Below are 72089 nucleotides of genomic sequence, written 5' to 3'. Positions count from 1 at the left end.
TGGTTCTCCAGGATTTCAGACCAGGTTCCTCTCATCCCTACCAGGAGATGCTGGGGGTTGAAACTGCAGTCAAAGCAGTTGCTCTTCCAGTGAGCTATGGCCTTTCCCCATCTATGAGGAACCTTCTGTGTTCATGGAGGCTCTCCATGCATTTTGGAACGCAGGAAAATCACCCATCCGTTGCAGTACGGTGGACATGGTGATAGGGAGTGGAGCTAGCACACACTTGACTTATTATAATTCTTGAAGCTGTGTACTTTGCCTTGGGGAGCAGAGGTGAGGAACCTCAAACCTAGGAGTTAGATGTGGCCCTCCAGACCTCCCCATCTGGCCCTTGGAACTCTCCACAGGCCACACCCAAAACTGACCCAGCTTCACATGCTGAGCATTTTTGCCTGCCTGTAATGCATTCTTGCACTCTGATAGCACCTCTTCTTTGCCTGGATTGGGGATAGCCAGAGATGTGTGGTTCTGAGTAGAAACTAGCCTACATAAAAGTAAATTGAACATTTGTTGGCCTGCTCACTTTGGCTCTGAGATGTGGCCACCAGAGGTTTGTCCAGAAGGTAATTCAGGCCTTGGGGAAAAGTTTGCACATCTCTGTTGTAGAGAAACAAAGGACTGGGGGTTCAACAATGCAGGGGAAGTGGGTTAATTCCTCACTCCTCCAGCTCAGTGAAAGTCAGTGCGGCATAGTGGTTAGGTGCTGGTCTATGATCTGGCTGGATTCTCAATCTGCCGTGAAGCATCTTGGATGGCCTTGGGGCAGCTTCTCAGCCTAATTCTCCTCAAAGGGTTGTTGTGAGAATAAAATGAGTCAGGAAAGAATGATATAAAGGTAAAGGTACCCCTGCCCGTACGGGCCAGTCGTGTCTGACTCTGGGGTTGCACACCCATCTCGCTTAAGAGGCCGGGGGCCAGCGCTTTCCAAAGACACTTCCGGGTCACGTGGCCAGCGTGACAAGCTGCATCTGGCAAGCCAGTGCAGCACATGGAAACACCGTTTACCTTCCCGCTAGTAAGCGGTCCCTATTTATCTACTTGCACCCGGGGGTGCTTTCGAACTGCTAGGTTGGCAGGCGCTGGGACCGAGCAACGGGAGCGCACCCCGCCGCGGAGATTCAAACCGCCGACCTGACAATCGGCAAGTCCTAGGCGCTGAGGTTTTACCCACAGCGCCACCCGCGTCCCTAAAGAACGATATATGCCACCATAAACTCCTTGGAGGAAAGATGGAACGTAAATGTAATAAATGAATAAATAAATACTGTCCCTCTGCTGCTGTTGCTAAATGATGTGTTTTGGATATTCCGTTGGGCTATGTAAATGGATATTCTCTCATGGTTGTGGTTGTTGTTGGGGTTTTTGGTTTTTTGGTTTTGTATAATTTTCTGTTTGAGGAACTCAGCGTGAGTGGCTAGCAGCAGAAGCTGCTTGCTGGGTGGGGTGGAGCTGCTACACCAACTCCCCAGGAGGGGCAAGGCAGCAAGGAGGTTGGTGCAGTGTAAATGCAGCAGCACAGCCAATCTGGCACTCCTTCCAGTGCCTTTTTGGCACCTTCATAATATATCTTCAGGCGCCAGGCAAAAATGTTCCTCTTCAGCCAGGCCTTTGGGTGATTAATATCCCACAGCCTTCTAAATATGTTCATGGGAGGGGTTGTTGTTGTTTTTGTTTTAACTATTTATTTGTGCTTTTACCTTGAAGGGCAGTATGCAAGTCTAATAAATAAATCATTAATAAGTAGAGGCTCTGTGTGTGTTTGTGTGTAAGGTAATGCTGTTGCTTTGGGAAAAACTATTTTGTTTTTAAAATTCTCACTATCACTCTGAGAGCCTGTCTACCCACTTCTCCTTCTCAACTTGTAAGTAACTACAAGAGCAAGTGTCTCTCCTCACAGGGGAACAGCTAACTCTGTAAAATCAGGGGAAAGGAACATGTGGTCCTCCAGATGTTGCTGGACTACAACTTCCACTATCCTTGGATCAGGCTGATGGGCATTAGAGTTCAACCATATCTGGAAAGGCATCGTTGCTTTAAAAGAGTGCCCTGAAACAGATACAACATGGTCTTCAATGGCACTAGTAATGGATCATTTTTTGTTGCTCCAGCTAAGAATACAAGCTACCAGATTTAAATCTAGAAAGTGCAAGTCCTTTCCACAGAAGGCAAATTATTCTAGACTTAGAGTAATTGCTTGAGATCTTCATTTCTTGTCTAGTTGGGAGGAATATGCACAATATCTCAGTATCTAATATTCTGCCCAAGTGAAGGGATGCTGTAGATTTACTGCTTCTTGGCACTACCTATTATCCCAGGCATCATTTGCTTTTAAACTAATTGAGCTAATCTTGTGCAGATTCCATCTTAGCCCCTCCAACTTTGATAATATATGGGTCTCTTGTACGTTCTGCTCCTAATATCTCACCAAGATTACAGAAGAAGCCTGGGCAATTGGTTTAGCCATAAGTTTTCACAGCACTATTTCGTTCAGGTCAAAGAAGAATAAAAAAGCTATAGGATGAATGGAAGCCATTTGTTCTGACGCGAGAGACTAAGAATACAAAATATTTTTTGACCTCTGATCTATCTGAAGTATTCTTTTTGTCTGAAATAATAGTAGCAAGTAGCATTAAGGCAGTGCTCAACCCTGATGATCAGTGAATTACATTCTGCAAGTCTTATAGAATTCAAAATCTTCTCTCTATTCATTTTTATTTAAAACATTTCTAGTTTGCAGTCCAAAGTAATCAAACCAAATTCCAGGGCAGTGTATAACTTATATGAAGATCAGAATGCAATAAAACACAAATGCAAATATGTATTATTTATGATCCTCCAACCACACATAAAAAGCAAGAAAATGCAAAATACATAAAATTGTTAAGGGGGGGGATTGGAAATCAACCACAAATTATCAAAGGGGAAAATTGCAATATTTAGAAATTTCACAACATGTAATTAGTAATTAAAACATTAGAGCCCTGCAGTAAAGTGAGCAACAGAAGCTCAGAAGTTGCCCAGGAAAGGACTGTGTGATGCCTCATTAAATAAAAATGTCTTATTTAGGGATGGGCAAAACTGTCAGTTTTGTTTTTTCTCACTTTCTCACTTTCTACTCTTGAGTTCAGTTCTCCACATTTCTGCATCAGATTTTTTGGGGGAGGGGGTTCTCATAAAAATTCATTAACAGTTTAGCGGAAATTTCTTCTATTTCACACTTTTCTGAATTCAATTTTCCCGACTATATATATTTGCAAAGCAATTTTTCCTCATATAATGTATTTTATTTCCACCAATAAATGCATTTTGTGCACAGTATATGCATTTCGGTACAGGCTACTTGACTAAAGAACTGCACTGCAAAATTCATGGAATGTAAATTCTGAAGGATGGTTGTGCTTCGGTTTGTTGATTGTTAACCTGAAAGCTTGTAAAGTAAGTTGGGATTGACTGAGCAGTTAAATTCCATCCTTTTCTGGTTTCACTAGCATTCAAAGGCTGTGCATAAAAAGTCTACATTGAAATTGTACACATTTTGTGCATACTGTTTACATAAAATACAGATTTTCCAATATTTTTTCAATGCATTTCCCATCCCATGAAATAAACATTTTGTTTGCAAATTAGTGTGTGTGTGTGTGTGTGCTGACAGTACTGCAAATCCAAAGAAGTGCTTAATCCAGCTCAAATTGCATGCTGAACCACAAAAAAATTCAAGAGCATTGGAGTGGGTAAGTAAAGATAAAGATAAAGGTAAAGGACCCCTGTACGGTTAAGTCCAGTTAAAGGTGACTATAGGGTGTGACGCTCATCTTGCTTCCGGCCAAGGGAACCGGCATTTGTCCAAAGACAGCTTTCTGGGTCATGTGACTAGCATGACTAAATGGCTACTGGTGCGCGGAAGATATTGGTGGAAGTCAGAGCACATGGAAACACCGTTTACCTTCCCGCCACAGTATTTATCTACTTGCACTGGTGTGCTTTTGAACTGCTAGGTTGGCAGGAGCTGGGACAGAGCAATGGGAGCTCACCCCATCACACTGATTTAAACTGCCGACATTCCAGTCAGCAAACCCAAGAGGCTCAGTGGTTTAGACCACAGTGTCACCTGCATTTCTTATGGATGAGTCCACTGTGATAAATAGACTGAACAAATCCCTCTTCCATTCATAAAAGTAAGGTCCAGGAGGCTTCCTTTTAGGGAGGTTGTGCTGGAGCTGTTTCACCAACACTGGAAAAGCTCTCTCCTTGGTGGTCCTAGTACATGCTCAATAAGGAAAGTGATTCACATTTCCCTCCCACTTCACCCTACTTTATAGTCACCTTGTGGACTGTAGTGACAAATATTATTTGGCTGCACCACACATCCTGATTTGCAATGGGCTTGTTGTCTGCAAGCTTTTTCAAAGAACAGTAAGCAAATATCCAAGGTTACCCTTCACAAAACTACGTTTCTCAGGTCTACTTGCACCTGGCATGCTGCACAGCTGCTCATCACACAATTGGAGGGAGGGGAGGGGAAAGGCCTCACTCCTTCTCTCCCCTCTCCTTGTTACTTTTGGAATTAGCAGCAGCAGCCCGATACAGTGAGTGGGAAGGAAAAGGGTAGCAGTTTTGAGAATCATTGATGGATGAGAGGAGGGAAGGTGTGGGCTCATAATAGGTGGCTGCTAAGCTATGGCTTAGATCTTTTTACATCCTCAAGGGTTTGAAACATATTCAGATTCACTTGAACTAAGTCAAACTATTCCCCAACATTACAAGGAAAGAGCCCAGTAGTCTGAAATTCAGTTCTGTTATGAATTTGCATGTTACGCATGTTAACACAAAAGTACCTAATACACACTGAAATGCAACTGTCCTTTGAAATTCTGACTCCTCTGAATTTTGTGGTGCAGTTCTTCAACCAAGTAATTGCACGTGAAAAAGAGGGCCAGGGAAAGTACGCAGAAAAAGTCTTAATTTAGTCTTAGTGTAAACCACTTAGAGATTTTCTTACATTTTGCTAAATAAATATATTTGTTAAATAAATTAACAAATAACACACAAATGTGCATTATATTTAGAAAACTAGCTTGCAAAAATGTATAATGGAAAAAATACACACTAAAATGTTGATTGATTTTTTAGCACTTAATAATAATAATAATAATCACAAACTGATGTGGAAAGATGGCTGATTTTAAAATGGGGAAAATGAGGAACAGGCAGAAACCAAGCTGACAGGTCCCTCCATCTACAGCCTTTGTCTATGTCCCTGATGCCCCTGTGCTGTGAACACCTTGCTTTCTGCTACCAATATCTTAACAAAAAACAAACTGTGAATCATCAAGTTGTAAGCCCATCACCTAAATCAGAATCCTCATATTTCAAAAGAAGGACAAAACCTAGGGAACATGCTTATAAAAATTCCCCAGTGGATAAGCTATTTTAAAAACATATGCACATATATATTCTAAAAATCCAGCCACAAAAGGCATCTGTACAAAATGAGATTTCAAATATCACTTTTAATTTCTTGGCATGTCCTTTTAAAGGCATTCCTTTTCACTTCAGAGCAGACAAATAAATGAGATTGATTCTCAATTTGTGGTCAGAGCATCTCCCTATCCCTGAGACTATATTTGAAAAGAAGGAGAGACAAACAGCTGAAAAGAGACAGGCTGCTAAGCGATTCTCACTGGCGTGTGAAAGAGGCAACTTAATCAGCAGACTTGCCTCACACCTCTCAGGATGCCTCACTGCTTCTGTATCACGCTGGGGGTGGGGGAGAAAATTAAGAAAACTGAGGACCCACATGGAATATTACACCTGAAATTGGTACTGACACTTCGGCTAATAACGCCATCAACAATTCTCTTGCAACCAAGCTGGGAATATTGTCAGTACATTTGATTAAGGGCTGATACAGCTGAAAGAAGAAACTGGTGCCAGAAATATTTCTTTAGACTATGTTAAGGGCTTGTCTAGACTGGCAAGGTTTATGTGCATTGGCAGCTTACCATGCATTAGTCTTAATTTGATGTGGATCTTAACACCCAAGTTATTGACCATGCTGGAGTTAGCCACATCTGGTGCAGCGTGTGGTGCAGCATGTGAATGTGTGTTTTCTAAACTGCTCCCTTGCCAATAGCCGAAGCTTATGGCAGAAGTAGAGAGAAGGTAGATCTGGATCTGGTGGTAAATATAGACATTGAATGTGACTGTTACCTTTGAATGGAAGGCCACATTCCACCCATGAAAGAACCAGAAGTTTCTGCCCATACCCATATCTCTCCATCCAGGAAAGCAAAGCCTTGACCAAAAACATGATGACAAAAGCACTTGAGGAAGTCACAGAGCACAACTGCTGGCCTGGGGAGGAAGAGTCCTGAAGGATAGAGAGGCCTTGAGGCCAGGCCTGAAGTCCTTCATTCCTGCAATAGACCTTTGGTCTGATCCAGCAGGGCTCTTCTGATGTGGAGGCACCATAGATCCCTTATTTCAGCCAATATACGTAATTTCACATATCCTCCACCTCTAGAATATCTTGGCAGGGTAGAAGGCAAGGAGACCAACAGTAGGTGGAGTCAGAGTCAATGACAGGCAGAGCCACCCTCTGACCGGATGTAAGTCAAAGCAAGCAGGTGGGGACTGGCTAAGAGCTGGCTGAAGTTGGTGGGGCAGTGCCCCAGTCCCTCTAATGGACCAGTCTCCAGTGAAGACACATAAGCCTTTCTTTCACTGGGGGAAATGCTACCCAAATTTGGCAGCTGCAGCTATGCATTGATAGCCTCCTTCCACTTTTGATTGTGCGGCCAGACCACATAATGCCATACTCAGTTTTCAGTGCACGTATTACTAAGGAGTTTATTTGCGCCCTTTTATTTCATTTAGGGAGGAATTGCTGGAGCCTGCCATGCAAGATCAATGACTTTCACCTTTACAACATAATTGGGTCACCAGAGAAACACTGAATAAATGAAAGTTCTAGGATCAGTTTGAGTATTTGTGGGTGTACATTTTAAAATAATTTTCTTGTGCAATGGGGAGAAATAGGGATGCGAGAGAAATTTGGCTTGGTTTGCTTTTTAATACGAACCTGCCAAATTTTCATTTCCCAAACTAATGTGCAGACTGAAATCCAGCCAATCCTTCAAAATTTGCATTTCTCCAAGTGTTGTGATGCAGTCCTTCAACCAATAATAATTCTTACAAAAATGTTTATATTCAAGAAAATAGCATACAAAAATGAATAGTAGGGAAAATTTGCTTGCAAAAATGTGTATACTAGGCAAACCTTCGGGCAAATATGTGGAAAAAATAAATGAACACCGTAGTTAATTAAAATTCATATGCATTTTCCTAATATTCATGCATGCTTGTAAAAATGCAGACAAACTTCAATTTTTAAAACAAAAATGCAAATGGATATGGAAATAGGGTTGGTGAAACATAAGAGTGGAAGCATGAGAAGCTGAGAAAAAAACTATCAAAGTTGACAGGTTTGCCCTGCCATCGGTGGAGCATGGGGAACAAGAATCTCAGGTGATGGTGGGCAAAGGAGATTTCTCCTTGCATAAGCTGATTTTCATTTCTTTCCCAGAAAGCTGCACTCCCGCCTCCCTTTCAGCCCTGACAGAGAGGAGTCTCTGCTTCCACCCACCAGTCCCAGGGAGGATCTATACAAAATCAATAATCTGACTCCCCTTACATTAAAGCATCTCCCCCTCCTCTGCTTTGATTCTGTTGGGAGGAACAGCCAACGCTTGTCAAGAAGAGCCACTTTGGCTAATTGGACTTCTGCCCTAAAAGCATCTGAGGACTGAGATGCATTCAGACCTAATGGGAGGGCAAAGGTTAATGCATGATTAGATGAGAAATGCTCCATCTTTGAGAAGGGGGTGGGGAATGATTTCCCCTTCCCTTAACAGGGAAGAAATTGCCTCCAGGAGTGAACGGCACTAAATTAAGGAAGAGACACTCCTGATTCCAAGGCTCCTGCTTTATGGCTCTAAGCATATGCCTTTGTCCTTCCTGCAGTGTCCTTGGTGGAGTGCCATTAGGTTGGCTGTTGCTGACTCAGCCTGCCGGCAGCCCCAGCCTGCCGCTGTTCTGCCTTATATCCTATTCAAAGCATGCCAAGCAGCCCACGACCAAGCAGGTCTCTTAAGACTGGAGGATGATAATACAATTGCCTTGGGGAGGAAGATGCGGGAGAAGGCAAACAAAGCAAAGGATGATTAGTTCCCCCACCCACTGACCCCACCATCCTGTCTACAGGAGGAAAGGATATTGAATGGCATTGATTAATAGCAGTTGAACTGCACACAGCTCTTTTTCCCTGCTGAGTGAGGCACAAGCAAGAAAACACCCAGCCACTGACATATTAATGCAGGAGAGAGGGGGAGAGATGCATCAAATCAGCACCAGGATCAGGAAAAAGGGACCTGAAGTGAAAGCTGGTTAAGAGAGTCACAATTTGGGCATGCCCAAAAGTTCAAAACTCTGCATCAAGGAAAAGAATTCCGTGAAATGTGTTTTGCAAATTTGCACACAGTCCTTGATTGTGCATTCATCAGCATTTGCTATTCGGCATGACAAATTGGGGCCCTGCAACTAAATACTGCAGTGTGAGGAAAGGTTGTAGAACAGATAATTAAACAATATGTGAGCACTTGGAGTTGGAAGAGACACCCAAGGCTCATCTAGTCCACATCCCTTCTACGCAGGAATCTCAACCAAAGCATCCATGGCAGGTGGCTATCCAACTTCTGCTTTAAAACCTACAATGAAGGAGAACCCACCACCTCCCGAGGGAGACCATCCCACTGTCAAACAGCTCTTATTGTCAGAAAGTTCTTTCTGAAGTTTAGTCAGAATCTCCTTTCTTGTAACTTGAAGAATTTACCAACTTAATTAATTATATAAACAGTTTCTCAGTGTGAACCAGGAAGTGACTTATCCTTGTTTGAAAATTATGAGAAATTAATTTCTGAAACGTACAGATTGCTGTTAGTATGGGAAACAAAGGATGAAATGGTTAAAACAATTATGGTTAAGTGGACAAAGGATGTTGGGCGTAGTATAGATATTGCTGCAAATTCTCTCCACTTCCCAGTGGGGAGGACTTGCGGTGGACCACGTGGTCACCCACTCCCCTCCAGAGGCAGGGGACTGAGTCCCCCATTGCCTGGGGTATCCCGGCCACGTCAGAGCCTGGGCAGCCAATCTGCTGGCTGGGGTGTGTGGCCGGGTCCGTTTAAGCAGAGGTGTGAGTCGGAGGGCTTCCTCTTTGGCTCGCTTCTTCAATCACCCGCCCTCCCTCCCTATTTTGCAGGTTTTTAGGCACTCGCCTTGCTATGGACCTCGGTTGGTCACCGTTGAGGGGCCTGGTAGGAATTTTTCCACTTGGCAAATTGGCACTGGCCATTTGGTTTTTGCCTACCTCGTAGCAATCGTCACAATTTTGTTAGGGTTGCAGTTAGGCATTGTTTGACCTTGTGATGGGGGAGGGGAGGTGTGGCCATCACCTGCCTCTCCAAGCTTAAGGGTATTCCGTTAAAGGAATCCGGGGGTGTTGATCTTGTCCGAAGCCCGGGTCGGGGGCTAGGGCCATGACACAACCCCAATGGGAACACCAGGGGGAGCTCAAGTTGGTATGCATCGACAGGGCTCCCCCTTCCGGTGGTTTACCCTTACCGGACTTCCTGCACATCGGGCAGGAGTCAGATATAGTCGGGTCCAATCAATGCCTAAGCCAATACCGCTCACATTCTGTAATCAATAAAGTTGTGGCCAAATTTGCCCAGTAACATTAACCTAATATCCGTGTCCTTGTGTGAGTTATTTCCCAACGAGGGGTGGCTACGGAGTCTTGACATGCAAACCTCTGCCTTCTAGCTGACCTTCAAATGGGCATCAGCCACCACTGCCTGCAGCCAGGATTTGACACAGAGAATTCTCAAGATACTGTGGAAATCACAAGTCAGAGTTTTTAAAAAGAATTAGAAGAAAGGAAACTGAGGCACAGAGAATACACAAACCATACACAAATTTGGAGGTGAAAATAAAGAAAGAAACAGAAAAGTTCTTTCAGAACTGAGGGAGGAAACAATAGTATGCTAAAAGCCAGTAGGAAACCCTCAAGAAACAGAGAGGTCTGGACACTCCCTCCCACTTTCAGGAAAAAGGCTGGCATTAAAAACATAGTAATAAGAGGCATAAAGTGGACATTTTCCAGATGCAAACTTCCTACAGGTATATAAGAACATAGGAGCTCTGCTTGATCAGGCCAGTGGCCCCTCTAGTCCCGCCAGATGCCTGTGGGAAACCAGCAAGCAGAACACAATCACAAGAGCCCTCTCCCCTCTGGAAGTTTCCTGTTCAGAATACCTCCAATGGTGGAAGCAGACAGAGCCATCACTGATAACCTTATCCTTCCTGAAAGGTACCATTTAAACTTCTCCCACTTGGTTTCTCTGTAAAAGACAGGAGAACAAGAATACTTGATCATTCTAGGACTATCCCCTAACTAAATATAAGCTTTAGGTAGACAATATAAACTGCAATCCTTATTATTCTTGTCTCTGTAGTTTAATATATATTTTTTGTAAACTGGATAGTGTGAAACATTGTAGTCAATGGTTTTTCTTTTTTCAGAGAGGGTAAAGGACAGCTGGTCTGACTCAATAGAAGGCAGTTTCCTACATTCCTGCCTCTGCCAAACTGCTAAAGATGCAGTTTTGTGTAACATGCACTAAACATGTTTATTTCAAAGTAGTTTCCACTGAGTTCAGGGAGGCAGCCAGCTTGTTTCCTTGGAAATAAGTCCCAGGGAGTTCAATAAAACTTTCTCCTAAGTAAGTCTGGCAAAGATTGCAGCCTTCCGCTGCAAAATGCAAGAGATGGGCTTTGTAAATGTTGCTGAAGGCACTCAGCTATATTCAAAGAGTAACCTCCAGTCTTACTGGTGTGTGTGTGTGTGTGTGTGTGTGTGTGTGTGTTGCTTTATAGCTAAAAGGCTTGAGGTCAAATCATCCTTGAAGGTCCTGGAAAGCCTCTTTCATTAGCACAGAAATATTTCTTTATGGTCCCCCTCCCCTGCTCCCTTTTCATTCTGGATACTCTGATCATTATTGCTGCCCTCTATTGATTATGCTGCAGGCAGAGGGCGGATGACCAGCTGCACTGATCTTCCCGTATGTAAGGCCACCCTCATTTTATTAGGATGCTGATAAGATACCATGGCCTTTGCTGACACACCATGTCATCAATAATATTGCATTATCAGCACAGCCAGGCTGCAGCTTGCAGTGCTGAACAGATTTTAGACACTTCTGGCACTGATGTACATTCAGAAAGGACAACAGAACTGCTAGCTGCTTTGTTATGCTATCTGGGATATAATTAGCATCATTGGGATGATTCAGCTGCTAACACCTTCAGTCTCTGGATTTCGAGAAGGTCACAAATATGTATGTGTGTCAGGACTAGTGATGAGGGACAAATATGATTTTCTTTTCATTTTAATGAGAAACTACATAATTCACAAACCAATAGGTGAACCAAAACACAGGCAACCTTCCAAACTTGCACTTCTCTGTATTTTGATATGCAGTTCTCTAACCAAACTACGAGGGGGGACATTCATTAAAGATTTCCCCTGATGTACTTCCCGTGCACTGAGACAAATGAAACTGGGCACAGATATTAGTCCTTCTCTACATAGCTACCAGCAAGAATCAAACACTTTCCCCATTGCTTTATGTAGCTGTGGAAACCTTGTCTGTAGAAGTCAGCAGTTTGCATCAGAAGCCACAACTTGACCTCAGAAATCAGCATTTCATCATCTGGAAAAAGCTTGCCCTTCAAAAATAACTTCATCATTGGAAAAAGGTGGAAGTCCGATGGTGCAAGGTCAGGACAATAAGGGGGCTGAGGAAGGATTTCATGGCCACAGGACCGTGCTTCTGTCTGAGCAACATGCGAGTTGTGAACTGGGGCATTATCCTGCAGGAGGCAGGCACCTTTCGTCAGCATACCACGCCTCTTGATTCTGATGGCCTTCTGCAATTTCTGCAGCAGTGAAGCATAGTATGTCCCGGTAATTGTGGTGTCCTTTGCCAGGAAATCCATCATCACTACTCCATGCTGGTCCCAAAAGACCATGAGCATGACCTTGCCCACTGACAGTTGGGCACGTGCCTACTTTGGAGGTGGTGAGGCAGAGATATCAAAAATGAGAGGGCCATTTCAGACATTTGGGGGGTGCACAGAATGGGGCAAATATTTTTGGAACCTCGGTGCTGGCAACAGTTTCTCAGAAACCGCTAGATCATGGCTACCAATAGCATCTACCACTGTGCACTCTCAAACACAAGCCATTGGCTCCTGGGAACAAATGCTGTAGTGACACATAGTGTTGCTCATGTCTTAGGTGGTATTCTAAGAGGAACCACAAAATGTTTGGCAGTGTTGAAAACAGAGAAACTGATGAAAACATTGGGCTGCTTTCACCTCCCAAATTCAAGTTGAAAGTTCTCCTCACTAACTTTCAGACTAAGCTGTGCTTCATTCAGAGCAAACATTATTCAGATGTCTGCCTGGCGTCACCTCACCAGGATTTCAGACAGGGATCCATCCCAACCTTAGATGGAGAAGCCATTGTGGACTGAACCTGGGACCTTCTTCACGCAAAGCATGGGGCACAACCCCTGAGTTCTGGCCCTTCCCCCTAAGTTTCCTTTTCCTCAAAGTTTCTTTAATGCACAAATCCAATTCCTGCAGCACTGGAATCAAGTAAAACACCAAGCATTGCTATTAGGAAGGCAGAAATCTGCTTTATACCAAGGAAAACCACAGGTCTTTCTTCCAGGTTAGTATTATCCACTGGAACTGCTCTCTCCAGGAATTTAGGAAGGAGCCTTTTGAAACCTTCCTTGGAAATTCTGGGGGCTGAACTTCAAACCATCTGTATGCAATGCTTTCTCACTGATCTATTCTTTTCCTATGTAGCACTGCCCATAAAGGAGGCTACCTAATGCGAATATTTTTGCATCACTGCTAAAAGGTCTGGAATCAATCAATCCAATTAGCAATCTCTTGCCTACCCTCAAGCACAAAGGGTTAACTTACAAAGATAGCCTAGATCCTAAACCAGAAACCTAAAAGCTCTGCCCTTCCTTCTCCCAATACTGATCTCTGAAAGGAAAGCACATTTTTCTTTGGAGGAGACCAAGCAGGGTGACCTTTTTCTGGGGTCTATTTTTAGAAGAGAGATGGTGCCAAGTCAAGATGTAGGTTACTATAACACATGAATCACCCTGCTCTTTGGGAAGGAGCAGGAAGGAGGACGTGGCCACACACAAAAGAAGCCTTGCCAACAGTCTTACAGATTGTAGTGAGGAGAGGAGAGCAGGCTCAGCATTAGTATTTAATAGCTGAAAAAGGATAAAGATTAACTACAAAGGCCACATTAGGCTGGAATTCTAAGGAACACAAGACTTTGATCCTTTTCTGTTACGATGTCAAATAACATTGTCTCACTCTGCTTTAATATTGAACTAATACTTTCTATTCAGGAGATGGTGGCTATTCTCTGCAAATATTGTCTGGCTGGGCAAGTACTGGGTGGAGAGTCAATAAAGATTTGGTACCCTGTATTGAGATTGGATGGTCATCACAAGGAGAGCTCTGCTGGCTTGCACAAATGGCCCAAAAGGAGGAAACCTTTTCCAGCATTTCCCAAAGACCCCAATCCGGTGGTGGGTGTGGCCTTGAGCTGGTAGTAGGAAGGCCCTCAACACATTCTTATGGTGCACAATGCACACAATACACAAGCATACACATAAACATACTGTTACAGGCCACCCCAGTGTCTGCCAAGTGGTAGCAAGATTCCAGGAGTCTTGTATTCCTCGGGAATGAGGCACAGTGGAAACTGTTAATGACTGCAGTTGGACTTACAGGAAAAAGCTATCATGTATAATGTGATAAGAATCCAATATCCAATTCAGAGCAGGTCTCTCTGTGGTTTTAAGTTTGGTAATAAGTTGCAATTCAGCAGATAGGTTTACCACACCTATCAGCCAATCACCCATTCCCACCACCCTTCTGAGTAATACCCCTCCCCACCTTCTCACTATATATAAGGGTCTGGTGACTTCTTTTTCAGTGTATCTGAAGAAGTGTGCATGCACATGAAAGCTCATGCCAATAACAAACTTAGTTGGCCTCTAAAGTGCTACTGGAAGGAATTTTTTATTTTGTTTCGACTATGGCAGACCAACACGGCTACCTACCTGTAATGGAAACTGTTGTGTCTTTATGAAATATGGTTCATTTTACACGTATTTACAACCTAAGGTTTGCTGGAGAGAGTGCAGAACATTACACCCCAAGAGCATCTCTCATAAATTATTATTACATTACAGTATAAATTATTATTACTGTATTACATTAATTATTGGTGTTGTTGTTGTTGCTGCTGCTGCTGCTGTTGCTTATCTCATAACCTCAGCAAGCTTGGATCCAAAGCAACAGCCTACCAGGCCCCCTGGTTTATTGTGTGCAGCCTCCTTCACGCAGCACCGCTTGTCCTAAGCCCCTCTCTTCTTCTTCCCCAAACCCCCTGTTCCAAAACCTATGTTTTAAAAGGAGACATTTTTCCTGTAGTGATGTCACACCCTCTGTTACCCCTGGCAACCTCCCCCTCTCAATTCTTCTGTTTCTGTCCACTTCTCAGCCGGGGCTTGGACAGCATCTGCACGGTCAATTATTCTTAACGGACTGGTACTTGGCTCTTTTGTGTTCTTAATGGCATTACACCAAGCTGCAGAAGGCTAATCTAGTCCACCATCCCATTTTCAACAGTAACCAACCAGGTGCTTCCAGGAAGCCCCAAAAGCAGGGCCTAACTGGTACTTGGGAGGCCTACTGCTAATAGGCATCAATAGATATTTACATCTCCATAAATTTGTCTAATCCAGGGGTGGTGAACTTTTCTCTGCCTGAGGACCACATTGTCTCCTGGGCAACCTTCCAAGGACCACCTGCCGGTGGTTTGTGTGGTCGGGGGCAAATTACTGTAAGTGAAGCAATGAATATCATTTTACTTTTGTACAATAGGCTAGTTTCCACACACACACACACACACACACACACACGCACGCACACACACAACCTCCCTATCCTACATCTATTCAAGTAAGAGGCCATCAGTGGAGCCAAAATTCCTCTTTGGATCACATTTTAATTGAAGCCTGAGAGGAACTGAAGCTCATCACTCCTTTGAAGCATGTTTCCATGAGCACCTGAAGTTCATTCCCAGACCTAAGCTCAGAGAACTTCACTGTCAGCCTGATTACAAAAACAACCATCTTTCCTACTGCTTGCTGGTGTAATGCTTAGGTCAGGGCTGTGGAATTTTTGGTCCTCCAGATATTGTTGGACTACAACTCCCATCTTCCCTGACCATGGTAGCTGGGGCTGAATGGAGTTTGAGTCCAACAATCCCTGCAGTGTTTCCCATCTCAGAACTACCGTATTTTTCGCTCTATAAGACGCACCAGACCACAAGACGCACCTAGTTTTTGGAGGAGGAAAACAAGAAAAAAAAATATTCTGAATTTCAGAAGCCAAAACAGCAAGAGGGATCACTGTGCAGTGAAAGCAGCAATCCCTATTGCTGTTCCAGCTTCTGTGATAGCTGCGCAGCCTACATTCGCTCCATAAGACGCACACACATTTCCCCTTACTTTTTAGGAGGGAAAAAGTGAGTCTTATAGAGCAAAAAATACGGTAGGTAATTGCTCCCTAAATGGTCACAACTAGTTTGTCATGCATTCAGTTTCCCTGTGTTCTTCTCCTAAACGTTTTATTTTCATGAAGTGATTTAGTGTTCTGAGAGTGACAAGAATGTTTGTTGTCTTATTAATTAGGCTGGAAGCTGGAACAGAAGAAGCCATTTCAGCAATATAGTCACAAAGTGCTTTTGAAGTGTTTCAAGGGTGGAATAAAGAAGCAGCTTACTGAACAAAAGTGTTAATACTCAAAGGAATAAAAAAAGATTCAAACTGGGCATCATAAACCACATCCTCTGCAGTATTCTGAGAGTCTGGCTTAAGTGTACATAACTATGTCCTGTCTCCTCTAGTCCTCAAGATAAACCATTTCATATGATATTAGTAATAATGGCATTTGTATCCCACCCTTCCTCCCAAGTTACCGAGGACAACAAATGTGGAAGTGATGAAACAATGCCATTAAAAAATAAAATAAAAACATATTTAAAGCATCTAAAAACAATTAATTTAATTTTAAAAAATAAAATAAAAACATTTAAAGCATCTAAAAACAATTAATTTAATTTTAAATAGGTTTAGGCTGTCTGCTGGGGAAAGGTCCTACTGAGGCAGCTTAAAACAGATAGAACACCACATTGTGCTCTTCCATTTTGGAAGGGTTTTAGGTGTTTCTAAATTTTAATTATTTTTATCTGTTTTAAAAATGTATTTTCTGTTGAATGTAATCTACCATACGTCAACATGGTGAAGAATGGAAAATATGCATTAACAAATAATTATATATATAAGAACATAAGAGGATCCTGCTGGTTCAGGCCAAGGGACCATCCAGTCCAGCATCTAGTCCAGCTCCTGTTCTCACAGTGGCCAAGCAGATGCCTGTGGGAAACTAGCAAGAAGGATTCAAGAACAAGAGCCCTCTTCTCCCCTCCTGCGGTTTCCAGCGACTGAGATTCAGAATCATTGCTGCCTCCAGCTGCGGCAGCAGACCACAGCCCTCATGGCTCGTAACCCTGGATAGCCCTCTCTTCCATGAATTGGTCTCTTCCTCTTTTAAAGCCATCCAAGTTGGTGGATGAATCCCTAGCCGGAATTAAGATTGCCGGAAGAAATATCAACAACCTCAGATATGCAGATGACACAACCTTGATGGCAGAAAGTGAGGAGGAATTAAAGAACCTTTTAATGAGGGTGAAATAGGAGAGCGCAAAATATGGTCTGAAGCTCAACATCAAAAAAACGAAGATCATGGCCACTGGGCCCATCACCTCCTGGCAAATAGAAGGGAAAGAAATGGAGGCAGTGAGAGATTTTACCTTCTTGGGCTCCATGATCACTGCAGATGGTGACAGCAGTCACGAAATTAAAAGACGCCTGCTTCTTGGGAGAAAAGTAATGACAAACCTAGACAGCATCTTAAAAAGCAGAGACATCACCTTGCCAACAAAGGTCCGTATAGTAAAAGCTATGGTTTTCCCAGTAGTGATGTATGGAAGTGAGAGCTGGACCATAAAGAAGGCTGATCACCGAAGAATTGATGCTTTTGAATTATGGTGCTGGAGGAGACTCTTGAGAGTCCCATGGACTGCAAGAAGATCAAACCTCTCCATTCTTACGGAAATCAGCCCTGAGTGCTCACTGGAAGGACAGATCCTGAAGCTGAGGCTCCAAGACTTTGGCCACCTCATGAGAAGAGAAGTCTCCCTGGAAAAGACCCTGATGTTGGGAAAGATGGAGGGCACAAGGAAAAGGGGACGACAGAGGACGAGCAGTGGAAGACAGAAGTGCCTGGCGTGCTCTGGTCCATGGGGTCACAAAGAGTCGGGCACGACTAAACGACTAAACAACAACAAAGTTGGTGGCCATTACGGCCTCCTGTGAAAGTGAGTTCCATAGTGTAACTATGCGCTGTGTAAAAAAGGACTTTCTTTTCCATCCCAAATCTTTAGCTTTCTTGGGTGTTCTAGTGTTTTGAGAGATGGAGAAAAGGTTTTCTCTATCCACGTTCTCCATGCCATGCAAAATTTTATAAATGTCTGTCATGTCACCTCTTACTCAACTTTTTGCTAAACTGAAAAGTCCCAAACATTGCTACATTTCTTCAAAGGGGAGCCGCTCCATCCTCTTGATAACTTTGGCTGCCCTTCTCTGAAACTTCCCCAACTCTACAACATTCTTTTTGAGGTGAGGCAACCGGAACTGCACACAATATTCAAAGTGTGGTTGCACCATAGATTTGCATAATGACGTTATGAAACAGTGGACGTTCGGGTTGCGAACGTGATCTGTACGGGAGGCACATTCACAACCCACAGCAGCACGTCTGTGAATGCGCGGGTTGCAATTCAGTGCTTCTGCGCATGCGCAAAGTGCAATTTAGCACTTCTGCGCATGCTTGACCGCCAAAACCCAGAAGTAACCCGTTCCAGTACTTCCGGGTTTTGGCAAGTCCGTAACCTGAAAAAACGCAACCTGAAGCGTCTGTAAACCGAGGTATGACTGTACTGGCAATCTTATTTTAAATTTCTTCTGAAATAGTAGTGGTGGTGGTGGTGGTAATTGTTGTTCTTGTTCTTGTTCTTGTGTTTATATGCTGCCCAACTGGCTGGGTTGCAAATTCTATATCAGGGTTGCCATATTTCAAAATAATCCAGGACAAAGTGCCACCTTTCGGAAATTCCTCCCAGACATCAATTCCACCTTTGAAATCCTGGTAATGTCCAGGTAAATCCAAACGTATGGCAGCCCTACCTATATCTACTTCAGACAGATGTCGATGCCACATCAGATATCTATCTATATCTATATCTACCGTATATCTATATCTATATCTATATCATCTATATCTATATCTATCTGGAATGCACAGCTCAGTGAACATTCTAAATATTAACTGCCATTCTGAGGTCATTTTGAGATCTAATCACAAGAAGGCAGTGATAGAAGGCCTAGTCCCGGAACCATTAATAAATATCAGTCACAAAGTCCCCGGCTTTAAATTTTATGATCATGATTATTCACAGTGCATGCTTCTGCTGGGTTCCTCTGCCCATATATTATCTGCTTTGTGAACAAGTCACCATGCATATTAACAGCAGCTCCCAGAATTAGTTTGACCTTCCTATTTGGAGATTTTTGATGAGTCAGCAGATCACATTAAATAAGCCACATCAGTTTATATATAAAGATGAAACGTGATCTCATGCTTTGTGGTGCTCCAAAATATAAGCAGGCCTTTCCAAAAGCAGCATATCAGTAGCTAGCTATTATTATGTTTTAACATCACAGCTTCTCAAGGATAGAGACAAGATCAATGGGTTCATTAAAGGACAAATGGTGGAAAGGTTGCATTTTGCATGCTCTGTGTATCATTTGCCAAAAACTAATAATAATGAAAAATCTGTGCAGAAATTCCAAATGTAGGGTATTTAAAGGTTTCCCTTCCTTTTAATTAACTAATTAACAGCCCTGCCCTGCTCACAGTGGTGCAGTTATTTCCACAGTTTCCCATCCAATGCAGTGGCAGGTTAGAGAAACAGATCAGGCAAGTCAGTTGCAGATCAGGACAATGCTGGAAACAGAACTATGATTGAACCCAGGTCTGCAATAAAGAAATGTATACCATTTTAACTGCAGGGCAGTTTCCCCACCTATTACAACTTCATCATCTCAGAACTACATCAACATTTTGGTTTTGTTTCTTTGCTGAAATGTTTAAATAAAACTGTTGCAAGGTCAGATACCAAAATGGATGAAAAGCCAGCTAAATATCCCAGGGAAGGCCAGGCTGATACTAGTTCACTCACTCATAAGACAGAGGCCACATCCCAAAGAGAAAGGTCACAGCAAAGCAAATCTAGTCAAATCCAGTAGGTACAGCCATACCCCAAAGAGAGCAAAAAGGCAGCTTTTCAGCACCCTGGAGAGTTCATGGCAGCCAGTAGTTGCTACTAAGACTCACTAGCTGGTTACTTAGTGCAACAGCTTTTTCAGCCCAAGAGCCACATTCCAATGGTGGGTGGGGACAGAAGCAAAAGTGGGTGGAGCAATGAGTGTAGATTTTACCTTAGTATAGTGGGTTAGTTTATACAAACTCCTCTCTATCCTCCCACCAGACAAACAAGAGGCAATGACATAATTCAAGAATACATTCCAGCCAGGCAAAGATATCCAGGGGGGGGGGGAACAGGGTCAGAGAGTGGTACCTGAGGGGCAGGTAGAGGGGCTTGGAGCCTGAGGCTCCCCACCTCTGCCTTAGAACAAGCTGCAACTTTCTGAAGGCTGACTGGCCAGAACCTCCTCTTAGCCCCACCTCCTCCTGAGCAGCTGTCTGCTCTTGTAGAGGCTATTCTGTATCTGCCAACTTCCTTGGCATGGAGCCTGTGAGCATGAATGGGAGGAGAGTCCAGAGCTGGAGGGGTCCTGTAAGGCCATATTTTCTGGCCTGGATGCTCTGTGTGTGTCATGAAGTGTTCTCTAAATTAGTCTGCTCCCCTCATGTGCATTGTCCTATATCCAGTGTTGAAAAGAACTTAAGAAGAGTCAGCTGGATCATGTCCAGCATCCCGTTCTGACTGTGACCAACCAAATGCCTATGGGCAACGTGAAGGTAGGAACTGCACACAAGAGCACTATCTCCTCCTGTGGTTCATAGCAACTGGAATTCAGAAGCATAATGCCTCCAACAAGAGAGGGAGAACATTGCCATAATAGCTAGCTGCCATGTTTTTGTCTAAACCCCTAAAGTTGGCGGCTAACACTGCCTCTTGTGAGAGCAAAGTTCACAGTTTAACGATGCTCTGTCTGAAGTTCTTACTTTTGTCTGTCCTGAATCTTCTAATATTCAGCTTCATCGAATCTCTGAGTGTTATTGGGGGGGGGGGCTCTTCTCTATCCACTTTCCCCCTACCACTTCCTTTGTTTTTCCTAGAAACTTTAATATTGTTTTTGAGAAAGATAATGTGAACAGCTATAGACTTTAAACTCAGGCTCCTGTGTTTTTCTCCAGCAATCATTAACCAGCAGGGTTCTACTGCTTCTGTGTATCCATCACTGAAAAAATGCAGACTTTTGATCAAAGCAAATGCAGCAGTGTAGACCAATCAAAGTTTTGTCTTTGCATGTGTTTCAGAAGGCTACAAAAATGAATTATTTTGAGATGGTAGTTGGATCCCAATGAATACTTCAGGCTCCGTTATTTTCTTTATTCATCAAAAGATGTTGGCGTTTTATGACAACAGAGGCACAGCGCTCATCTTGCTGATTCATTCTCTTGCACAGACCTAGATGAAGTCCTCAGGGTAGCAACTGCACAGGCAAAACAGGAGAGGTTAGTTTTGCTGGCACAGACACAAACCAGCAGTGCTATGCTGAAATTTTCTTCCATTCTCTCCCCTCCCCACCCACACCCTGGCAGTCATTCTCTATCTATTCATGAGGGGGAAAATGCAATTGAGAGCTTGAATTTGAGAGTTATCAAAGTGAAGAAAACACTTTTAATGAAATTCTCATGGGCAGGGATCAGGAGTTTTGTCATTCTTGCTTTATGTTTGAGGTAGCCAAGAATTTCATTCTGAAATTCATCTCACCTCGGTGGGCTGCATTCTGCAGCCTTCCCAGATGCTGCTACTTCAATCAAACCCCACATCCTGATTTGGTTTGGGATCCAGGATTTGGCACAGCCCAAGTGCACAATTGTTACAAAGGAAAAGCAGAAGGCAAGAGGCTGATTTTCCCAAGACCATGCTGTCTTTCAGGGACTTAAACTACCCATGTCCATGACAAATTTGCCCTCTGCTGTGTTGGCTTTTTGCAGTTTAGTAGCGCAGAGAGCTTGCTGGGGAGACCATGCATTAAAAAGGGACTCAAAAATAACTTAAACAAGCTTTTAATTACAAAAACAAAAACTCCTTTTACACTAAATACATCAACAAACAAACATGACCCAACCACCAACCCATCCCCCAGGGTAATGGGAGAGCTAGGTGCTGCTCCTTATATACTACACCCAATTGCTGACACAACCCAATCAATACAACTCAGCAGCACCTGCTATGTTTCACAGCTGTAAAGCTGGGTCTCGTTATTTTGCTCTGGCCCTTGCTCTGGCCCCTTAAAGACATACACATCGAGTGGAACAATGATGAACCTTTACATTTAAAGAAACCATTCAACATGCTGAACCTCACTGACTTTTATGACATTTCGCCTTCATCAGTTTGGGAGGGGGTGTTGTATTCTCTCTTTTGTCTGCTTGAGTGCCTGAAGGGAACTTCTGATAGCCCCAGTGAAACCCCACTGAAATGAAAGGTGGTCTTTCAGCTGCAGACCCCATTGACTTTCTTCCCTAATCAATTATCTCTTAAACTATGAGTTGCACAGATAACCCAATACAGTATAATATCTTGTGTAAAAAGCAAAAGAATTATTTTCTCTGAATTTTTCAGGAAGGAGTTATAAGCCCAGGAGACTTTCAGGCGTGATGCAGTACCAGGGAAGCAGAATAACAGAACAGCAGATTTGCCAAGCTAGCTTGCAGCTCCCAAGAAGAAAAAGAAAACCCTATTCTTTAAAAAGAATGATAAGATGGTTCTTCCATCTTGGGTCTATGGAAACTTCAGGGGAGGATTGCACAATGATGTTATAAAAATGCAAAGCAGAACAATGGGAAAAGGCCAAAAAAAAAATTTAATTTTGGAAGTGTAGTTAACTGATCCTGGCACAGGCAAACAAAGATTTCTTTTCCCTTTTCCCAACAGAAAGTTCATGCAATTCTTTTGTCAGCCAAGTTTCCTTTGGCAAGTTATTTTTTAAAGTGGTGATATACAAATGTATTGGTTGGAAAAGAAATGATGAGGAACAGTGATGGGTTAGTGTGTGCGTGGAATCGATTCAGTTCATATTTAAAGGTCAATCTAACACTTCTCCAAATTTAACAGGGCAGTTCTCCAGCCAAGCAATGTGTTCAGAAACACATATGCTAATGTAAATTGTGCACAGAAATGCAAATGTTAGGGGGGGAAATCACACACCAAATACATTGTATTGGGAGAAAAATAAATATTAGGGAAAATATGTTTTGCAAATATTTGTATATTAGGCAAAACTGCATGCAAAAATGTGTATGTTAGGAGAAATGCACACTTATCTACATTTTTAGCAGTTCTTACTTGTATCTGTCGTGGGTGGCACTGTGAGTTAAACCACAGAGCCTTGGACTTGCCGATCAGAAGGTCGGCAGTTCGAATCCCCACAATGGGGTGAGCTCCCGTTGCTCGGTCCCTGCTCCTGCCAACCTAGCAGTTTGAAAGTGCAAGTAGATAAATAGGTACCACTCCGGCGGGAAGGTAAATGGCGTTTCTGTGTGCTGCTCTGGTTCGCCAGAAGCGGCTTAGTCATGCTGGCCACATGACCCGGAAACTGTACGCTGGCTCCCTCAGCCAATAAAGCGAGATGAGCATCACAACCCCAGAGTCAGCCATGACTGGACCTAATGGTCAGGGGTCCCTGTACCTTTACTTGTATCTGTAAGCCACCTTGAGTCATATCAGGGAAAAAGACATTGTATTTTGCGTGTGTGTGTGTAATAATTATTTTAAAATGCTGATGGATTTTCATGAGGACTTTTTAAAAACAATCATAGCTAATGTGGAAATGTGGATAAATGAACTTTAGATTCAAAAATATGAGAAACTGAGAGAAACCTAAATCAATAGATTAGGTGTGGTGTAGTGGTTAAGAGCAGAGGACTTGTAATCTCGGGAACCGGGTTCGCTTCCCTGCTCCTCCACATGCAGGGTGGAGTGGACCTTGGGCTAGTCACACTTGTCTGAAGTCTCTCAGCCCCACTCACCTCACAGAGTATTTGTTGTGGGGGAGGAAGGGAAAGGAGAATGTTAGCCACTTTGAGACTCCTTCGGGAAGTGATAAAGCGGGATAGCAAATCCAAACTCTTCTTCTTCTCCCTGTTGGGGAAGCAGAAGCTTGAGGTGTGGCAGCTGGTGTGTTGGAGGGCAAAGTAACTGACAGCAGACGGAGCCAGGGATCAAGACAGCTGGAGCCAACTAATTCTGGTTATCTCCCCATCCCCAGCAAAGATTCTAAAGATACCTTACTTAAGCAATACAGTGAAACCAGCCTGCGTGAAATATACTCAGAGTCGCAAAGTGATTTCATGCTCTTTATTCAGCTCATAGTGGTGAGGAGGAATGAATGAAAGTCCCCTCAAAGTATCTGCTTTATATACATTATTTACACAATGGGCTGCACATGATTGGCTAATTCCAGAATTCTACTGTAAGCCAATCAGGTTGTGGATTCACTTCTATCTGGAGCATGATTGGGTGGATCCTGCCTACCAATCATACTGCTGCATTGTTCTAGGACCAATCAGACTGCTGCATTCTGAATCCTATTGTTCTAGGACCAATCAGACTGCTGCCTTTTGGATCCTATTGTTCTAGGACCAATCAGACTGCTGCAGTTTGGATCCTATTCAACTCAGTACATAACACCCCTCCCCTCTAAGTTCCAGTCCTGCCCGGGAGGTCGCATTCATAGTCCTCGAGGTACGCCGGCGGCCGACGTGTGCGTTGCGGCCTGGGGTGTTCCCTGGTCCGGGGTTCAGGTTCTGGCTCGTGTTCCAAGGATGCTGGCTGTGATAGGGCTGTTTGGTCTGGCGCAACCGGCTCGCTTAGTCGTGGTTCTGGTTCCGGTGTCCTTTCGGCCTCACGGGTCCCCTCTGTATTTACTGATTCTGCCTCTCCTGCTTGCCCCTGCTGCTCTATGGGCCTCCCTGCCCCACTGTTCCTTGACCTGTCCTCCTCCTCCTGGTTTTCTCCCGGGAATCGTCGCCGTATCTGGTCGCAGTGGCGGCGCCAGCATTGCCCCCCATCTGTTAGCACCTCGTACGACACGGGGCCAGTGACCCTGGTGACTGAGGCGGGTACCCATGCAGGGCCTGCCCCAAAATTCTTTGCGTACACTGGGTCCTGGGCCTCGAAGGTCCGGGGGTTCCTGCCTTCCCCCACCACTACCTCATCCTGAGCTCTATCGGGGTGAAGGCGGTCCAATCTGATTGCAAGGCGCCGACCCATTAGTAGTTCAGCGGGGCTCCGGCCAGTCGTTGAGCTGGGGGTGCTGTGCTGTGCTAGAAGGAATGTGGCAAGGCGGTACTCCCAATCCCCTTGCGTCATGCGGCGAAGGGTGTCCTTGGTGGTCCGCACCATGCGTTCTGCTTGGCCATTGGTGGCAGGGTGGAATGGCGCCGAACGGATGTGGCGGATGGCGTTCTGCGCTGTGAAGGTTTGGAATTCTCCTGACGTAAATGCAGTCCCGTTGTCTGAGACGAGAGTGTCAGGGAGCCCGTGGGTTGCAAACAGCCTGCGTAGTACTCGGATGGCTGCGGACGTAGAAGTGGACGGTACCAGTGCGACTTCCAGCCATTTGGTGTAGGAGTCCACCACGATGAAGAATGTTTTCCCCTGAAAGGGGCCAGCGAAGTCCACATGCAGGCGTGACCATGGTGCTCGGGCGGACTCCCAGGACTGGACTGGGGCCCTTGGGGGATCTGGGCGGGATTCTTGGCAGGCCTGGCAGTGTTTGACCCAGGCCTCTATCTCTCCGTCGATCCCCGGCCACCACACATAACTCCTGGCAAGGGCCTTCATTCTTACTACCCCTGGATGTGTCTCGTGTAGGGCTGTGAGGACCCTTTTGCGGAGGGGCTGGGGAACAACGACCCTGCTTCCCCATAACAGGCACCCCTTGTGGGCCGACAGTTCATGTTTGCGGGTTGTGTAGCCGGCGAATTCTGGCCCGGGGCTGCTGCTGGGCCATCCCCTCCACACCCAGTCCAGGACCCGGGAGATGACCCTATCTTTCTTGGAATGGTGTGCAACTTCTTGTGCCTGAATGGGGCGGTCAGGAAGCAGCTCCAGGCTCATAACTTCTTGTGCAGGTGCTGGGTCAGGGCCTGTTTCCGGTAGTGGTAGCCTGCTGAGGGCATCTGCATGGCCCATCGCCTTCCCAGGGCGGTGAATCAGTGCATACTGGTAGCTGGCAAGGAAAATTGACCACCTGAGGACGCGAGGAGACAGCACTTGGGGGGTCTGCTTTTCGGGGGCAAACAAGCCAAGCAACGGCTTGTGGTCAGTCACCACGGTGAAGGGCCGCCCGTACAAGAAATCATGGAATTTTTTTACTCCCTTCACGATTGCCAGACCCTCCTTGTCGATTTGCGAGTAGTTCCGCTCGGTTGCGTTGAGTGTCTGGGAAAAGTATGCCACCGGTACCTCTCTTCCATCCGGGAGTTGGTGTCCCAGGACAGCGCCAATGCCATAGGGCGAGGCGTCGCATGCTAGCACCACTGGCAGCCTCTCGTCGAAGTGTGCCAAGACCGAGTTTGAGACCAGCAAGTCCTTGACTGCCTGGAATGCGGCCTCCTGGCGCTGGCCCCACACCCAAGGGGCCCGCTTGTCCAGGAGTCTGTGTAGGGGCTCCGCTACCGCCGCCTTGTGGGGAAGGAAGGAATGGTAAAAGTTCAATAGTCCCAAGAAGGCCTGAAGTTCAGTCTTGTTCTTGGGCGCTGGGGCATCACAAATGGCCCGTACCTTGTCCCCAGTTGGGTGGACCCCTTCTGCGTCCACCATAAATCCCAGAAAGTCCACCTGAGGCACTCCTAGTAAACATTTTTCCCGCTTCACCTTGAGACCCGCCGTCTGGAAACGGTGCAGAACGGTGCGGAGGCGGTCCTCAAACTCCTCTGGTGTGGGCCCGGCAATCAACACATCATCGAAGAAGGGGGTGACACCAGGAATCCCTTTAAGGAGAGAGTCCATTAGATTCTGGAATATGCCTGGTGCCACGCTGACACCAAATTGCAGCCGCTTTACCCTGAACGCTCCTCTGTGCGTCACAATCGTCTGTGCCTCTGCTGTGGCCTCATCTACTGGCAGCTGTTGATATGCTTGGGCCAAGTCCAGCTTGCCAAAAATTTTCGACCCAGCCAGGGTGGCAAGGACATGGCTGACCACTGGCACTGGGTATGCATGGGCCGTGAGGGCCTTGTTTATGGTACATTTGTAGTCTGCGCAGATGCGGACTGAACCATTAGGCTTGACGGGTGTGACGATTGGGGTTTCCCAGGGGGCATTAGGCACCGGCTCCAGCACTCCTTGCTCCACGAGTCGGTCCAATTCCTCGTCTATACGGGGTTTCAGAGCGAACGGGACCCGGCGGGCCTTGAGCCTGACTGGTCGTACTGCGGGGTCAAGCTGTAGAGCAATGGGGGGGCCCGTATACTGTCCCAATTTCCCATCGAAAACCCCCGGAAATTCCTTGCATATGGCGTCCACGTCCACTTGTAAGGTAGTGTGGTTCACCCCGGTGACGGCTAGCCCCAGTGGTCCAAACCATGCCAATCCCAGTAAGCTAATGTAGGGGCCCTTGACCACAAGCAAGTCCAGTTGCCGCGTCCGCCCTCGGTATTGCACCCTGAAGGTCCCCACCCCCATTGTGGGGACCTTACGTTTCTGGAAGTCCCGGAGGGTGAATGGGGCCGGCCTGAGTTTGGGACCCCCAGTAGGACACAGTTTCCTTAAGGTCCTTGCCGAGATTATGGATAGAGTTGAACCCGTGTCAAGCTCCATGCGGCATGGGGCCCCCTCTATCTGTACCTCTACATAAATTTTCTCTACGTTGGGGTGGGGCAACTGGTATACCTGGAAGTCCGTGAGCTCCGTCGAGTTGCCTTGGTGCGTTGGGCCCCGGGACCTGGGGCTCTTGGATTGGTCATCTGATGCCTGGCGTCGGGCGGGCCGAGCTCGACACACCCGGGCGATGTGTCCCAATTTTCTGCACTGCCTGCACTCTGCGTTGCGGAAACGGCAGGTCCTCCTCTCGTGACTTTCCCCGCAGCTTGCGCAGTTCCCTCCTTCTCGTCGAGGCAGCTGTGGTATGTGGGCTGCTTGAGTGCGCTGCTGTACTCGGTGCACCTCCTCCTTGTCAGATCCTGAGTCGTCGGTGAGGTCTTCATGGTGGACCCTCTGTTGGGACGGCTGGCTCGGCCGTGCCTCTTGCGTCGACCTCTCGGCAGCTTCCGTTGCCAGGGCCTCCTCCAGAGCGACCTGGAACGTTAGGTCCTTCTTAGCGTAGAGGCGTCGTTGCAGCTTCTCATCCTTCAGGCCACCGACGAGGCGGTCACGAAGCATGTTCTCCAGCTCTGAGAAGTTGCAGAACCGGGCAGCTTGGCGGAGAGAGGTCACAAACCCAGTTATGGTTTCCCCAGGGGCTTGCCGCTTTGCGTAGAAGGCATTTCGACGAGCCACCACTGAGGGCTGTGGCGAAAAGTGCCCCTTCAGCTGTTCCATTATTGTTTTGTATGGAACAGTAGCAACGTCTTCAGGCGCAAGGAGAGCCCGGGCGATTTCAAACGTCTCCTCTCCGCAGACGCTGAAGAATATTGCCCTCTTCTTGGCGTGTTCTTCCTCGGTGACCCCTTTGGCTTCTAGGAGGAAGGTGAAACGGGAGGCGTACGCTTCCCAGTCTCCAGATGCTGGGTTGAACGGCGAGAAGCTGCTGTCGGTTGCCATTCTGAGTTCCTTGTGTCCCGGAGCTGAAGCCTGGATACACGGTGCGAGGCAGCGGTGCGGCAGGTGGCGGTGCTGCGGTGCTGTGTGTGGCAGTCAGCTCAGCGGGATCCCACCTTCGTCGCCAGTGAAATATACTCAGAGTCGCAAAGTGATTTCATGCTCTTTATTCAGCTCATAGTGGTGAGGAGGAATGAATGAAAGTCCCCTCAAAGTATCTGCTTTATATACATTATTTACACAATGGGCTGCACATGATTGGCTAATTCCAGAATTCTACTGTAAGCCAATCAGGTTGTGGATTCACTTCTATCTGGAGCATGATTGGGTGGATCCTGCCTACCAATCATACTGCTGCATTGTTCTAGGACCAATCAGACTGCTGCATTCTGAATCCTATTGTTCTAGGACCAATCAGACTGCTGCCTTTTGGATCCTATTGTTCTAGGACCAATCAGACTGCTGCAGTTTGGATCCTATTCAACTCAGTACATAACACTGCGCCAGAGGCATAGGCCAGGAGGAGCACAAAAATCACTATTGGAGATTGACTGGTAGAGATAGTGACAATAGACCCCTTTTGGATCCTGCAGCACCTCGCAGGACAGGGGAGAGAAGAGATTGCTGGGAGGCTGGAAGTGCCATTGCTCTCTTCCCATCCCTCCCTCCCCAGAGAGAGAGGGGGCAGGGGCAGGTGGGGGGCACCCTCACTTACAGCCCACACCATTGGAGACTGCCATTCTCAATGCAAGAAGCACAGAGCCCGGCAGACAGGAAGCAAGCAAAAACAGAAGCCCCCAGAGGGCTTCCCTCTGCCTGCTCAGATAAGAGGATCTCCTTCCCGCCATGTTTGTTAGATGATCATTTAAACCACTAATTACATTACAGCAACATTTTTTGTTAAATTATATTTCCCAGGCAATATATCCCTGTATATCTATCTATAGTGAAAGAGCTAATTGGGAGATCTTGCACATTTCCTAAGGAGCTCTGAGGCTGTAACCCTGTGCACACTTTGGCATGAGTAAAGGCCACAGAGTGCAACCAGGACTTCCTAAATCAAGGCTCAGAGACAGCAAGGAGCTATCCCACAAGCTTTGCTCCTTTGGAGGTTGAGGCATCTTGTGGCAATCTTAATCCCATTTATTAGGAAGTAAGACCCGCCCCCCTTTGAGTCAGCAGGACTTAGGCCTGAGTAGAGTTGCACGGTTACACAACAATCCTATACACTCAACCTGAGAATAAACTCTATTCAATTCCATGGGACTTCTTTTGTAAGTAGGCCTGCAGAGGATTGCACTGTTGGCTGATTTACTTGGCATAACTGGTGGAACCCTTTACAAGCTTTGTCTTATATGTGCATTGACAACATGCCCAATATATAAAATGGGGAGTGTGGAAGGTATTACTTTGGACTGGCACTCACTGGAGTATTTGCTTTTTAAAAAATAAATAAACCTCACCTCAAAATAGTTCAGTTACAAACAACCTGGCCTGTGCTCCAGTCTATGAGGCTTGAGAGTGTTTCAAGTACTTGGGCCGTGTAAAATGTAACAATTTCTCATGTCATTATTGTGGCAAAGTGATTTTTTTTCTGAGAGGGGCGCACCAATATAGCTCCCTCCCAAGGATAAACCTCATAATGCAGTACAACTGCTCCCATTTCCCCCTCTACTGCAAAACGGTCTGTGCTAACTGGCATTGACCCTACAAGATCTCAGGCCCAGGGCCCTTTCCAGTCTTACTACCTGCATCAGATGCTATTCCCAATGGTAAGTGTGATAGCTGTGGCTGGTGGGAGCCACAAGTCAACACTCCAGGGTAATCAAGGGCTGAAAGGAGAATTCTCACTCCTACTGGTAGCAGTCAGGTGCGGGGGGGGGGGGAGAGGTTCAGCCCACAGTGGGCAAGTGCTCTGTTGCTGAGTGGGTAGTAGCTCTCACTGATGTCAGTAGCCCAGCCACTGCACTCTCCCAGGGCTGACTGCAATGTCTTCTACCTTAGCTCCCAGTGCTTACCATTTAAGGTAGAAATTCCACGCCCCTTTTGCTCATGCAACAGTGGTGGCAAGCAGTTCCCACTATTGAACTGCTTCACTAACTGGCATTGTGTGTAGTCCAACTCTTAGCTAACATAGCACAGAACTGACTACCTTGGAGGGTGATGGAGATTTTAAAGAAGATGCTGGTTGTACAGAGATGCTGTGGTTGTGGGTTTCTTGCACAGGTTGGCTTAATTGACCTTTCTGGTCCTTCCCATTCTATAGGTTATAGCAGGCATAGGCAAACTTGGCCCTCCAGATGTTTTGGGACTACAACTCCCATCATACCTAGTTAACAGGACCAGTGGTCGGGGATGATGGGAATTGCAATCCCAAAGCATCTGGAGGGCCGAGTTTGCCTATGCCTGGTTTTTAGCCAACTGACTTCTACTCAGAGTAGACCTCTTGAAATGAATCAAGTTAGCCATGTCTGATAACTTTATTGGGTCAACTTTGAGTGGGGGTAGCATTGTATTCCCCCCTACATTTCTTTCTATGGAAGAAGAGAAAGTTATTACTGCTTAACTCTTCACAATTATTTAGTTCAACGTTAGCATTAGTGCTATTGCCATGATGGGAACCTTGACAGTGTGATTCCTAGGAGTTTTTGGTCTCAAAAGTCTTTCCACACTAGGAAAATAATTGTTACATTACTTATCTAGATGCATTGCACAGTTTGGTAAATAAATGCAGTTTCTAAAAGTTTCTGAACTGTGAGTGACTAAAGAACTCCCACTGCAGGATATATACCATATAGATTCCATTCTTGCCCACCTCTGTTCCTACAAAGCATAATGATGCTCTCACTTGGTGAGTCAAGCCTTTCAACACCCAGTTAAATGCAGGAGTATATTGAGCTGTGAGCAGGAGTGGGTGGCAAATCAATTGATTTAATCTATAGTGGGAATGTCATAAGTGGAAAATGTGCAGAAAACTGGTGATGGTGGTTAGAATAAGTGAATAAGAAGACATGAGGAAGATGGTGTGTGTGTGTCCAACATTTGACTGAGAATGCACAAAGGTGATAAGGAGAACAGTGTCCTATCCCCAATGTGGAAGTAAGATTCAGTTGCCAATCAGGTCAGTTTCTGTATATGGAAGGTGAAGGAGGCACCATCTTGCCCTTTGCCACAGGCAGCAGAATGTCTTGGACTGGCTTGTAAGCTTGTGCACCTCCAAATGTTGGACTACAGTTCACATTGTCTATGACTATTAGTTATGTTGGCTGGGGCTGATGGGTCTGAAGATTCACAACATCTGGGGGTCTACAGTTTACCTACCACTACATTACAGAAACACTTCAGTTGAGTTACCTGCTCTCTCTCTCTCTCTCTCTCTCTCTCTCTCTCTCTCTCTGTGTGTGTGTGTGTGTGTGTGTTATTTTATATGAAAAACGTTTTTAAGCACAATTGTGCACTAAAGATTGGGGGGGGGGTTATATGGACGCTAGCTGATTGGTGCCATCCACAGGTGGCTTGTGCTACAAACTTTCAAGATGGTTGTTTTCCAGTGCTTAGGATTACATCCACACTATACATTTAAACTACATGGCTTTCTCCCAAAGAATCCTAGAAACTTTGTAGAACTACACTTCCCAACACTCTTAACAAACTACAGCTCCCATGATTGTTTGGGGAAGCCATGCTGTGGATGTGACCTAATTTTGGAGAGTAGGAGTTCAGTTGAGCTTCACAAGGGCATGCCAAGCTGCAGCCTGTCTTCTTGACCCCTTCCTTTCACTACCACTTGAAGATCTTTTGATTAAAGCCTGTTTTTACAAGTCACGCAAAGGAAAACTTAATAGCTCTACAAAATCCACTTTGCCCTTTTCATGTCTGAAACTGATAAAGAATTGGAATGCCAAGTGCAACTGAACTGATATTAATATAACACATGAGGCTATGCCAAGAAATGCATTACTGTGGTGATAACTCATTAACTCAGCACAAAGAGATACTACATTGTAAAAAAAAGACATTTGCTGAGTTACCCATACAAATTACATTAATATCCTGCCTTTTCCCCAAAGCACATGTATACTCTGCTCATTTTATCCTCACAACAGCTCTTTGACTCAAAGGGAGGGAGGGAGATATGTGGGATAAATTTGATTCAGTTCACATTTAGGCCAGCTTATATAATTTGCACTTTTTGAAATAATATGAGAACCAAAACACAACATCCTTTGAAATCGGCACATCTCCATTTTTGAAATGCATTACTTCCACCAAGCAATGTGTGGAAAAATGCATATTCTTAGGTGAAGTGTGTATATAAATGAATGTATTAGTGAAACTAACATAAAAAATGCATTATATTGTGGGAGATTGCATCACATTTGCACTAAAATGCTGGTGAATTTTCACATCTATTTATTTTTTAATGCAAACTGATATGGAATTGTGAAGAATTGAACTTAAGACTGGAAAAGTGAGAAACTGAAATTGAAATATTCACCCATATTCATTGGTTACCAAGATTAACCAGTGAGCTTCATGGCTGATTTGAACCCAGGTCTGCCCAGTCCCACTACGCCATGCCGAGCAATTGCTGCTGAGGACAAAGTAGGGGAGATTAGAGAATCCATGGGAGGATGGAAGCTTCATCACCCTGCCTAGATGATTCAGGAATTCTGTCACCAGGTCTTCCAAAACCTGGAAATACTCCCAGATGTTTATGATATGACGTTTTAGAGAGCTTCCTTTCATTAATGAAAATCTATTTAGGACATTGGGGATTAGGCTTTTGGAAGAGAGCTTAGTATAGACTCCTAGATCACAAGCATTAAATGAGCAAGACGCCTGCATTAAGCAATTTTGCTCAGTGTCGAACAAAGATAAGAGAGCCATTTAAGAAAGAGTGGTTTGTCCCCACTATTGAATGAAAAAGAAACAATGTTGAAACAACTCAATTTATCAACAAAGAACACATGCCACATCCATTATGAGACTCTGAACACTAAACAAAGGACTGTGGTTTCCCCATCCCCCTGAAGAACCAGTTGATCTGCCTGGCAGGAAATGGATATTAGTACCTTTTAATTGGATAAATAAAAATGCTCCTTCTTTCTGTGGGAGCAGTCAAGTCCAACATTTCCTGTTTGCTAGAATGGACACAGAGAGGAAGGCACTCAAGGGGAGGTGGCTCCAAACAAGGAGGACTTCCTGTGGCCAGGTAGAAGGCGTGGCCCTGGCTGACCCAAATAAAAGGGCTGGACACAAAGCCATCTTCCCTTCTGGGGATCAACAAATGTACCTGCAACTAAAGCCTGCCTTCAGATTGCTACTGAATGTGAGTAAACTTTATTCTTACTTTTCAAGAATACTGTATTGTTATTTTTATTTTAAGAGGGAAGTAAAGGAGAAATTATCAGGAAGAATCCAGTGTGCACAAAGGGCATCCTGAATTGCTTAATTAAAAGACTGAAACCAGCTACTCAAGACATTTCCTATTTATCTGCAAGATCTGTGCTCTGCTCTGTGCTAGCGTGAGTAAGGAAGGATTATATGTAATTAGAAGGGATGATAGAAGCTGGACTCCTCCATTGTGGTGATGATGACATATGGTGACTTGGGGTGAGGATATCAAAGCCAAAGGGAGGACTCTTGCTATTGAATTAGTTCTTATGCACAGGTGAAACTCGGAAAATTAGAATATCGTGGAAAAGTTCATTTATTTCAGTAATTCAACTTAAAGGGTGAAACTAACATATGAGATAGACGCATGACATGCAAAGCAAGATATATCAAGCCTTTATTTGTTATAATTGTGATGATCATGGCGTACAACTGATGAAAACCCCAAATTAATAATCTCAGAAAATTAGAATATTAAATGAAATCAGCAAAACAAGGACTGCAAATAGAGCAAATAAAGGCTTGACATATCTTGCTTTGCATGTCATGAGTCTATCTCATATTAGTTTCACCTTTTAAGTTGAATTACTGAAATAAATGAACTTTTCCGCCATATTCTAATTTTCCGAGTTTCACCTGTATATTGTATTATTGTTTTGACATAAATGTGGTTCTGACTTGTTTTATATTTTGATACATGCTATGTTTTGTTATGCTGAAGATTCCAAAATGTGCTCACTGGGTCATTTTCTGTTAGTTTCCCTTGGGAAGTTAAAACAGGATATAAGCAATTCATTAAAGGAAATCTGGAGAACCAAGGGAACCTAGGAAGCTGCTTTACACTGAGTCAGGCCCAGGGAAATCGCTCACCTGTAACAAGGATGCAGCAGAAAAAAACTGCTTTTGTTTCCTGACTCGTCTGGAAAATTTGACGCTAAGGAGTAACAGAGCGACGGGTGGGGGGGACTTTCACTCCATTGCTTTTCACTGCCACCAATCGAGAGGGATCGGTATACAGTATCGGTATACAGTAGTATACATTTGGCACCCCCACACTCTTTGCATCCCTAATAAAGACGGCCCTGGTCAGGCCACTGGTCCATCCAGCAGGGGGTCTGCAGGGTTTCAGGCAGGGCACATCCCTGGCCTTCCTTGGAGCTGAACCTGGGACCTTCTGTATGCAAGCAGGTGCCCTATCCCTGAGCTATGACCCTTGCCCATCTCTGGTGTACATATGGGTTGTACCTTCGAATCCTATGATTCTACTGAGTGAGATCTGCTTGTTGAACCAGTAGATTACTGGAGATTATCCTGAAGACCTGGCAAAATGCCCAAATATCTTTCATTTTGATTGTGGAACTGTATTCTACTTATTTATTGCATTTTTACACTGTCCATCAAACAAAGTGAGTGGTTTACAAATTTACTTTCAAAACACAAAATAGAACCAGCGGGGGAGGGGGGAATCAGAAATAGTAGAAATCAGCTAAATGCAATTCAAAGTGCTGGTTTTGACCTATAAAGCCTTATGCAGCTCAGGACCCCAATATCTCAAGGACCATTTCTCACCACAAGAACCAGTCCAGCCCCTTTTTCATGTGCCTCACCTGAGAGGTGGAGACAGTGACCACATGAGAACTGGTATTTTCAGTGGTGCCCCCCCCCCATTTTATAGAATCTTCTCTCCAGGGATAAATTTCACAAAATAAAAGTTAATTTGAGGAGACAAGGTTGAAGTTATATTGGAATACAGTACAAAGAAAAGGAAATAAAGAGAGAAGATGAAGCTGTTAAGAGGTAGAGGGAAGTTAAGAAGAAGAAGAAGAAGAAGAAGAAGAAGAAGAAGAAGAAGAAGAAGAAGAGTTTGGATTTGATATCCCGCCTTTCACTCCCTTTATTTATTTATTTTTTTAAAAAGATATTTATTAAAGTTTTACAAAAACATAAGTTTACAAAATGAAAAAAGGTCATATAAAAAGAAAAAGATACAAAAAAAGAACATAGAAAAATACATGAAAAAGAAAAAAAGAAATAGAAATACAAAATACAAAAGACAAATAGCTAAAAAAGAATTAAAAACAAATCCGTTTTTTGTAACTTTGAACTCATTAACTTATTTCCTTGGCCTCCTCACACCTCCCCTTTTTGTATTCCCATTTAAATAATCAAATCAGCAAATCCTTACCCTCTTTCGTTTATCTTAACTCTGTATCTTAACATATTATAACTCTATATTTTCATCCATTATCAATTCATTTTTGCATATTATTAACTTTGTTGCTAATGCCACTTATTTTCAATCCAACACCATTTTAACATTCATTAATTTTATAGTATTTCTGAAGATAATCTTTAAATTTCTTCCAGTCTTCTTCCACCAACTCTTCTCCCAGGTCTCGGATTCTGCCAGTCATTTCCGCCAATTCCATATAATCTATCACCTTCATCTGCCACTCTTCCAGGGTGGGTAACTCTTGTGTCTTCCAATACTTTGCAATAAGTATTCTTGCTGCTGTTGTTGCATACATAAAGAAAGTTCTATCCTTCTTTGGCACCAATTGGCCGACTATGCCCAGGAGAAAGGCCTCTGGTTTCTTCAGGAAGGTATATTTAAATACCTTTTTCATTTCATTATAGATCATCTCCCAGAAAGCCTTAATCTTTGGGCACGTCCACCAAAGGTGAAAGAATGTACCTTCATTTAAGGAGTCTCAAAGCGGCTAACATCCAGCATTTGGATTTGGCAGCAAATTCCACTGTCGAACAGCTCTTACTGTCAGGAAGTACTTCCTAATGTTTAGGTGGAATCTTCTTTCTTCCAAACTACAAGAAAGAAGATTCCACCTAAACATTAGGAAGAACTTCCTGACAGTAAGAGTTGTTCGACAGTGGAATTTGCTGCCAAGGAGTGTGGTGGAGTCTCCTTCTTTGGAGGTCTTTAAGCAGAGGCTTGACAACCATATGTCAGGAGTGCTCTGGTGGTGTTTCCTGCTTGGCAGGGGGTTGGACTCGATGGCCCTTGTGGTCTCTTCCAACTCTATGATTCTATGAACATTCTCCTTTCCTTTCCTCCCCCACAACAAACACTCTGTGAGGTGAGTGGGGCTGAGAGACTTCAGAGAAGTGTGACTAGCCCAAGGTCACCCAGCAGCTGCATGTGGAGGAGCGGAGACGCAAACCCGGTTCCCCAGATTACGAGACTACCGCTCTTAACCACTACACCAGATGATGTACACGTAGATGAATACGAATATGTATAGAAAGAAAAATAGATTATGTGTGTAACTGTAAAGGAAAAAGACACTGTAAGATCTGTAATTTTTAAAATTGCAATAATTAAATTTTTTTTTAAAAAAAAGAATCTTCTCTCCAGGGAAATGTGTCCTGGCACCACTGTTTTCAGTTTTTATGTGTTCAAGACCTTTTCATTTACCCAGCCCTTGGGTGGTGAGGCTGGGTTCTACTGTGCTATTGTTTGTATGCCCACTAACCAATGCAATAAATCATTGTCATCAAAATCTCTGAACAATGACTACATTAAATAAATAAATCAAATCAACACATTCCTGCAACCCAGAAGCCCTTAAAAGCAACCACTGGCATCTGCAGTTGACTTTGGCATAACGGGGAGCTGTTATAGAAGGGGATTTACTTCCCCCCTTCCCCTTGCAGGGAAGATGTGATTCAAGCTGGCTGTGTGTGAAGAAACAGCAGTTGGGGAGAAAGCTGCAGAACGGAAGTGGGCAGACTTCAGGCCCAGCAGATTTACTCTGTCTACTAGAACGTCAGGATCAACCAAGCAGAGCCAGGTGCAGTCCCGGATTTATGTATAAGCTAAACAAGCTATATCTTAGGGCCCCACTCTCTTGGGGGCCCCAAAAAAATTTAAAGTGAAAAAACTAGATGTACATTTCCAAAATATAAGATAAAAAATAAAATAAAACCTACATACAGCAGCAGTGTTTTGTGTTGTGCAGGCTCCTATGATGTAAGTAGTGGGCATATATAGCATATATTCAACACAAAAAACAGCAACAATTTGTTGTTGACAAAGGACAGCTGGACATATAAAGGGCCCCATTACCTTCAGTAGCTTAGGGCCTCATCAAACCTATATCCGGCCCTGGCCAGGTGGAAAAGACATTAAATTAGAATGAAAGGATGGGGTACCTCTAAGCTAGGGGCGGCATGTACCATTTCACTGCCTGAGGTGAAATGGAAAAGTGCTGCCTACATACACACCACTGAAGCCATATGCAGGAATACTCCCCCCCCCAAAAAAAAAAATCATCACATGAACAGCAATCCATGTGTTATGTACTGAAGTTCTCACCCTGGGCCAGCAGGGGGATACTGTAGATAGTTATGCAAATAAGGGATCAAAAGTGACATTCAGTGATTGGATAGTTTTAGAAAATTGTTACAGTTACGTTGTACTGGAGCTCTATATAAGCAGGCTGACTGAACCCTTCAGTTCAGTTCTGTTCTGGCCTGTGAATAAACAAGAGCTGTTTGAAGAATCGCTGTGTCGTCTGATATGTTCACCCACAACACCATGAAAACCATAGGAAAATTATAGCACACAACCAAGTAAACAGGGTTGCAAACCTCTTTTTAAAAGGTAAGTAATTAACATGGAAATGAACATTAGACTTCTACTACATTGTGTTAGATTTCCAGAAGTGTATTTTACATTATGTGAAACATCAAAAAAATGTGAAAATTAACAGAGAAGAAAATGTGAGGAAAATGGAATAAAGTGCTGTCTGAATATAGTCACTAGGTGGAACTTTTAAAGGTGCAAGTTACGCAGATCATAGAATCATAGAATTGTAGAGCTGGAAGGGATCACGAGGGTCCTCTAGCCCAACGCCCTGCAATGCAGGATCAAAGTGATCAAATAAGTATGTATATGTTAAATAATTGGGAGTCAGGAACTCTTGCAGATCTTTGGCAAATCACTCAGAGGTCTACTAGTAGATTGTGGTCTACCTTCTGCTCACCCCGGCATAGAGAGACAGGGTGACATTTTTGTTTGGGCTCTGGAAATAGGTTGTTTCCCTAGAGATCTGATTTGAAAGCAGTGGCATGTTTATAGCTGTGAACCTTCCCCTATGTTCAACCTCAATGCTAGTTCCAAGGACTGAAGGGAGAAGGGGCAAGAACCCTCCATGGGCCCCTGTTTCCTCAGTGAGTCTATACCCTCCATGCTATTATTGCCAGCTGCTTCTCTTCTCCATTTGCTGTGTGCTTTTCAGGCAAAAAATCAATGAGCAAACAGTCCGTGGCTCCTGCTTCTACAGCCCTTCCTTCAAACCACCTGGCCAGAGTGAGAGTCGGATGAACAAGCACATTGCAGTGGTGAAAAGGAAGAGCGGGTCCAGGGGCCCTTGTCAGTAGACCTGGATGGTGCATGGGATCACAGCAATTGCCCACCTACCCCAGCTGTTGACACAGACCCTGCTCTGCCTGCACATTTGCAAATAAGTGCAACTATTACAAAGCACAGAGAAAATGCAGAGAAAATAAGGAATCAAATGTGATTGATAAAAGGACTGGACAATCCAGAAACTTTTATGCAGTGTGGCAAAACATTATTACATTAAAAAAATCAAACAATATTAGATTATTCTCCATCGCAAGCTAGTCTCCAGGTATGGACCTTTTAAGCAACATCACTGGTAGCAATCTTTCATTTTTTGTAGGTCGATATTGTCATGAGATTTCCTCTTTGATTGATCTTCCTGTAAAAGACAGACAGACAAATTTAACTCGATTAGCGGGAGAATGCTGGTAGATAAATACCCTTTAACATTTGATGAACATGCTTGAGAATTCCATGTCATGTGTTTTGTGCTCTGTTGTTTTCAAGACAATCTTGGTGCGGCAGAAACTATTTCAAAATATTAGTGATCTCCTTCCAAAGAAGCATACCTCTTTTTAATACCATTTTAAATACTGAATTTTAAATTGTAGCCCTGGGACTTACTGGTGAAGTACAGGCAATAAATGTAACAACCACAAAAAGCATGCTGCACCCCTGGAATTCTTGGTATTCAGAGAACTGGGATGAATATAACAATATTTGAGGGGGTTTTTCTATTTCCAAACACAGTTCTTTCACTTTTAATGTATGTTGTCAACTGCAGATGTTGAAGCTCATAGGAGAAAATAGTTACTGAATAGTCATGCAAACAAGCTATCATCTCAAGCAAAAACCTTATATGTAGTTAGGATATCAAGCTAGACAAGTCAAGTGTGGTCTTATTTGGAACACTACCAGTCAGCCCCCATTTTCAAATAAGCTGCTAAAATGTTAAAGGAAAATGCCAGTTTACCATCTTATAACAGATCAGCCTTCTGCTCTCTCTCCGTGGCCATGTTTTCCTTGCCCAGTGCAAGAAAGAAGTGCACCAAGCAAGACAGATTCCTTTAAAAATGAATGCTGATTAGGAGAGTTTGGAATCTATTGGCAATGGCAACTGGATGAATGACATCATGCATTACACAACGGAGGTGAATAGCAGGATAAAACCATATCCAAAGCAATTTCACATGGTCTCTCACCTCTAACTACGTTCCTGTAAAATAAGTCTAACTTCAGTGATGATTATCTGGAAAGTGCCTTTACACATTGTGCTAAGATTCACCCTGTTTTGCAAGCTACAATAATTATGCAATCATGTCATGGCAGTTAAAGTTAAGACAGAGATAGAACAGAGAAAAGAGCACTTAACTTTAAACCTCACAAGGCATTCTTAAGCATCAAACACTGAGGTTTTTAATCGTCATAGTGAAATGAATTTTCTTCTGTAATTAGTGGAGCTGCACATCTATTTCAGTCGCTCCAAACCCTTCCCATCCACCAACCAGGTATTATATTTCAACAAAGCAATTTTCAAGGGAAAGATGGCCAGTATGCTAAAAACAAGAGCAATGATTTAAAATTACCCCCCACTTTCTTTCTTTGTAAGCCATTTTTTAAAAAACAAGCAGCACCCAGTCTTCATTCATTCTATCATAGAATGTTGTGTATACACAGCATAAGTATCAGGAGTGAGAAGCAACTGCTGTCCTTTCCAGCTGTGCCCCAGATTGCAGCCCATCCATATAATTCAATGGGGGCCACTGAGATCCAAGCCAGCCCCTCTTCCCTTATTTTCCTGTACAGGTCATGTTCCTGTAGTTTGTAATCCATGAGATCTGGGTGGATTACAAATTCAATTCCCTTGTATTTCCAGAATGTATTAATTTGGAAAGAAACTACTCATTGCCCATCAAAGCCCTGAAGTGACCCCATGTAAAAAATAAAGACATTTGCACCCACTGTATTAATGCTGCAAGGGACTTTTTTATGCGTGACCTCCTGGTGGCGGAAGGAGCGAGCGGCATTCCGGTGAGTGAGCCTGTCCTTGGCTGTGATGCTGGCTTTAGCCCTCTCACTGGTCGGAGCTGAAGGAGCTCATGGGCAGAGGGATTAGGAGAGGGAGGCTGGGGAAGATGAAACAGGTTTGAAAGGGCAACTGAAACCAGTTTAGGTTAGATTGCTTTTCAAAACCATTGGGATTTTTTTTTTTTTTAGAGTAAATGAAGGGATTTTACTCTGCTGAAATTCATTGTTTACAACTTTAAAAAGGGACACAGGTAATTTTCATCTGTGATCTCTGCTGTGGTTGATTTCAAATACTGCGCGCATATATCTTAGTCAGGTATTTGTCCCTAAAAAGTGTTAGGAGAGGCATTAATTTTTAAATTAGAAGAAAGCTGAAGAAAAATAGAAGATCAAAAAAGACTTAATCCTAATAACACAGGAACAGTAAATTGTAGACTGATGAGGGACTTTGAGAAAGTCCCCCCAAAAGAGTTTAGCCATGCAAAATTTAAACTGAAAACTGAGAAAAATACCAAGATGGAGATTTTAAAGAGAACCAGGAAAATTAAAAATACTGGACTGGAAAAGCCAAGAGAAAATAAAGATAAATGAAGGTATGTGAAGTGGGGAATCAAATTTTATTTACCTTTCAAACTAATGAGTATTTGGATGAAAAGAAGGAGCACATGAAAGGGTACATGGATATGAAGTCTGCTTAAAGCAGTGGGAGAATGAGTAGGGAAAATGGAAGGCTTTTCTTTTAAAAGCCAACTAGACAAGTCGTTTCATGAATGGAAAGTTTGGGTTTTTGGTTGCTGAAGCTAGAAATGTGCATGTGGAGAAAAAAAAGAGAGCAAAGAAGAAAGGGAGAGGACAAAACCGTTCCTTCTGATTTCATGTTTGCTCAGGTTGCCTTGGAAGGAGAGAAAGACAGGTAAGTTAAAAACTTGCTGAAAAGGCAAAGAAAGCATTTTGAGGATGAATCTGGTGATGGTGACTGGAGAGGGACTGCTCAGGGACATGGTAAGTCCAGGATCCTGTGGGAAAGTGCTTTCTCTGAGGGAAGTTCCTGAGAGTGGCTAGAGTGGTGGATTAGGACCTGGGAGACCAGAGTTCAAATCCTCCCTCTGCCATGAAGCTCTCTGTCTCTCAGCCTAACCTACCTCACAGGGTTCTTGTGAGGATCAAATGAGGAAGCAGACGAGAACATCAACTCCACTAAGCCTTTCCAGCAGAACCTGCAAGATTACAAAAAGATACGGGAAATGGAGCTCAAATGGTAACTATGGAACAGGCCAGACAAAATTACCCCTGATGTGTAACGTGATTATCTAGTGGTAATAACCAAGGATTTTGGATTTTATTTTATTTTTGCTAAGCATCTTCTAGGAACAGCTATTTAGCTCATTGCTGAGACAACACAAAGCGTTGACTCTATACAAAAAACTTGGATCCTCTAGCACTGAAGGTAATATATTTAAAATACCAATTTAAAAACCAGATCTAGCAGTCAGCTTCCTTTGCCAGTAACTTCCCATCTGGAAACTAGCGCTGCAGTTGAAGGAAGGTAACTTTTAAATACTCTTGATTTGTCAGAAGTGGTGACAAGTGCAAACACCTAACAAGTAAACTTGAAACGCTACATCATAATTAAAGTAACAATGCAGTTGCATGTATTCTGACTGAAGGGCTTCTAGGTGAGTATTTTGTGCTTGGCTGAAGAGAAAATCTCTTTTCCACCTGCAATTCTTGTGCTAAGACACTTTAAAGTCTTAAGGTTTTATTTACCTTACAAACTAATTAGTCTTTGGATGAAGACTACTCAGTGATCTTTTTCAATGCAATGCTTTTGTACCGGTCTCTCCTATCTGTATATTCCCATCTCAAAATGGAGCCTTGAACTCTGGAATATGTCTCCAGTGTGTCTTGCAAGTGGAGGATTCCAGTGGAGGGAGAACGAATGCTTGAGAAGCACTGTAGTGAGTAGAGCTGTACTGAAAGGACTGGCCTTTCCAGCAGCAATGGCAAGATTACATAATCAATGGGAAACGGACAAACTATACAACAGGGCAGGCAAAACTATCACCAATAGGTAAGGTGGCTGTGGTAGTAATAACTCTAAAATAATGGCCTATGATTTCACTGACAAATGCGTTAAGGGGGTGGATTATGCTGTATCCCTCACCGCTCCATGTGCATCCCTCCCGAAGCAGCGCACTCGGTGGAAGAGGACGACCATCCCAGATTGGAGGAGTGTACCTTTCTTCGGTCAAGGGTATACGAGAGCTGTGCTCCCCTGCTATTGTGTTCCATCTGCAACTCTTTGTGCTAAGACTCTTTCAGGTTGCGGTGCCTGAGTCGTCAGAAGAGGCCCTATTTCGTGTCACCACAATGAGACTCACCTGCAGGTAGGAGAACACTGCTTCTTTTGTTCCAGTCCTTCTTTCCTTTTGTTCCACCTCCTCCTTTCTTCAGGCTTCCCAGAGCTCACTGTACCTGAAGCAAATCTGTTCAATTGACGAGAAAGACACAATGTGAGTAAGAGCTCTTGATACTTCAAGAAAAACCCTGCAGTGAGAGTCACCAGCCCTAGGACAGTGCTGATTTAGGTAAATTCACGTTGCACCATTCAGTATTTTTTTCCAAGGTAATGTTTTTTGTATGGGTCTCTCCTTTTACTCATTTTCTTTTCTGATGGTCTCTTCGCAGTTCTCTCCAAAGATCCTGCAACACTCAAATGAAGCCAGCTCTTCCAGCTGAGTCCCAGAAGTCAAAGTGGTAAGAAAAGTTTTTTTTAAAAAAACACAAAACTTGTTTTCTGCAGGATTGGTGGAAGGTGGCTGGGGACAAACTAGTGACTCTAGATTGTAACCCAACTGACGGAGCTGCCAGACACATGAAGTCACACCTCAAATGGACAAACGAAAGGGTGAGCATTGAGCAATCTTTCCTCTTTCCACACCAAGCTTAATGGCAGAGATTTAAATCTGACTCTCATCTCTCTGTTCTGCCCCTCTAGATTAATGGCTTATCTAGCTTCAATCAAAAATGGTGGTCAAAATGGTATTCCAGGATTGAAGTACATTTAGGTGAGTATCCCTTGCTTGGCTAGGGAGAAAATCTCTGTCGTGTTCTGTCTACAATTCCTTGTGCTAAGACTCTTTCAGGTTGCGGTGACTGAGTCGTCAGAAGAGGCCCTATTCCGTGTCACCACAGTGAGACTCACCTGCAGGTAGGAGAACACTGCTTCTTTTGTTCCAGCCCTTCTTTCCTCTTGTTCCAGCTCCTCCTTTCTTCAGGCTTCCCAGAGCTCACTGTACCTGAAGCAAATTTGTTCAGTTGACAAGAAAGACGCAATGTGAGTAAGAGCTCTTGATACTTCAAGAAAAACCCTGCAGTGAGAGTCACCAGCACTAGGACAGTGCTGCTTTCGTCGAAATGGTATTCCATGATTGACATGCATTTAGGTGAGTATCCCTTGCTTGGCTAGGGAGGAAATCTGTATTGTGTTCTGTATGAAACTGTTTGTGCTATGGCTCTTTCAGGTTGCAGTGACTGAGTCGTCAAAAGTGGAAGCCTTTTGCAGCAGATTTCTTCGTAACTCTTAAGTTTGTTTTTTCCCTGAGAGAACATTCTATTTTGTATGACTCAGTAGGGTAGCAATCATTTTTAAATGTGCATACATATACAGCATTTGCAAATTAGTCTCCTCCTTTTTTTGTTTTTAAAGCCAGTGGTCACTATAAGCAAAGAGGCCAATTTCTGCAATTTGGACACTGAGGGGAGGTCAGAGGGAGAAGATGGAGAGGAGGATCTGGATGCTGAAGGGGCAACAAAGTTTCGGGAGCAGGAAGAACCTGTGAAAGGGAGCAGTTCAGACTCCAAGGCTGAAGCAGAGGAGGGGCGACGAGAGACTGCTGAGGAATCCAGGGAGTCTCCCTCTCCTGCTGTGACAAGCTCCCCTCCAGCCCTGTCTCTAAGAACACACAGAATAATGAGGAGAGTGGAACAGAGGCCAAAGATGCTCAGATGCTGTTTGAGGCTGCTGGGGAGAGGAGGAGCCCTAGAAGGCAGGGACCGTCAGTCCTGACAACTGCTGCACAGGGGCAAGACCTACTGGGAAGTCGCTGAGTTGTATGTTCATTTCCTTGAATAAAAAGTTGACTGAGCACTGAAAACTGCCTTTGCTTCTTCATGCTGCTGCATCCCTGACAGCCTGGCCCTTTGTGTTTCCCCTGATCATGGGGAAGTGCAGTTTGACCCTAACTTTACTTAGGAAGGAGAGAGGTCAAGGGTGTCCTGGTAGTTGCCCCCCCCCCCCTTAAAGGCTGTAGCTCAGTGGCAGAACACATGCTTAGCATTTAGAAGGACCCGGGTTCAATTTCTGGCATCTCCAGGTACGGGTGGGCCCAGCTCACAATCCCCTTTGATATGATCACCTGATCAAAATCTTGGCGTATTGCAGAGATGGCAAAATGGATGGAACTGTTAAAAGATACAAATTTAGAATATTTTAAGGAAGACTGGAAACCCTTTCTTGTCTAAGTAAAAGGTTATTATTTTCCCTATGCAAAGATCACAGTGGATCATCAGTGGATGATCATAGACATATCTCAGCCTGACTTAACCTCACAAGGCTGCTGGGGTGAGGTAGAATGTGAGCTCCTTGGAGGAAGGGCACGATAAAAGCAAAACGTAAACCTTGGTCTCTAATTGTTAACTGCCATCTTTTCTTCCTCCACAAGGAAGTGGGAATAGAACGAAGAGAACTCAAGAAGCTTGGGTTGGGCAGTGCAGAGAGGGACAAGGAGACAAGGCCATTGTCTCACTGCAGCAGTGATCCCAGGGTGCTCTCATTTATTTCAGTAGTGCTGGTGTCGGGAACCTTTGGGCTCCAGATGCTGCTGAAATTCAGTCGCCATCATCACTGGTCACTGCACATACTGGGGCTGATGGGAGCTGTACTTCAGCAACACCAAGCAGGTCAAGGCAGGAGATGTTTAGGATCAGAGTTTTCCTTCTCTTAGATGGGCTACCTTCCCAGGTGGATGAGCCCCACTTGCCTCTCACTGCCCTCTATAGCACATGCAGAAACCTCCTTTTTGATGGTTGGACCCACTCTCGGTCTCGTCTGCTCAATCAGCCAGCCAGAGCCTACCTTCGCATGCAGGGGAAGTCCCTAACTGACAGAGGGTTTGAGACCCAGGGTTTGGTTTAGCCAGCCAGTCAAAGCCGTTCCTGGGATGTGGTCACTGTCACATGCTGGCAGCTTCTAGGAGCCACAGGTGAGAGGAACACAACCCCAGAAGGAGCACAATGTGTTCCCCACTAGAGGGACAACCCAGTGGTGTAGCAAGGTCAAGTGGTACCCAGTGCGGAAAATTCTTGGCACATGCACACACACTGAATTTTATTTTATTTTTGCCTGCAAAAATGGTTTGACTTTATTTCTTATTTTCTTACAAAGGAATGTGGATTCTGGGCCTCTGATAACAAGTAGGTGACTGTGGACAGATACTTAAACCTACAGGCTGGATTGTGTTTTGGCTTGTATTATTTTATTTATATTTATTGTTTATTAAAACCTTCAAAGTGGTTTACCAAAACAAAAGAACACCACAGCAGTAAAATCAAGAAAAATTAACAACCCTAATTTAAAACATATAAAAGCTAAAATATTAAAACAAATAAAATTTACTTCAACTTCCTAAGCATCTGGGTATACTTGCCTAAAGAAGAATGCTTTTAGCAAGTGCCCGAAAAGAGTCTAGCAAAGGCACGTGCTTTGTTGCAAGAGGCGGGGAGTTCCAAAGTGCAGGTGCTGTCACAGTAAACAATGCACTACACATATTATGAGGAACCTGTAGTAGTGCTTGAAACTACTGAAGGGGAGGTTTTATTTATTGTGATTTCACCATGCTCTGTATTATCTGAAAAGGAAAAGGTTTATTTAAAAAACAGGACTGCACAGCAGCAATCTAGTCTCATCATGATCAGTGGGACTTATTCCTGAGCCAACGGTGCATAAGATGGGCTGCAATCGTTTGCACCCCTTGCATCCAACTTGTACCTAAAACTCTGCACAAGCCTGCACCAGAGAACTGTAGAGTTGGAGGGGACCCCTGAGGGTCATCTAGCCGACCCCCTGGGGCAATGCAGGAATCTCAACTAGACCATCCCTGACCGATGGCCATCTGTCTTCTGTTTTCCCCCTCAGCCAGGACACCCAACAACAGAGACTGGAGTGGGGGAAAAGGTAAATTTTGACAATGGGGCAGATTTGTCAGGCGTGCGCAGGAACAGCTTGAAGACTTTACACAGAAAGGAACCCCACACGGGTTTCCCCGCATGTAACGTAACAGGCAGGGAGCCAGCTCAGATAGAGGGAAAGACATTGGGGGAGGGGAGGGGAAAAGAGTGCCAAAGTCCGCCCATTTGATCCTCTTTGGGATGGGGGCACTAGGGCTCTGGGACCACCCTCCCCAAAATATGTACTTGTCTTCAATGTATTGTTACCACTGTTACTTTATAGTACAGAACATTTTTAAATTAAACACTTTCTCTAAAATTAAAATGGCAGAAGTAATCAGTAGCATAGATATCAAAGGAAAGGCGAGAGAATAGTCCCTAATAGACACAAGGGAGACCCAGATACACTGCAAGCACACAGAAGTCAATAACCCAAGAGTGGCTTCTAAGTGGAGGGTTGGCTGAGGACAGGGTTGGATGGAAACATGTGGAGCTTTGCAGAGGTGAGACAGGAAGGGTTTGTCAGAGGGAAACTCATTTTCCCTTTTTACGCTCCGGCCAAAATCCCTTCTGTGTTTGCAGCACCACCCCTGAAGTGACCCTTTGAATCCACATGATAGCCCAGCTGTAGGCGCTCGTCTTCCCGGCACACGCACTGATCCTGCTTCCTTCCTCTCCCCTTCCCGCCCCCCTCCGTTGTTTCCTCACCTGCCTCCTTCCCGTCCTTTCCCCTGCCTGCCTGCCTGCCTCCTCCAGCTAGGAGTGTGCTCCCAATTTCCCAAGCCTGCAGCGAATGTCACCCCCCCTTAGGATGACACGGGGGGGGACTGCCCCCACCGCCCCCACCTTGCTCTGCCACTGCTTGGAGTTGCTGGGGGTTGAACCTGGGATCTTCTGCATGCCTGGCAGGTGTTCTGCCATTGAGCTATGGCCCTTCCCCAGCCCTTCAGCCCTTGGCAATCCTCTCATCTACAGGCTGCGGATGGGCTCTGTCTTTTCTGCCCCAGCAGAAAGAGAGATTCAGTTCTGCAGCATCATTGCCAAGTGGCAGACAGTTAGTCCTCTCTCCACAAATCAATTAGACACATCCCCGGGAAGTGCAATTAACCCAGATACAAATGAGACTCGAAGCAGCAAATGTTTCCTCTTCCCTGTGTCTTCCTTGCAGAAACTCTATCTTTCTACAGGGATCTGCACTCCAGTTTTATCTCTCTGGCAAAGGCAAGTCGATAAAAGGAAAAGTCAAATGCTCCAAGGAAGACACAGATTTGTGGGTGGCTGGGTGGGGGTCACATTACCTACTGAATAATGAATATAGCAGAGCAAAGCAAACAAAAAAGTTTGGTACTGAATGTTTCATTGATCACTTGAGTAGCATATGCTGCTTAAATTATCTGTCGCCACCTCCTGTCAAATCTAGCAAGTTGAGTGCAAAAAAAGAAGGAGGCTGTGCTGAAATTAGAGTTGAGACCAATTTGGGGAAAGAAGGGGGTTTCCCAAGCAAATTCAGATTTGCTCAGAAAATTTCACACCTACCCACCCAATGTTATATATTTGTTAGAGATGGGCATGCTCTCCAAGGCTTCACTTGGATTGTCTTGGAAATTACACAATTTCCCCAAGGAGGGGGGGAATAGAGAAATCATACAATTTTTCACAGAATCAGCTAATCCAAAGGGCTCTCCCTGACTGCTTCCTTGACCCATGACACTCCCCCTTAGCAACACAGGAAGCTGCCTTATACTGAGCAAAATCATTGATCTATCCAGGTCAGTACTATCCACAATGGGAGCGCCTTTTGTGTGGTCGCGTGCAGCCCCCCAGAGTTTCCCCTGGTAGTTTGGGCTGGCTTCATCCTCCCCAGGCTGGATACCTGGAGGTCTCCACCTACCTCTGCCAATCGCCCAATCCCACCTGGGGAGGCGTTGCCAGGGGATTGGCCAGGTAACAGAAGGGACCGTCCTGCCCACACAACAGAAGATGAATCTTACCTGTGAAGTGGCAGTTGGCTCCAGAGCTTCTCATACCCTCCCCTCCCTCCACAGGTACGCAGGCACTGCTATGTCAGGGTCGCTGTTGAAGGGCTGGAAAGGAATTTTACTGCATTGGCAGGTTTTGCCTTTCCCGTAGCAAAATGTCACAACTTTGGAGGTTTCTGGCCTTGGGCAGAATACTTTAGTCTATCTTCCTAAATGGGGGGGCGGGGTGTGAAGCAGTGACCCACGCCCCCTTGCGGCAGTGATACCAGGGTTCCCCATTAAAGGGGACTTGAGGGGAGGCATTGGCCATATGCCGAGAGGTTGTCATTGCTCTCCCCTCCAACGGCGCAAAACTGGGGGCAGGCTCTCTGCTTGAACATATGTTCTCCAGAGCCAGCCCAATCCCCACACATTCTGGATAACACTGAAGTCTCCCAGATCCATGACTGGGGACTGGGAAGGATAAAAGCCCAATGCCTGAGCCAAGGTCTCCCTACATCTGAAACTTAATAAAGTTGTAGCCAATTTTAATCCCATAGCATGTTGTCTTGAGTCATTATTCTGCTCGGGGGTCGCCTGGGGTTAGGGGGACTCCACCTGTCCATGCAATGTCTGGCAGCAGCTCTCTGGGGTTTCAGATGGATAACATTCCCACCTGAATATTGAGTTCTAGCTGGAGGTGGGAACCTGGAGTCTTCTGCATGAAAAGCCAATGCCCTACCGCTGACCTTTGAGCCTTCCTCTTCTCATGAGACCAAAGGCAATTGTGAAAGCCCGCAGGAGAACATTGTTTTCCATGACAATACACACCACTGCTGTCTGCCACATCCCAGTGTGCTCTGATCAGCACACTGGAATTTTAGAGACAGAATGAGGGAGCCCTATTCAAAGGGAAGGGAAGTGTGATTGTATTCTAGGGTTTGGAAATGGCAAAGAGTGCTTCTGGGCATGGAGGGAGATATCTGGGTTGCATGTGGTCGGGGGGACCTCTCTGGCTTGGATTTGTTCCAGGATGGAATAGAATCTGAGGGACTAAAATTATTGCTTCTCCGTAGAGTTAGGCTTTTTGAACCCCAGATTAGTTTCCAAGCCTGTCTTGGGTGAACTTTATCTAGATTCCCTAGAACGGTTGCATTTTTTCTATCACTATTTTATACCAGTAATCTTCCAAGGAGATCAGTAAAAGTAAAGGTAAAGGGACCCCTGACCATTAGGTCCAGTCGTGGCCGACTCTGGGGTTGTGGTGCTCCTCTCACTTTACTGGCCGAGGGAGCCGGCGTACAGCTTCCGGGTCATGTGGCCAGCAGGACTAAGCCGCTTCTGGTGAACCAGAGCAGCGGACGGAAACGCCATTTACCTTTCCACCAGAACAGTACCTATTTATCTACTTGCACTTTGATGTGCTTTCGAACTGCTAGGTTGGCAGGAGCAGGGACCAAGCAACGGGAGCTCACCCCGTCGCGGGGATTCGAATCATCGACCTTCTGATTGGCAAGTCCTAGGCTCTGTGGTTTAACCCGCAGCATGGTGAGATAAAAATCCTAACGAGATCAGTGCACAACACAAATCCCTAACCCTCTGATATTATATTACATCTATAAATTTCCCATGGACATTTTTCATGCTTTTAATATACCCCCATCCCCAATGACTAATATCACTGAAGTCAACTCTTCTTGTAGACAGACACCTGTAAGGTAAGATGTTGAACTTAGAACTTTTATGCAGTAAATACCTAGTTAACTGAACAGCTCGATGCAAGCTGTCTTGCTGACGCATCCCTTGGCTGCTCCTGGGATTATTGATAGGGAAAGAAACTCTAGATTTGTAACTGCAGAGATATTTTCAGCCTGAGGGCTGCACTTCCTTCTGGGCAGCGTTCTGGAGGCCACCTGATGGTGCTGGCTGAGCCTGAGGCAAAAGTGGGAGGAGCAATAGATGTAAATTTTACATCTGTACAGTGGACTGGTTTCTCTCTGTCCTCCACCTAGACAAGCAAGAGGCCTCATCAGAGTTCAAGGACACATGCCAATCAGGCAAAAACACTCAAGAGCAGGGCCTGTGAAGGATGTGGCCTTAGGAAATGGAGTGTGAGCTGGGGTGAGTCCTGAAAAGAGCCTTCTCAGGCTTGAGGTTCCCTTCCCTGCCACAGTAGGCACACATATCACCTTCATATTTACAAGCAGTCTGACAAAGAGGCCGGTGAAAACACTTTCCTGTTAGAATCCTGGACCTTCTTCCAATGCTTACATTGTAAAAGAATGGTTTGGTGACTGCAGAGCTGATGGGAAGCTAACTCTCTCTGGCCACTGTCTAGGAGAAGAGACATGGGACCCCTGGGAGGCTGCACTGCCTGCCTCACCTGAAGAACAGCTTGGAAAGCGTGAGACCATCCTGGCTCCATGTCTCACCAGTCAGAGAAAGGAGAAGCTGCTCCACTGCTTACTTTCCTCTTCCCTTCCCCATTATTTTATTTTTATTAGATTGTCAGCCTGTGGACAAGGAGTGTTTTACAATTTAATATCTGGATGACACCTTAAAAGATTGTGAGGGTGAGGATAGTTTTTATCCAACTAAGTTCTACAATGATTAGACCCATTGTAATTACTGAACTTGAGTCATGCCCATTAACTTCAATAGGTCTGTTCTGGGTAGAACTTGCATTGGATGCACTGGCGGAGGAAGAGGAGTGGGGGGGGAGCGCACTGCCCCTGGCAGCGCGATCCCAGTGGGCACCATGCCCCTGCAGGCAGCATGCCATGCCCCCCAGGACACACACCACGCCCTGAGGGTGGTGTGCCACACTCCCGGGATGCGTGCCAGCCCCTCCCCTACCTGCTCTCTGCCCCCCAGTGCCAGAGCATGAAGCCCTGCCACTGATTGGATACAACCCATTGAAATTAATGCACATGGCTATCTTAGGTCCAGTAATGTCAACATGTCTCCTCTGAGTTGGATACAACCCCATCCTCAGCATCAGCACTTGTGCTTGGAGGTTCTTGTGGCCAATGGCTGTTGTTAGCCCTTGTGTAATGAATTTTTCTTTTGTGTCACCTAGGTAATGGAAATTACTATGGTTTATGTTCACACCCAGGCTTCAAATATCCTAGGAATACTGAAGTATAGCACCACCATCCTTCACTGGAAGAACATCAAATCAGGAAGAAGACCTGGAGAGGGGGAGACCATTGGCCAGTGAAGGATTTGCTATGGGAAACTTCTTTCTCCCCTCCCCACCAGAAAGAATGCTTGGCCCCAGCTTCCCGTTTCCCTCAGATGGCAAAACCAAAGAGAAGTCCAGTCTGTCCTTATCCATCAGAGCTTTTGCATTGTGCAAAAATCTTGGGAGCAAGAGGTTGTATTAAGGCAAGCCTTTGCTTGTAAACCACTTGAGAATCATTCAGGTTTTTTTGAGGGGGGGATAGAAATCACCCAAGTTTGAATTTGTCATCGAGGGGGAGCCAGGACACCCAGAAAGGTATAAGGTCATGACATATAACTCACATGTATGCAATATACTAAGTTTTCCAAGCATCCCTAGGATCCCTAGGGTCATCTACTCCAATCCCCTAAAATACCAGAATTTCATCACACAGTCTCCCATCCAATTTGAAACCATACCTGAACCTGCTTAGCTTTGCAAATGTGCTAGCAGTTCTATTGCTGCACCACAGTCTTTATGTTTATTGCTGCATTGGTATGTATACATATCTGCAAATGGTATATATGATAATTAGGCTGTACTTAGACTGTCTTCAGGCTTATTGCGCAACTTATGCTTTAATATGCTTTGTGCAGACTCATTCCATGTTTTATGCTCAGAAGCAAGCTAGCTATGTGTGCTGTACACTGATTCTTACTGTACATGAATATCCATCAATCTTTGCTACAGTCAAAGATCAGACAGCAAAATTAACAACACCAACATACGCTTCATCAGCATCAAGAGGTGGACGTAATTAGAAATTCCCTATAAACTTATTTACATTAAAAGTAACACTCCTTCAACTAAAATCAGTGTTGTACATGAATAACATGTACACCTGAAGCCTTCATCCAAAAGTGTGCTCAATACCTCCAAATCATAAAAATAAAAAAATCACATACAAGGGCACAGGTCTATAGAGCAACCACTACAAAGTGACTGTCACAACAGTGCATTGATAATGCGAAGAAGTTTACAACAAAATAGACAAAATGTGCAAAGGGCACATTTCATCAAGTCTTACAAAGAACCACATAGCACAAAAATAATTAAGAGGGTCCCTATGATTTTGGACCCTTGCAGTGGTTATTATCCTCTTGGAATCGAGTAACTTCTCTGGAGGGATAAACATTCCCAGAGTCCTCCCTGTTGTGAAAACGGCAATCAGAGCCTTGAAACGTTTGTGAGGTATTGTCATCTGAACAAGATCTTTGAAACAGGACCTTATCCGGAAGCTGAAACATAAAGAACAGCTGCCCTTTAGCAGAACACTGCCCCATCAAAGAAGTGAGTTGTGCCAGTACAGGATCTTATGGTGCTCCAGCAATAATTTCCAGAGTATTAAATTGGCATTGTCCAATGGCATAGCACTGGGAAGGGTGAGAACAGTCAAGAAGTGGCAATTCACCTGCAAAATGTCTTCAAATAGCTGAAGGGCTGACACAACGAAGATGGCAGGGACTAGGCAGGATTAGACACAATGGGTAGAAAAATGCAAGGAAACAGATTACAGCTCTACTTTCAGGAAAGCATCTTGTTGGTAAGAGGTGTTTGACACTGGGAAAGACTGCTTCAGAAAGCAGTGGGCCCCCCTTTGCTGCAGGTATCCTAAGCAGAGGATGGACAGGGATTTATCAGGGATGCTGTAGTTGTACTAACACTGGGTGAGGGGTCGGACTAGATGACCTCAAAGGTACTGTCCAATTTTGATATTCTATTACCACCTGTCTCATGCAGGCAACTAAACCAGCAGAAGCACATTTTCAGGTGTTTTCAAATGACACCTCTCCACTAAACTTGAGGCAGCAAAACTATCATATTGTAGCCAGAGAATAGCACAAAAATAAATTGCAGTTGCAAGTGATAGGCAGACCCTACTGTGCAGGCACATCCAACAGGTAGATCACTGCCAGTCTTTGTGAGTGGATCGTAGTCTCTTGGGAGTTGGCCACGCCTGCTATTGTGGAACCATAAGAATAATCCTGGAGCCAATCCAGGCAGCAACCAGATCCAGAATGGCTTAGCTTCAGGAAGGTGGCTCCATCACATGCATTCAACAGACATGTGGCATCCTTGGACAGCTGCCAGGCCTCCAGCACACCTGCCCTGGAGCTCCTGCCCTGAGTGGCTAGGTTTAAATTTCCACAACGCCCCTCATTTAGTGTTGCATCAGGGCATTGTGGGAAATTCAAATGGGAGCACAGCTGTCAGGCAGTGGTGGGTGGTGCATATTGGTGGGACAGGCTGAGGGGCCAACAGTAAGCAGAGCCAGAGCCAATGACAGGCAGATCCAACTAATTCTAGTCTTCTCTCCTTCCTCCCTGCTGAGATCTACAAGGACAAGATGGACAGGCAGTGGTTGTAAGGAAGAAGGCAAGAAGGTGGGGGGATTGGCTGAGGGTAGATATTCTCATCACCATTTCCACCACCTGCTCCTCCTCTTCATCATGGTTGCTACCAGCTGCTTGCTTGCCGGTAGTGGCCAGAACAAGCGCTTGTGGTTGAAGCAAGCAGGTCACAAGTGGCTCTTATCAGTGTCTCTCGCCCCTGCCCCGCTGGTGTGTGGGCCCTCAGAAGAGACCCAACCAAGTCCACCACTGATACCAGCCCAGCCCTTGGGTCAGACTATTTGTCCATTTGGTCAGTACTGTCTGCTCTGACTGGTAGCGACTCTCCAAGTTCTCCGGAAGAGATCTTTCACATCACCTGCTGCTGCGTTCTTTTGACCGCAGGTGCTTGGGATTTACTTGGGAACTTCTGTATGCAAAGCATAGGTTACTTCTCTGCATTATGTTCTCTTCCTTCCTCTTGCTCAGCTTAAACAAGTGCCAATAAAAATGGCATTGGTTTTCTACTGCCTCCTCATTAAGAAGTTTTGTTGGTGAAGCAGAATGAAAACTATGCAACCCATTTTCTCTGCATAGCTGACCTTTTTCAAAGCAAACCTTTATTTTAGAGAGGTGGGAATGGGGTGGGGGATCTGCAGACCTGAACTCCTGGACTCTGCTGCTGGACTCCAACTCCCATCAGCCCCATCCAGCTTCGTCAGGAATGATGGGAGCTTTGGAATGTAAGGGATTCTTCTGCTTGGAATTGTGTTTTTTGATGGGAAGGGGATCCTCTTAAAAATAAGCTTTAGGGTTAAAAACCTATGAAGGCATGGTAAGCAGTTCCAATAAAATAACAGTCATCTTCCAAATATGTGTATTTTGCCTTAAGTAGAAGTTGTGCCAGAACTGCAAGATAGTTGGGTATATGCAGTCAAATTGAATGCAGAATTGCAGCCACTGATGTTGCAGCTGAACTGGCTTCTTTAAAAGTTTTTGCAAACAGCCCACCAATTTATTTAACCTTCATATGACCTTCATAAAAATATTTGGAAAGTAATATTGTCCAGCCACACATTTATGGTCTGGAGTTCATGTTATAAGAGCAATAAATCATTGGAAATGAAAATCTTGCATTTAAAAATATCTGAAATAGATATAGAAATTTTTGCATAAATATACACTCATTTCTCCAGTATGCTATAATTCACTTAATCTGAAGCAACCTTATTGCCTTTAATGACACCACTCTGAAGAATGTGGGTTGGAAATAGCAGCCACAGATCCTTTCAAATAATGACATTATCAGAAGAATTGTATGGGCTATGAAAATAACTGCACTGAAATCATTAGACAAGTAGAGTTTTCAGAATTTTAAAAATTCAATAAATATGCCAAGCTGAGTAAGCATTCATTGTGTTAGATGGACTTACAAGTAATCCATACATCAGAAGGAAGGAAGGAAGGAAGGAATAGTTGGTTGTGAAATCAAGCTACAGCTTAGGTACTTTTTTGCAGTGTCATCTTGCATCATAGCATTGGATTGTAGCCAACTAAGTCCTACTCAGAGAAGAAGCATTGAAAACCATGAACCTAAGTAACTTATGTCCATTAACTTCAGTGTAAGACAAGTCTGGGATACAACCAACCTCCTTACAAAGTATAAGATTATTCTTTTCTTTTCTTTTCAAATTGTATCAAATTGTTTGATATATTGGATATATATGGGGCTTTTTAAAAGATGGAACTCACCGGAACTCAGTTCCAGCACCTCTCAGGTGGGTGCCATTGCCATTCAGCTCATGCATGTAATGCTAAACCATGGTTTGCTACCAGGTATGAACATGAACAAGTTCTATAAATAAAAAAAGCTTTTGAGTATCTACACATACTGCTTTAAAAAAATCAAAATGTCTTTGCACAAAGATTGTAAAGTATTGTGGCATTTCACAAAGTCTTCAATTTTACATGCAATCCACCACATTGCTGGACCCTTGACCCACGTCGCGGATCTGGCTGCCAAGGCAGGCACACACGGCTACACCAGCCCCTGCCATTGCCATTATTAGAGAACAAGGGAGGGGTTCGTGGTGAGTTCTGGCACCTCTTTTTCTAGAAAAATAGCACTGGAGATGATAGAGATAGATAGATAGATGATAGATAGAGAGATAGAGAGATAGACAGACAAAACATAACCTTAAGCCAGCTTGGCACATACCAGTATTTCCTCCCTTTGCTCTATTTTTATTTTGCCTTTGCAGAAACTTAAGAGCCTCATTCACAGTCTAGCTAATCTGAACTATTTGGATTCATGCCAGTTTAGCCTACCATGATCCAGAACACATCATCAGAAGTTACACTGAAATCCTTGTCACTTACTTCCCAGTAAATTCCACGCAGAAGCCACATTATGTCTCTTCATTCCCTTAAATGGTTTGACATTCTTATAGCCCCTCCCAAGCATGCTTATTTAGAAGGAAGGCTACTGACTTCAGGAATGCTTTCCCCTAAATAAGTGTGCAGATGGTTGCAGCTGTCCAGTTTCTCCCCCTACCCCCACCCCCACCCAGAAGTCCTCCTGCATTCAATGGAAACAGGATTGCAAATGTTCACAATGTCTAGTGTAGTGTGCCTTGCAAAAAGTAAATATTGGTTTTGCTGTAAATTGAATTTCTTCTTGTACAGCCCAAAGAATTATATCCTGTCCACATGCTGTCTTCCTTCCCCATCCCCCACTAGGACTAGCACTTTAAAAAGCTTTGCTGCACCATTCAGACATCAATTTCTGCCTTCATCTACTACCCCTTCTCTTCCCAGTGCTAACTAAGCAGGTTGCTTCACCCTTCAGCATTTTGAGAATCTTGGGAAATATCTCAGTATTACAATGATTCAAGCAGCACAGTCCTACCCATCTCTACTCGGGAGTCAGTCCCATTATTTCAGTGGGGCTTGTTACCAAGCATGTTTGCAGTCTTAATATACACAGGATGCAAGCTGTGATAAAAATGGCACCTTTGGGTGACATATGGTCGGAAGAATATTAAAAAGAGTCCGTCTAACAAGCTGTCTGTGCAAATGCAACTCTGCAAATGTCCCAGAGAAGCCTGCTTCAGTCTCCTTTCTCTGCTGACTGCAGTGCTGCAGTTCTATGACAACACCATATTAATGAGCCAGCAGCAGCGTGGACTTCCGGATGGCTTTCAAAGTTGATCTTCCAACTTTGGGTAATAGTGGCACCATGAATAACCTCTCTTACACAAACAAGAATACAAGAATAACCTCTCTTTCTATCTATCTCTCACAAACACACACACACAGGACTTATAGTTAGCCAAGCTTAGAATCATTTCGCAGGTGCCTCTTTAGAAATCTGAATGCATGTTCTGAACTCTGCAAAGGCAAGAGCTGTAAAACAAGTCTGAGTGAGGCTCCACACCTACATGGAAGGAGCTCCATTTCATGAAGTAGGACTTACTTCTGAGAAAAAGTCCTTCAGGCATGCCTGTGTTTCATCATTTGCCATGGGATACACACAGAGAAGTCTTCCCTCGGTTTAGAAATGAATTCTCACTCACTTATTCAATTCTTTTTTTAAAAAAAACACCATTTTTAAACTGCTTGTTTTGTTTTGTTTTGTTTTGTTTTGTTTTGTTTTGTTTTGTTTTAAAAACACCATGCCACACCAATTCCACTGAGTGTGGAATGATCCAGTTCATGAACAACTTACTCTAGAGTTGTTCCACTAGACTCAGTGGGGCCGTTGTGAAATAAGTGGAGTGTGGGCTGAGCACCTGCTGCTGCAATGAAATTGCAAGCTATGCAGCCCAATTTTATGAATGTCTTCAGTACAGTAAATCCCACTTAGTTCCATGGAAACTCACTTTCTTCAGATGTGGAGAGCCTCATAGGTTTCAGAAATGAAACATGGGAGTTGCCATGTAAGTCTATTGCAGCAAACAATATGTGTATTTTTAATATATAAAATAATAGCTCATTGCGGGTGTGTAATGAATAGAAGGATAGATAGACAGATGGGACAGCTATTAAGAATGTAACAATGCCGATTTTAAAAAGGATAGACTCAGTGAATGCAATATCACTCATACAATGGTTAAAGGCTGGACTGTAAGGTAGCCTTCCCAGCTCTTAACTACTTTAGACATCTCTTCCTTTTAAATCTCTCTTCCCGCCCCAATCAGCCACCGCCCTGGGCTGTCTGACCTTTCAATGTCAAGCCCTTGATAGGTACTTTAACTATAGATCCTTTGATTACCGCGATTCTTTTTAATGAGGCTCTGTCATATTTTAATAGAAAAGTCTTGCTTGTTTTTCAGGAAAGAGAAATTCTTTGCTGGGAAATCGAAAGGGCTGGGAAGGGGCTCTTCCTGTCGCTCTGCATTGCAGATGGGGAATCAGCTCCACTTTTAGATCTTTGCAGAAAAGCGGCAGAACGGCCGAGCTTTGCTATGTCAGTTTAGAAGCAAAAATTCAGGCACCAAACACACACACGCACGCCTGTACTGGGGAGGTTTATTCAGCAGCGAAACTCTTCCGCCTTAGGCCGTCCACGGCCCGTTTTTCCCTGCGGCTCTGGCCTTGGTGCTGAAGCCGCCATGACTGACACAGACAAGACACGCGCCCGCGCCTTACCTGAAAACCCACCGCTGCAGATCGCCCCACCCCCACAAACCCAGAGCACGATGCTTGCCTGGATCTCCTAGAAAGGGATCCAGTAGCCACTCACGCCGCCCCCCTGCCACTGTCACCACCCTGCCCGATGTGGGCCAGGCGGCGGCTCGTTGGGTGACTGCTCCACAGGGGGCCGCTGCAGCGACGTCTGGAGCCGGGGCAGGAAATGAGGGGGGGGCTTGGGAGGAGACGGGGGGAAGGGGAGGATTGGATGAAACAAGAATAAGGAGGTAGAAATGTGGGTGAGGAGCGGGTTACCATGGGGTGGGGGAGAATGTGCACCATTGCACTCCTATATGCACACTTAAGCCCCACTGAACATTGTGAGACTCACCTCGCAGAAAAAAGTGCACCAGAACCGTAAGTGAACGTTCAAATTCCGTTCAGAAGGCGCGCAGTGGGGTATGGAGGGGGGAAGTAGCCAAGGAAGGAAGGAGTTTATGAAAGGACAGTCTGGCGTTCGGGTGCCTCTTTCCAGGGGAGAATCTGAAGGAAAGGGTGTGGCTTACTCTCAAAGGGCGGGGCTTCTGTCCCTTGGCCACGCCTCTCCTCGCTACCTCATACCGGCCGGCATGTCCCCTTCAGAGGCAACGTGCGTCTCCGGTATATAAGGCGCTGCCTTCTGCCGAGTCCCCGCTGCCCTGAACTCAGCGCCGAGCGCCTCTCACCAAGTCTTCCAAGATGAGCTACACGCTGGAGCCTCTAAGCAACCCGTCTTACCGGCGGGTGGCCGACAGCCGGACCACCTTCAGCCGGGCCAGCATGTCGCCTTCCAGCGGCTTCAGGTCCCAGTCCTGGTCGCGGAGCTCCCCCAGCACCGTCTCTTCGTCCTACAAGCGCAACCTGGGCGCGGCGCGGGCTTCCTACGGCTCGACGGTGCTGAGCTCTTCCGAGAGCCTGGAGCTGAGCCAGTCGTCGCTCTTCAACGGCGGCGGCGGCGGCGGAGGCAGCGGCGAGCTGAAGCTGAGCCGCTCCAACGAGAAGGAGCAGCTGCAGGGCCTCAACGACCGCTTCGCCGGCTACATCGAGAAAGTGCACTCGCTGGAGCAGCAGAACAAGGAGCTGGAGAACGAGATCGCGGCGCTGCGGCAGAAGCAGGCGGGCCGCTCTCAGCTGGGCGACGCCTTCGAGCAGGAGCTGCGGGAGCTGCGCTGCGCCCTCGAGCAAGTCAACCACGAGAAGGCGGCGCTGCAGCTCGACTCGGAGCACCTGGAGGAGGACATCCAGCGCCTCAAGGAGCGCTTCGAGGACGAGGCGCGCCTCCGGGACGACACCGAGGCCATCATCCGCGCTCTGCGCAAGGACATCGAGGAGTCGTCCATGGTCAAGGTCGAGCTGGACAAGAAGGTGCAGTCCTTGCAGGACGAAGTGGCTTTCCTCCGCGGCAACCACGAGGAGGAGGTGGCCGACCTCCTAGCCCAGATCCAGGCCTCGCACGTCACCGTCGAGCGCAAGGACTACCTGAAGACAGACCTGTCGTCCGCCCTGAAGGAGATCCGCTCCCAGCTCGAGTGCCACTCCGACCAGAACATGGTCCAGGCCGAGGAGTGGTTCAAGTGCCGCTACGCCAAGCTCACCGAGGCCGCCGAGCAGAACAAGGAAGCCATCCGCTCGGCCAAGGAGGAGATCTCCGAGTACCGACGGCAGCTCCAGGCTAAGAGCATCGAGCTCGAATCCGTCCGCGGCACCAAGGAGTCCCTGGAGCGCCAACTCACCGACATCGAGGAGCGCCATAACCACGATCTTTCCACCTACCAGGTAGGCGCGGGGAGGGGGGTCTGGTGGTGGACGTGGCTTGGGGAGGGGGCAGTGATGCTCTCCACCTGCCATCTGCGGCTGCCTACATTTGTTTCCATGCAAAATGCAATGGGGGCGGTCAGGAGACGGTGCGCCTCAAGGGGCGGGGCAAGCCCCCCCGCCCGTAAGTAGCTCTACCCCGCCCCTCCCAGCTGCAGGATCCCTGCAGTTACTTGAAGGAAGGGCACTTTCCAAGGAAATTCCAACTGAATCAAAAACTGAGCTTCAAAATAAGACTTGCTCAAAACTTAACTCCATTGGAATCGATAACTTCGGGGAAAGGCATTCATGATCGGCACCTTGATGGGAAAAAAATACTCATTGCTCTTTCAGAAATGTGAAATGTGATTTGACCCTTCTGTGCCCCAATACGTGCCATTGAAAGTGAAAAGGGGAGTCTTTTAACATTTGAGCCACACCACACCCTCAAAATGAAGCAGATTTCAGAGAGTGGGGGATCCATGGACGTAGCCAGGATTTATGTTAGGGGGCAAGCTTCATGTTAGGGGGGCAAAATACCCCCAGGGGGGGATCCCAACTGACTCTATGCAAAATGAATGGAAGGGCCAGGAAATGTTCTTCAGCTTCTTGTCTTTTACCAAAGGGGGAGGGCCATAGCTCAGGGATAAAGCTTCACCTTTGCCTCATGTTCAATCTCCAAGGTGGGAATGCCCCCTTGTTTCAAACCCTGGAGTGTCACCCCTAGTCAGTGAGACAGTGCTAAGCAAGATGAATCCAGTGGTCTGACTCAGCATAAGGCAGCTTCCTATGTACTTCAGTCCTAAGGGATACCTTGACTGCATTGGCGAATGTGTGTTAGTTGGAATGGGGAAATGATGCTACAAAATACATAATGGAAATATTTATTTTGGTTTTGTTTTTTTAAAGTGGATAATAAGTGTTTTTTCTTGACAGCAAAGTGCAACTCCGAGAAGAGGAAGGGATGGGGGGGGAGAGCCATCCCACAATTTGCTCTAAGCTCCACTCCTCTAAATGGCAGAGCAGAGATGGGAAAGATTCTGCCTGCCTAGTCCCATACAAAATGCAGCTCCCCAAATGAGAAAGGAGGGGTCCTACTTGCTTCCATGCAGGATGGAATCATCCACTTCCAAACAGCTCTCTGGTAAAAAATAAAACAAAGTGTTTTCTAGGAGTGTAGGAAAGTATTGTGCCCTAAGGCAAGACTGACTTTGGAATGAAGGATGCTAAACTTATCCTGAAAGAAGTGTCACTTTGGAAGTTCTTGTGATAGCTCTGGAACTCCATTCACCAATCATAAGCATCCCTGATGCAGAACATCCCATAACTGATGCACTGCAGAACTACCACGGGAAGAACTGCTGGCTGTTATTATTACAGTATTAGCATTTCTGAACATTTAAATAAACTGCAACTCACAATAAAGTGTGTATGAAGAAATTCAATAAAGAATAGGAATTCTGATCAACAGCATTGTGTAAAATCAAACCAGGCTCACATAATTTCTGCAACAAAAACCCAATGTATTTGAAATAATATTTTATTGGTATTTATTTTTATTAATAATCATTATTTGACAAGGAACCTTTTCTCATAGCATGGGGAATCTGTGGGAATCAGGATGGACTTTTGCAGAATGATTCATCATAAAATTTAGAGAAGGCTCACACAGCAGTGGGGTGCTGTGTTTTGTATGCCGATAATTAAAGGTTATATTTGCTGCAAAATGCAAGCACCACTGCAGCCACCATCCTGCATCAGTGTCTACTGAACTTCAGCAATGCAGAAGCTAAAAGTGCTGAGCAGATTTTCTGATAGAGCTGATCAGTGCAAAAGGCAAATCCCAGAGTGCCTGCTTTGGGATAGGAAGATGGATTCTGAGCTTGAATTCTATACTCTATAGACTATATGTGAACACAATTCCATTGCCCCCACCTGGGCAAATCACAAAGCTTAAAGTGGCTTTGGCTAACATGATGGCAGTGAGGACCAGTGCTTGCATTGAATTAACTGCCATGGAGGTGACTATGGATAAAAATAAGATGAGCAAGCAACAAAAAGCAATCTGAGATGGATCTCTCTGCCAAGTGCACCCCAAACTTCTGCAATGCAGAACTTGATGGCACCAGGGAAGTCATAAAACCACCCTTCCAGTGCAAGAGGCAGCCCTCAAAGATTTCCACTGATAAAGGAACTTGCGCACTGCAGAATGACATTGGACAGAGCATCTGAAAAATACTTGAATCCCTCTAAAATAAAAATAGTTAGGGAAAAAGCAAATCAATAAACAGACCAATTAAACCTTATTTTTATGGTGCAAAATGAGGCAATGCAGAATTGCATAATGTGACCAAAGTCCAAACATGAAAGCGAGCTTGTACTGCCTTTTATCTCAGCCTATTTCTAATGCTCCACATATAGCAAAAGCTCTGGTGACTTATCCATTTGATTGCAATGTGCTTTTTGTTCAGTATAGGATTCAGATACGTAAATAACATAGCAAAAATGTATCTTGCAGTGCAAACTTGAAACCAACACTGAATTTGATGAGACCGCTCAAGGGTATTATCCCAAGACAACAGAGTGGTTTTTGTTTCCAGATATTTAACCATTTATCCACCAAATACTTATTGCTATGAAAAATGCTGTAGAAAATATGACCTTAGGCTGCACATCCCTCATCCGTAACAATAATGCTTTCGGTGCGACAAAACTGCACTGAACTCCATTGGACTTCGTTCTAATGCAATTGTTTGGATGGAAACAGCCATTGCCACCCATGCCTGAGTCAAAGGAACCCTTCTCCACCCATACAAGGGAGGGGGTTGCATGAGGTTCTCCCCTCTCCAGCTGCAGCCCCGAGAAACACCCTGAAAAACTGCTTCAGACCCCTAGAAGTGACTTTGTAGGAGGGCTGCAGGAACTTCCACCACAAGGGGAATAGAACAGTTTCTCACATAAGCAACCTTACTGCTTGCTAAAGTCAATAGGCTTAGAAGTGAGCTAGTGATGTGCAGTTTTAGTCTTAAGAGACAAATACTGGCAACATTTCCCATCAATTTTCCTATTGATATTGCTTTTTAAGTAGAGTAGTATCTAGAGCAATCGACCCACGTAAGCGTTTTGGCATCAGATTGCTGCAGATCTAGTTAACTCAATGGATTTAGACTCTGAGCTTTTAAATCAATTGCATAGTTAGACTAAAGTAAATTACTATATTTTGCTGCTGGCCTCAAATATTGGAGCTGAGCCCAAATTTCTCAAATGATTTTTTTTATTGAGAAAACTTTTGAGAGTTTACTTTTTCTCATTTCTCCACTAGAAAAAGATCACTTTACATAATTTTCTCCACTTGAACACCATCCTTTAATTTACTTATTTATTGCCCTGAAAATTAATAAATAAACTGTCCTAATGGTGAGCCCCAGCCCTAATAAATTGTTGCGATCTTTTCTTCTTCCTCTAGAGAAATTGAGAGAACTGCCTGCCCTCACCATTTCTCATCCCACAAATAAAGTGAAGAATTTCAAGTTGCCATTTCTACACAGCCTTAACAAATACACAATTTTACCTAAACTTTTAAATAATTATATTGTTCTGTTTAACAAAGGTGTGGATAGTAAAGAACACTAGAGTAGGCTGCTAGGCTGCAGTGTTCCTACCACTAACTTTGGAGCTAATTTCCATAATACAGAAGTTGCATTTTGAAGCACAAGGATGGCATGTTTTTTGTGGGAACTACAGCAATTTGGGAAATTAATTTTTTCTTCTCATAGGTCAGTGTGATTCACAGCTTGGTGAAGCAAAATAGAGAAATACAAATTGATGAAGTCCAGTTTCCAAAACTGACTTACATTTAAGTATATTGTCTTAACCAGGTTCCAATTTTTACCTAGTAATTTTAAGAGGCAATCTTAAATAAACGATAACAATAGCAAACTGAAATATTGATGTTGTGTAGAATGTGCTTCTGGTTTTCAGATTGTAAGCAAGAATAGGCTACTGTTGTCCTTCAGGTCTTTGCTCCAGATTTCTCTCTTAGAAGTTAATCCAAAACAGAATTTCTCACAGCATAGACATTTCTAGTTTTGATTACTTTATAGGAATGGTTGATATGGAGATTGAGGGGGAGAATTTTCATCAACTTTTCAGTAATCCCATAAAGTTCAGTAATCCCATAAGGTTCCTCTCAGTATTTCACACAAGAATAGCAATTTACTACCATCCTTCCCAGACCAGTGGTCTCTGGGACTTAGTTTTCTGGAGGCTCACAACCTATGAGCTTTTTATTGCTGTAAGAAAAGAGATATTTAGGTCATTGGATCTCATCTAGTATTGGCTGGTCAAGTTGAGGAGATAGAGACCCTCACAACCTAGGCCACTTCTTCAGGAGTTGAGGAGCCCAATTCAAGCTTCACTTATCCCATCTCTCACAGTTCAATCACTCTTCCATCCATGTCCTCATAAATATTGAAAACTTTTGTATGCTGTCAGGTATATGCTGGTAATTAAGAAAATACTCTTCTATAACAGTTTCTCTCTCTCTCTCTCTCTCTCTCTCTCTATCTCTCTCTCTCTCTCTCACACACACACACACACACACACACACACACACACTGTATGGCTTTATGTATTCTTATTGTGAACTGCTCTAATATTTCTTTCTGAATAGCAGTAGATATATAGTTTAATAAATAAATAAAGTGCTTTATTCACCACTGCACTCCTATTTACATTTTGCTTGTAACTATCCTAAATAACTGCCTGTGTCTTGGTTGCAGGATACGATTCAACAACTGGAAAATGAATTGAGAGGCACAAAATGGGAGATGGCTCGTCATTTGAGGGAATACCAGGATCTCCTCAATGTCAAGATGGCTCTTGATATTGAAATTGCCGCATACAGGTACAGTGAACAGAATGCCGACGTGGCTGATTTAGGAATTGCACTGCAGATGTTTTTGGTTCCAGTAGCAGCAGCAGCAACAACAAAATCCCACAGGGCTAATCTTTGAATCCCACAAGGCATTGTTGACAAATAAGCAAGGCATTTTGCCAGATTCTTAGCACAATTTGAAACCTGGGCAATAACGTTCTGCTTTGTGCTGTAGAGTTTCAGCAGAAAAGACGTTAGCAGGGTAACATACCAAAGATCAGTGGACAGATTGATTGGGGAATTGATGGTGATTATTATGGTTGGTAATGGTGATAAATAAACAAACCACTTAATGCCAAAAAACCAAAAAAACCTGGTCTTCACCTGGTGCCGATAAGACTATGGCATGGGTACTGGACACACCTTTTCGGGGAGAATATTCCATAACTGGGGTGCTGCCATGGAGGTGAGGGGTCCTTTATCCTTTTCTTCTTCAGCATTTCCCCCCTTAAAATTTACAGTCAATAATACAAGCAAGAATGTGAAATTAAGCTGAAAATGCAAAGCTTTCCCTATCCATTATAATTTTCCATTTAATTTCTAATTTCTTAATACACCATCATATTTGCATTGTTTTTGTAACATGGCGAAGAGAGAGATAATTTAAGATTATGAAATACTCCAAAAGGAAATGCTAAAGTACAAATCTTTTTCAGTGGGAGATTAGCAGACTAGAAATGACTACCAATAAAATCATTGCAGGGACATTGTTGGCCCTGTACATTTCAGTTGGTAGACTATGCAAGTGTCATCCAACCCTGATCCACAGTAAAAGTATAATAAGCAATCAGTGACAACTTCCTGCCTTTCTCATCCAAATTCTACTTCCTGAAATCATGAGATGACTTGGCCTGCATATATTGTTTCATACATTTACCAAGAAACAAAATTCAGAACATAGGAAACTGCCTTATGTTCAAAGCAATGGTCCATTAGCCTAGAATTGTCTGCACTGGCTAGCTGCATCACAGCCACAATAGTACTCCTCATCCAGAACACTGCATAGTTTTGGAAGCAGCATTGTCTGCTGTGTTCATAGGGACATAGAAAGCTGTCAAACCATCAGACCATCTAACTCAGTACTGTCTGCACTGACTGGCAGAGGCTCTCCAGGGTTCCAGGCAGGGTCCTCTCCCAGCCCTACCTGGAGATTGAACCCGGGACCTTCTGCATACAAGGTGGATGTTCTACCACTGAGCTATGTTCCTTCCCCAGAGGACACTTCAGATTTAATATTGATATGCAAAAATGCTAAATATTGAAACAACACAATTTAGATTGACGGAGTATAGTTCTTCTATACTTGCCCATATCTCTTACAAATATTTTATTGCTATGTGCAGTCCTGGATTTAAATAATGCTAAGGGGGGGAGGGACAATACGTTCAAACAAAGTAAATATTAGTCCTGAGATTTAAACACTCACTTGAATTTTTTCTGTTGTTGTTTTTCCTTTGTTTCACTGTCCAGGAACATGTGTGTGTGTGTGTGTGTGTGTGTGCATGCGCGCACACACACACGCACTAGTTATCCACAGGACAGAAAGCAGCTATCTAAAGGCAGTATTAATTCGTCCTTAGGTTATATACTGAAATATATATATGTAAGATAAACTTTAAGCACTCACTCACTGAAATCAATGAAATATGAAAGTTAAGCCCATGGTTAAATTTCTCTCATTGAAATTAATGGAGCTTAAATTTGGCATTATCATGTCCCATGTATGTGAACAACCCTTTGAAGTAAATATAGAGAATTTGTAATCTTATATGCAATGGCCCTTTAAAAAGCAGCACAAATATTTATCCCTCAGTAGGCAATCGTAGAATTTTAGAAAGAGAGCACTATTTGTGGACAATGCTCTACAAGTTATGCATAGCTAGAAAAATGTCCATCTAATGATGGAATGTGTATGAAGAAGCTTAGCTGATCATTGTTCACACTGATGCTTTCCTTCCAAATTTGCTAGTCTTGTCCCTTAGCTGCTAGGCAGGCGATTGGTCTGAGAGGAGAGAGAGTATTCGTGTGGCAGTTGATGATGTTACAGATGCATTGATAGGCCCCTAAAGAAGGCCCAATATGAAAGGGGCATTTTCTCCTAAATGAAAGTCTGCAATTTCCCCCAAATACAATGTATTTTATCCCCATTCCTCTAGGTCAGGGTTGGGGAACCTTTGACTCTCCAGATGTTTCTGAACCACAACTCCCATAAGCTCCAGTAAGCATAGCCAATGGCCAAGGATGATGGGAGCTGTAGTTCAATACCATTTGATAACCACAGGTTCCCCATCCCTTATCTGGGTTTTGTGTTGGTACCTTTTCCATTTATGTCAGCAATCTAGTTCAGAAGGAGAAGATGGGCTGACAGATTTGCAGGGTGTGGGATGCTATTTGATAGTTTAACAAGCTAGAAGCAATTTGCAGTTACTCAAAATAGTTTTTAAAATCTATCATAGCTACTTACAGAGGTGCTTGTTCATTCAAAAATTCATCTTGAAATGTTAGAGATGGATGTTAATTCCTCCCTCTTCTTTCCCTAGGAAACTTCTTGAGGGTGAAGAAACAAGATTCAGTGCCTTCTCTGGAAGCATCACTGGTCCAACATTTACACATAGGCAACCTTCAGTAACAATATCATCTTCCAAAATACAAAAATCCAAAGTTGAACCTCCAAAGCTAAAGGTCCAGCACAAATTTGTAGAAGAAATTATTGAAGAGACAAAAGTTGAGGATGAGAAGTCTGAACTGGATGAGGCCCTTGCAGCTATGGCTGAAGAACTGGCTGCTGGAACAGCACCAGAAGAACAGGAAGAGGAGGAGGAAGCTGTAGAGGAAGAAATTATAGCCAAGGAAGAGGCCAGAGTTGAAGCAGCAGCTCCAGAAGCTGAAGGAGAAGGAGAAGGAGAAGAGGAGGGTGAGGAGGAGGGTGGTGAGGAAGATGAAGGTGCAAAGTCTGATGAGGCAGAAGAAGGAGGCTCTGAAAAAGAAGAAGAAAAGAGTGAAAAGGAAGAGGGTGAGGAAGAAGCAGAGGAGGAGGAAGAAGCAGGGGAGGGAGAAGCTGGAGCTGAAAGCAAGGAAGAAAAAGAAGCAGAGGAAGAAAGTGAAGAGGTGGAAGAAACCATTGCACCAGAGAAAGTAGAAAAGACCAAAGCATCTCCGCCTAAATCTCCTGCAGGAGAAGAAGCAGAGGATGATAAAGAAGCTGAAAGTGAAGAGCAAAAGGAGGAGGAGCAGGAAGGTGAAGAAGAGGAGAAGTCCACCTCCCCAGCAAAGGCAGGTTCTCCTGAGAAAGCAGGGACACCAGAGAAAGCATCTCCAGAGAAAGCTGGGACACCTGAGAAAGGGTCTCCTGAAAAACCAGCAACTCCAGAGAAAGCAGGGACTCCAGAAAAAGGGTCTCCTGAAAAACCAGCAACTCCAGAGAAAGCAGGGACTCCGGAGAAAGCCTCTCCAGAAAAAGCAGGGACTCCGGAGAAAGCAGCATCTCCAGAAAAAGCAGGGACTCCGGAGAAAGCAGCCTCTCCAGAGAAAGCAGGGACTCCGGAGAAAGCAGCCTCTCCAGAAAAAGCAGGGACTCCAGAAAAAGCTGGGACTCCAGAAAAAGCTTCATCTCCAGAAAAAGCAGGGTCCCCTGTGAAGGAAGTGGAAGAGACCATCTCAGTCACTAAGGCAGCAAAAGTCGGTACAGAGAAGGATTCCAAAGAAGAGAAGACAGAAACAAGTGAGAAAGCATCAAAAGAGTCCACCAAAGAAGACATAGCAGTGAATGGAGAGGTCGAAGAGAAGAGTGAAGAAAAAGAAGACTCCAAGGCAAAACAAGTAGAGGAGGAAGACAAAGGGGTGGTGACCAATGGCCTAGACATAAGCCCCTCTGAGGAAGAGGAGAAGAAAGGGAAGAGTGAAGAGAAAGTGATGGTAACCAAAAAAGTTGAGAAATTCACTAGTGAAGGGGATGATGGGACGACCACATACATCACAAAGTCTGTGACTGTCACCAAGAAGACAGAAGAGCATGAGGGGACAGTTGCAGAGAAGTTGGTGTCCACTAAGAAGGTAGAGAAGGTCACTTCTTCACATGCCGTATTGAAAGAAGTTAAGGAGAGTGACTAAAATAATCATTTTCTCCCCCTTCTTGGGTCGGTGCAAAAGGTTAAGCCATATGACAGCTGCAAAATGCATGTAAGTGACGGCTTCGAAGCAGAACGGGTTCTCTCGTGGAGTCTCCAGATCCACTCTTTCATTTCTGATTTTATTTTTGTGCAATACCCAGGGATGTCAGGGGGAATGCATGCAAGCCCAATGTGCTCCCTCTGCAGAAATTAGAGAATTTTTTAAAAATGCATGAGCTGTTATTCTTACAGAGGAAGTTGCTGAATTTCCTAAGCTGCTGATGGGACGCTTCTGAGGAACGTCTTAAGATGTATTATGCAAAGAATCAACTGAGCCAAATACAAACAAACAATAACAAACGAATGAATGAGTAATAATAATATTAATCATACCCAAAACTCTCCTAGCCTTAAGCTATTTAATCATTATGTTTACCTCACTGGTGCAATTAAGATGGACTTTTGTTCATGGGAGAACCTACCTTGACATGCACAGTATGCAACCTTTTGTTGTTTGATGTAAGCAGTCACAGCAATTTGTGCTCAATAAAGGTCATATTGGAAATGTGCCTGGCTTTGCCTGGATTTCTCATATAGCTCCACAGTTTTATAAATTATTCAGTCTTTGCAGCAAACTAGGAACATGCTTCTGTTAGAAGGTATATGCTGGGCTGCATTAAAGTCTAATAAACATTATTGCTTGTAGCCATAGGCTATTGCAAATATAGTAAAATGCCTTATAGCAGAGACATAAACCAGGATAAATATGCACTCTATTTAAAATGCAATCAAAATTACATTAAACCTTGCATGCTCAAACTAATGAGTCAGCTTTACAAACCACTGGCATTTGGTTCAAGATCCTCATTTGGATTGCCTTTGTTGCAGCTGCAAACAGTGCAAGTTGATAGGAGATCAAGTAAATGACTTTATTCTGCATTGGTCACCTAGTACAATGTGACACAGGATAAGGTAACAATTCCTGTGCTGTTTTCCAACTTCCACTTCTGACCCTTTGATTCCAGAAAGTATTGAGTTTCATACAACCATGTCATGGTGACCTCTGGTGTTAGGCCTGCAAGGGCACACTCAGTCCAATTATCACATGAGTTCCCACTGGGCACACATGAGTGAGCCAGCTCAGAATCTGTAATTCAGAAGGAATGGAACAAAGTCAACAATGAAATATAGACAACATAATGCAAGCTTTGAACACAATTCCTAAGGACTTTGAATCAGTGATGAGTTTCCTTGTTTTACCTTCTGTGAGAAGAGTCCATGAAGCCTAAGGGGGATTTCATAATAGTCCTTTGTCTGCTAATGTTGGCTGGCATCCAGATAAGCTTAAGAACTTGTTTCTGTGAGTATGCCCTGGAATTTCCTTTCCAGGGAAATGTGCTTAGAATTACAGCCCTGGACAGCTCCTGATCTCGATTTTGACATCAATGGTTTAAAAGTTAACTGCTCGTTCTACTTCAGTGGTTTTAAACTTTCTACATAAAGGGAAATCATTCTAAGGTGAAGCTGTGTGCAACTGGCCTCTCAAAATTCTCCATCCTATTTGCAGCAGTTCTCTAGGGCAGGGGTCAGCAAACTTTTCCAGCAGGGGGCTGGTCCACTGTCCCTCAGACCTTGTGGGGGGCCGGGCTATATTTTTGGGGGGAAATATGAACAA

The 72089-nt window shown here is 44.4% G+C and overlaps 1 protein-coding gene and 2 long non-coding RNA genes across 9 annotated transcripts; 2 read left to right on the top strand and 1 right to left on the bottom strand.

Annotated features, from left to right (window-relative positions):
* Positions 1 to 39312: 39312 nt before the first annotated feature.
* On the bottom strand, positions 39313 to 60033 carry LOC310750781. Its single transcript, XR_014542267.1, has 2 exons — positions 59928 to 60033; positions 39313 to 39516 (listed from the first exon to the last, which is right to left on the bottom strand). It is a non-coding gene; the product is annotated as an uncharacterized lncRNA (long non-coding RNA).
* On the top strand, positions 41138 to 45322 carry LOC310750712. Of its 7 annotated transcripts, none has more exons than XR_014542162.1 (3): positions 41181 to 41758; positions 42053 to 42078; positions 42298 to 45322. It is a non-coding gene; the product is annotated as an uncharacterized lncRNA (long non-coding RNA). The 7 variants fall into 7 exon arrangements; XR_014542163.1 differs by having other exon boundaries at positions 41201 to 41758; positions 42053 to 42423; positions 43065 to 45322; XR_014542164.1 differs by having other exon boundaries at positions 41210 to 41758; positions 42053 to 44073; positions 44164 to 45322.
* A 241-nt stretch (positions 60034 to 60274) lies between the features above and the next one.
* Positions 60275 to 70981, top strand: NEFM (neurofilament medium chain; the record flags this gene model as incomplete). Its single annotated transcript, XM_083588437.1, has 3 exons — positions 60275 to 61351; positions 66151 to 66275; positions 68846 to 70981. The coding sequence occupies 3 exons, from the start codon at positions 60275 to 60277 to the stop codon at positions 70413 to 70415; spliced, it is 2772 nt and encodes a 923-aa protein (XP_083444563.1). The 3' UTR covers positions 70416 to 70981.
* Between the last annotated feature and the right edge of the window lie 1108 nt (positions 70982 to 72089).

Source organism: Podarcis filfolensis (assembly GCF_964270895.1).
Source record: "Podarcis filfolensis genome assembly, chromosome: 15".
Lineage (NCBI taxonomy): Eukaryota > Metazoa > Chordata > Lepidosauria > Squamata > Lacertidae > Podarcis > Podarcis filfolensis.
This window is presented reverse-complemented; position numbering and strand designations above follow the sequence as displayed.